The following is a 72,089-nucleotide window of genomic DNA, read 5'->3' on the forward strand; positions in this document are numbered from 1 at the left end:
TTGGCTAAATGTTTCATTTAGTTTCAGATGACGGCGCCCATGCAGCACCTCCTGGCTTTGAGCAGTTTGCAGTGTGTATCGTCTTACCCATAACGCAAAGAATATGTGGTGATGAAAACAGCCCTTCAACTGTTTTGTCTGGGGAAGAGGGGAAACAAGAAAACTCAAAATGATGAAGGAATATGCCGCCAAGCTGCCACCGCCCAGCTACACACCACTCCCAACAAAGCTATCTGATGACACTGGGGAACCATAATGTTTGTTATTCATGTTGGAGAGTCAGATCGGAAGAGACAGCTGTTCTCCTCCTAAACATTTTTTGATATAGAAAAGCCGGAAAGGTCACAGATTCCTCTCCGCAGTGGCTGTCATCTGTGAGCTGTGATCATTATTCAGCAGCTTCACTCCTGACTCTCTCAACACCCATGGACACTTACACACCCTCACACACACACACACACACACACACACACACTTTGCTCTGAAGGCAAAAAGTAATCTCACAGGTTGAGTCAAACCTCAGTGGACAGAACCACAGAGGCCCAGATTTTCTGGCTATCGGACAACTTCAGCAGATGTCTATGTTAAAGCTCCTCTAACTGTTGTATCAGTAGCGTGTGATTGACCGTGTGTCCAGCGTGTAGTGTAGTGCAGTCATTGTGAAGTTGCTCACTGGACAGGAACACACACTTATATTAAATTAAAGTTGTAACTAACAGCTTTATTGATTGTTAATACATAATTTATTAAAGCTTTATAGATGAGTGAAAAAAACATTAATAATATATCCTCACTTAGTATAACCTGCTGTTTTAATGATGTAATTCACCACACAGGCTCACTTCTAAATGGATAGTTGGACCACTTGCAGAACTGCTGTGCATCTGGGCCAAAACCACTTTATGAAGGACCTATTACAATTCTTCCTGCAGTGAAAACCACGTGCACAGTTGAAGTAGTTTTATTCATCTTCGCCCATTCTCATTCCCAGAGCATCAAATAGTGACATTCTATCATGCCCGTCTGCATCTCATACAGATGCATAATGTATAGTATCTGCATGGCCCTGCTTACACCAGGTATTAACGTACATCTCAGCTGATTCGATCACAACTGGACAGCCGAGACGCATCGCAGTTCACACCTGTGTCAATCATGCATTTCGTTACTGCCTGCCTCACTTCCTCTAGACGATCAAAGGGCTCCGCGCTCAGTTATTACGCGTTGCCATGTTTGTTTCTATTCCAACTGTTATGACTGACAGGGCGAAGCAATTTGTGACTTGCGGATGAGTGCAGGACAACTTGTGCTCCACGTACATCAGTGCTCTTCTCCATTATGGAACCATGTTATGCAACCATAACAACCACAACGTCTTGCATTGATGAGGTATATGTTCCTGTTCTGTCTGTATTAGCGTTTACACTACAAATGATTTGTGGTCACATGCATCCCAGACCACCACGGCAAGTGGTTCGAGTGATCAGATCACAATGTGTCTTGGTGGTCACCTGTATTTACACCTGTATTTAGCGCTGTCCACTTGCGATCCGATCACTCACGTTAATGCCACATTCACAAATATGTATTTTAACCCAAACCACCATTTTTTCCTAAACCTAACCAAACCAAAACCTAAAGTAATTTTGGTGCCTAAAGATAATCAAACTGCAACCGTTAACCACAAGTTAGAAAGGCTTTCTAGCAGGAAGGCCTGTTCTATGACCACTACACTAAACTAGGTCACGCCCACATATCCAGGACAATTGACAAACTTAATTGCAGGTAAACAAGGTTTAGCAGCAAGAGGGTATACTGACGAAGAAGGAAGAAAATGGGATTTTCTGACTGAAAAAATACATCAGATTAAATATAGCTATAGGCTAACAAAATAGTGGTGTGGTATCATAATAACGGCAGGAGCTGAACTGGAGAAAATGTGGGTCATTCAGTGGAAGCTCTCCTGCAACCAGGACAGACAGATAGAGAATGTGTAAAATCAATTTAGGAAGGAAATATAACCGTCACTACAGAGCAAGATGGCCCATCTCTCTCGCTCCCCCTCTCTCTCTCCCCCTCTCTGTAAATTTCTCGCTTTTTCATGTTCATACCGTACATAGATCTATTGATACTGGCACAATGTGCATTGTGGTTTGTAGATACATGTTATAACACATTATAAATGTATTGTGCCTGGGATATATATTGACTAATACGTTAAAATGGATGCTGTGACCGACTGTGACTTTCAGTAAAATCATAATGCAATGCAGTTCTCCTGCTCCTCTTACCTGGTGCCTGTCCCTATTATTATTATTATTATTATTATTATTATTATTATTATTATTATCATCATCACTCACCACTGCCAAGTGAATGTAGAAAAACAGCAGGGAGTGAGACAGATGCATAAGATATTATGATATTTTCTTTATCCGTTGCAACCAAGCAAAATCCCCCAAAGTAACATTTAAACATCACTGTAGATTGGTGATGAATAACTAACATTTGAAGGCAAAATGTTTCCAAAAAATGTCTTTTTTTTTGCTCTTTTTGCCAATGTGTGTTTCAAAGATGTGATTTTCATTACACCTTAGATCACCCCTTCAGCTACAACAGTCATCCTCACCAAGTCTTTTGTTTTTCACTCGTTAAGCCACTATTTGTGCAAAATATTCCACAATCCTTTGGCTGTTAATACGACATCCCAGCCTGAACAGGTGAAAAGTGTAATTTTTTGCAATTAATCCTGCCCATCAGATAACCAGCGGTGGATGAAGTACTCAGATCCTGAAGTAAGAGCAGAGAAAACATGGTCTAAAAATGCCTGAAGAGAAAAATACAGAAGTATTATTACCACAATGTATCTTTATGCAGAATGGCTCCTTTCAAAGTGTTAGAATATCATAATGTTCGTCTATCACTAACACATACATGTAAAAGCCATGTTTTATAGTACTGGGTAGATGAGTAGTATAATACTGCATCATATCATATATGATCATGCCATATCACATATTAGCACATTGTGTTTATTTATGGAGAAGTAGCTAGTTACCAGTGCTGTGCAGGTTACTGAAAATTAGTTATTATTTAAGTAACGTCCCTTAAAAGTAATTGAATTACTTAATCAATGACTGCATATAAAGTAATTAGTAACATGGGAAAATAACATTTGCATTACTTTTAATGTCTGTTTCAGGTCGCTTTTTAATGCACACACAGCTTTATTATTTCAGTGTTGCTGTGGGACAGTGGGGGACAAGACAACCATCACATATTATCTATCATTGCACCCATTATCACTGCAGCTACAGGAGTTATTAACCACCAGCCGGCAGCAACTATCAGCATTCCTCCCTGTAAGCTACACTTGCATTGTCATAATTAGACATGTGGTGAGATTTGGTAGAAGAAAATCCACATGATACTGGATGTACATGTTAACTGAGCTTTGCTCCAGTAGTTATATAATTGTGTTTATTGAACTCAAGTTCCTTCAGTTTGTGAAACATTCTGATCACCATGATGAAAAGCCTGAACTGTCTTGTGCCACCGCAAGTTTGGACGATGTTAGATGACAAAGCAGAAAATCTGGAGAATGTACACAAGTTATTTAGTTTGAAAAAGTAATTAGCTACATGTAGTTACAACCAAAAGTAGTGGAATTACAGTATCCAGTAGTATCTAGTAACTTGGTAGTAACTGTAAGTGCATGTAGTGGAGTGAAAACTACAATATTTCTCTCTGAAATGGGATAGTACAGTACAGTTAGAAGAATTACGCAGCATAAAAACTGACAGTATGTCAAACTGTACTCATGTACAGTGCTTGAGTAGCCTCTCCCACAGCTAACATTAAGCCTTAAGTTGCAGTGCATCACTGGAAGATTTCTCCACAGTTAACTGACTCGTTTGCATGCGTGCCTGTCCAGTGTTCGTCAAAGTGTGAACGAACGTGACGTGTGAACCGCTGAATGTAACGTGTGAACCGCTGACTGCAAAGTCTCTCTCTGAGATCTGCTTCTCACTCGTACAGCTGAGGAGAGCTGCCTTTGTCGTGGACGTCTGATGGCCCTAATTGAGGGGGACAAATGATTTACAGTATATGAAATTATTGGAGATGACGTCTCCCTTCCTGCCCATAAAGTAGTTTCTTCTCTGCCACTCAAGATTTTATTATTATTTTTTTCTGTAGTTAGCCAAGTTGTGTTATTCCTGGCCACAAAAGCCACGTTCTTATTTCTGTTGCCAGCATCTGAAAGTGTTTAACCAAAAACTCAATCTGCTGGACATATGCACACACACGCTCACATTCCACATAAACATACACACAAATCGCCATATGCGCGCACAGACTTGCAGTGCTTGCACATTTGGCCTCACACGCACACAACAACAGCCTGATTCGAATCAGCAGACGAGGCAGATTGCTGTACAGAAACCTGTCACTGATGAGGAACCTCACAGTCCAGACAGACAGGCAGACAGGCAGACAGACAGGCAGACAGGCAGACAGACAGATGACGGCATGTGTTTGTTTCCCAGTCTTCGACAAGCCGTACAGCTGTCACTGCCAAGTTGGAACAAACGATTTTAAAACCCGAAAATGAACTGTCAGTAAACAACGGTGATGGATGGAGCCTTAGAGGACGGATTGAACGTTTGTCTGTCTGGGTGCAGAAAGTAATAGCTATTGTTAAAAAGGGGAAGACAAACAAATAAAACAGTTAATCATAACGGCGTCTCATTCAACAGCCGCATTAAGTCCTCCAGCGGCCAGATCACACTCAGTGTAATTAAGAATTAAGTTCCCTCACACTGGAGACAGGCTGTTCATTTAGTGCTGCTTGGTACGTGTGAGAAGGGGACACGTCAGTTAAACAAAGACCCTGAGTGAGTGGAAGACCGGGTTAATGGTGTTGTTGGCTACAGATCGCACTGGCATGTAACGCTCAGTCATTTCAGTCAGAAACTGTGTTTAGGAATCCAGCCAGTCTCTGATGCTTTACGTCAAAGGGCACCAAAATAACTTCTTCCCCTCTGCTCGGGGAAGCCAGCTTTCTTCGTTAGAGGATGAGCTGGATTCTGTGGAGAGGACTTCGCACCTGTGATCATACTGAACACCAGAATTTCATTTCCAATCAAGCAGGTTTCGGAGAGGGGGGCAGGAGGAGCTCATCTCTCTCCGGCCCTGCTTTGTGATTGAAGCCGGTCGGACAAGCACGGTTTTACCCACAAATCCTGGCCTCTCTAATCAATCTCATTGAATAATAGAGGCTTTTTATTTTAGCTCACATTTCAACAGTGTCAAAGAAGTGATGTTGTTGAACTGCTAAAGTTCACACTCTTTTCACTGGAGCTTTACCTGGCAGTTAGCCAGGACGGCTGCGGTCGGCTCGTATACAGCAGGCTACTTCAGGAGCGCCGGCTGAAGATGAAGCTGCAATCAATAATAAACTCGCACGCTTGTGATCGTAACATTTGTTTATACCCAATGAATTTGTAATTATTCAGGAATGCGGTTAGAACATGACAAGCCAACAAAGCCAGTCAACAATTCTCCGTGGCAGAGAAAGGAGAGTTAGTGACGGTTTGCGGAGCGTTTCAGTGCACTTGACTACAATTATAATATGTGTATATTTCTTAAAAATAAAGTTACATATCTTGGCAGAAATTGCGGTAATAAAATCCCTCAAGAGTATGAAGCTACCTGACTACTATACACCTATACTACTATACTATACCTATGAGATGACTCATACATTTATATAATGTAAATCTAAAAACCATAAAAGTGTGCCTTTTTCATAAAGTGTGATTAATAAATAATTCCTTCAGTAAAACATTTCCAATTTTGACACTTTTCCTTCACTTCTAACCAGAACAACTGCCTCTCTGGTGCTTTGACCAATATTAGTGCTTATATGTAATGTGTCTTATGCCATATTGTTGTTTCACTCTGCTCTGAGCATCATTGTGATAACATGTCCATGACCGGTGCAACTGTCCATCTTAAAAACTGTTAAAATCACACAATGTTTTCACACAAGAAAATCAAACAGTCGTCCTGACACCCTTACAGGTGGGATTTAAAAAAAAAAAAAAACTGAATGAGGAACTGTTGGCAGTAGTTTTTTTTTCTTGCTCCTGAATTAAAATACTGAGTGCCGACACACAACTCTTTCATTTAACGTCGACTGACCTCAGCCGCGACGACCGCACACGCTTCCACTTCACTAAATGCGGAGCGAACCTGTGTCATAGCTCGGCACTGAGGACGTACGACACACACGGCGCTCGTCTATTAAAGCTGTGATATTCAAAGAAATCCCAAAGCAAAGACGAGCCCTTGTGCAGTCCTTTTGAAAGCAAACTTCTTTTGTCTTTTTTACAGCAGTGCGCTCAGCTGAATGGCCCATAAGAAATTCCAACTGTTGATTTGGACCATAGCTGCAGCATATGAATAGTGAATAGGTGAATTCCCTGCATTCATTCTGATTTCTTATTTTGAGCCTTATTTATGCTCTGAATTGTGTCCGGCCTTAGCTGCATAGATGCGTCCTTGTTGGTGAGGAGACCGCTGTGTGCTAAAGTCAGCTGACAAATTTGAACAAACACACCGTACAATTAGGACTTTTTTATCTCACTTTTCATATAGAGCTTATGCACCTAGCTGTAATAACCTAAAGCAGTACATTTTATGTGTGTGCGCGTGCGTGCGTGTGCGTGCGTGCGTGCGTGTGCGTGCGTGCGTGCGTGCGTGCGTGCGTGTGTGTGTGTGTGTATTTGTGGTAAATTCAAAGTATGCATGCTGCTTCCTACCAGACCACATGCCAGTCCGCCTGTTTGACTCACGTGAGCTCCGTCTCCCGTTTCGCTCAATTTGTGGAATATCGTGCACAGTTACGGTACATTAATTTTTGTGACTGATATTAAAAAAGGCACACAAATTACAGTGGAAGACTTCGTCGGTAAAAACTGTGTATTAATGTTTTCCCTCTTTTTGAACCCAGATCCCGGCTAATTTGATTTTCCGACACTCTGTCTCTCTCCTTCCCCACACCTACGCCACATAAGAAAGCTTAATCTCCCTCAAGCCTTACCATATGCGCCTGTTTACTTTCCAAACCCATCTTTCCTCTTGATATGGTTGGCATGGATGGAGTGCAGGGCTTTATTTGCTCAATTTAGCAATATGCATGTGACATTTTGGAAATGCACACAGGCACTTTGTTTCTGTGTAGCATAGGGAAGCTTGGATGATGTGGAACAAAGACAATAATAATACCTTTAGCTGTGGCTCTTTAAAGTGAGATTTGGTTTTGATAGTGCCATGCATCCACCGAGTTACACAGGTGCCACAGACCATGGAAGTGTGTGTGTGTGTGTGTGTGTGTGTGTGTGTGTGTGTGTGTGTATACTGCAGTCAAAGCAGATAGAACCTGCAGCTAAAATAATTGGAGCCATTCATTAAGCCAGAACCAAAGCCAGATTGTGTCAGCTCCCTTGATCTGAATTTAATCAGGAGAAAAAACACCCTCCCTCCCCGCTCATTCTGCCGTCCAGCCGAGATCCAAGGACTTGCAATGAACCCTGCGTCGAGAGCCTCGCCTTAATTAGTCCATTGTTTCTGCGCGGCCCAGCATGCAACTCTCTCAGCACAGAGCTTCATGGGAGTTTGTGCAAACTGTCACCTGGGGCAAACTTTACTTACCGGCAACCCCAACCCACCCAGGCCCACACACCCTCCTCCTCCGCCTCCATGGTACACAGACATATTTCCATTTCTCCGTCTTTCTCCCCGCTGACAGATATACATTCAGACAGACAGATGTATGGCGCTATCAAGGGTTTCAATCTGCTTTTTCAGCAACAAGGAGAAGCGAGGGAGGGGAGAGAGGAGGGAATCAATTCAGAGTTTTGATTATTTTAGGCTGTGTTCGCACACTGCAGGCCTTTGTGCTTCACTCCAAACTGCTGCTTTCTTTTATTTTCTTTTTGATTCCTGTTTACTCAAAGATGTGACTCTCATCCAATATCCGTGTGAAGTCTCTGAAAAGACACACGGGAAGGCGAGCGATTACAAATAACATCACATCTGTGTTTGTACCTACAAGTTGTGCTTATGGTATGTGTCTTTTAAAGTTTGACTCGACTGAAGCATCTGTCGAGATACAAATCTCGTTCCCCTGTTCACACCGATTAGGAGACGTCGGACTCGGATCACATGCGAGGGACAAACTGGGACAGTCAGGGCTCCGCCGTGAGAGTGGCTTGAGATGAAGAGTGCTACTCGTCTAGGCTTTCCAAAACCAGGAGGAAAGGCCCAAAAGACAGAGAGCCACTCACGCTCCGTCTATTGCTCTCCAGCTGTCAAGCGAGAGGCATCAACCTCTCAGTTTTCACGGGGGAAGAAACACGCCGAACATCTTGAATGTGCGTCACAGGCACAGTCGGACAAAGGGAGCTCAAGAGCGGAGCACTTGAGATTCCACTGTTAAGGCAGAAAGGGTGCTTTTGTCTCAATAAACCAGTAATTACACTCCAGCCTGAAGGATTTCCGCTGCTGTTTGATCTCAGTAAATTGATATAATTTCCCCACACTGAAAAAAGCCAGTAAGCTCAGATGCACTGCAGAATGAGGCAGTTATTGATGACATTTGAGATTAGGCATGCGTAATTACACCCACGAAAGCCTTAATGACACGTCCGGCACGGCTCTGTTGACTGTACCGTTTAGGCAAAGCACAGTGCGCAGATGACGACCGCCAATTCATACGTGTCAAATGTTGGTCAGGGCTGGTTTCCTGGCTGCGGTGTCCATTACATTACAGACCTGTGTTTGATGAAGCTGCATTACTTTGATCTCCTAAAAACTCCCACCTGATCCATGCCAATAGGGGGAGCTGCAGCATTTGTAATGTAATTGCATTAGAGAGAGAGAGAGAGAGAGAGAGCGAGAGCTTGACCACTTCAAGTTTCTATATCTGTATACTTAAAATGATGCTTTTATTCTAAATTACTCGTAAGTCAAAAGGCAATATGTGATTACAGCTTTTTTTTTTCCTAAAATAAAGTCATCGCATCACATTAGAATAAGTGTATTTGTCTGAGAAAAAGGGATAATGGTGCTCAACCTCTGTGTTTTACAAGATACTCATTTATTTAAAAAGCACTCAGATGAATTCGTATTTTGCATGGAGAAGCCATATAATGTCCTAAACTCAAGTCTATCCAAAAGATATTTAAAAACTTTCCACATCATTCAACCTCAAGCATTTAATATCTGCGCGTTGGCAGGATATATGGGCTGAAACAGGACTGCATAAAATTGAGTTTGATTAAATTAAATGAAATGTGGCTCATTCATTTATTACATCTTGATCACATTAATGGCAATGGACAGTTAAATTCTTAATCTCCCATCTATTACATTATTTATGGGAGGCATGGATCATCAAATCAATTAGTGATGATAACGATAACATTGCAAAATGATAGCTTTTGATCAATTACAGGGTGGGCTGTGCAGATTAATGTAATGAATTAATGGTCGGAGGAACTGGGTGTGATGGCTGTTTCCACCCGCTTGAATTCTGCAGAAAGGTAACGGAGAGGAACAAAATGAGACGCCGCGACACATGTTCAGGTTGATGCGGTGGATGGAAAGACCGTCCTGCGAGAGAAAGGTCACCATTTTAATACGGAAGCAGGTGGATATGTGCATGCGATCAGCCATGTGACCTGTTCAAGTGTCCTTGAATGAAACACCTGTTAAGAAACTTGTACAAGATTATTTTCTAACAAGTTGTGTGTTCAGTATGAACCAGGCGGTTCTTGTTTTTATTGCCCTTTATCTATACTTTAATTGTTTTTTAACTTTCTGCTTTAATTATTCCAATTTTATTATTTAATTTATGTTCACATTTTAATGTTTTATCTGATTCCATATATGCATAGTGAGCCCTGACTCCTAGAAATTACAAGTGTATACAAGTAATTAGCAAGAGCAAATTTGTTTTGAAGGAAAAGCAATGCAGATCAAATTTTGTATTATCATAATGTTGTTAATTAACGTACCTGGTAAGGCACCACAACAGGCAATCTATGAGCAATTATCCACTCACAGTAGCTACAGCATTATTCAGCTTTTCTATGGTGATCTTTAGGCACTGGCAACACTTGTTAATGTTAGGGAAAGATCACGGTCTAGTTTTTCTCTAACCTGACTACAGTCTGGAGGAGAACCCTGGACTCTGGTGTCACAGTCTTGCACTCTGCATGCCCACCATCCTCCCAGACCACCTCCCTGCACCTCCAGCGCCTTGCATAAAATGTCGTGTTTCATTCACTCAAAGAAGTGTTGATTCTGAACATTAACCAGGCAGCGATTACATTTGTCAGCACAATGTAAATATGAATGCAAATGAGTTGTATGTAAACATAATTTATAGGAGTCAGGGTTGGTAGAGTAGAAGTATTTTCTTTCTTTTCTTTGTTTGCATTAGTTTCCAATTATTTTCTGCATCTTATTATTAAAGCACTTTGAATTGCACTAAGGTTCTACATAAATTAAGTTTGATTGTCAACTCCTTTTAATGCTTCTCTTTTAGAGGAAAATATATTTGTCACTTATGCGCTATTTCAGAGGTAAAATCTACATGATTAATACACTGTATAAATCTGCTCTAAAGCTCAAAAACAAAACAAAACTGTGTTCCTGTCTTTCAAAAAATGAACAAAACCATGAATAAAACATTTCGTTTGAATTAGGAAAAGTTTGAAAAAGACACTGGCTTAAATTGCACCCTCAGAATCCACATTTTATGCCTCGTCCTGAATGTGTACTGAATAACCTACGTCAGTTGATATTGTCAGGTAAATGTAGTGCCTGAGCCCTGGGCAAGAGCACCTTCCTCACCTCTTGGCTGTGCAGGAAAGAAGTAGGTGATGAGTGCCACGAAGAAGGAGATAACAGAGACAACAGAGTAAGCCAGAGCTGAGGGCCACAGGGACAGGGATTTGTTTGAAACCAGAACATTTTGTTATCGGAAGCCAAGTTATTTTAAACCTAAAGGTATCTTGAGAGAAGTACTCAAACTACAAGGAAGGTTTTTCTGGTGAGGAAAGTCTTCTGTGTTCCTGGCCAACCACACAAGCTCATGTGTTCTCTTTGAGATCTGCGTTTTCCACTAAATGATCTAATTAGTTGCAATTTGTTGAGCGTACAAACTGAAATGAACTCTGAGATCAGTTCATTTTTCTGCTTTCTTTTTTCCACAGGAGTTATTTTGGGAGTGATTGTATTTTGAATATTAGATTACTTGTTGCTGAAGACCCTGAGTGCTGTAACAGGGGAGATTATTTAAGCATTATTCAACAGGAATCAAGAGCATCGCTCTGCTTTGTTCTGGTGTTTTGCATCTTAGATTAATCACGCATCATGGCATGTTTCTCTTCTGTATCTCCACCTTTTGGGATTATTATATTACCATGCAATTGCATTAAATTACACCAATTCTTCAGCTGCTCTACAATTACGCCTTGAGAGGCAGTTCACTCTTTTGAAGTCTTATGCGATACAATTTTCTCCAAGAGACATCTTGACACTGTTTTTAACTGGTCTGAAGAATTCTGTGAGAATTACTTGAGAATATGAAAATCACTTCCATTGATTGAATAGCGGTTGTGAAGTGGTAACCAGGTGCTGCTCAGATCACCTGTCACTGGTGGTGTGGGCAGCCATGTGACCTGAGAGACAACAGGTGTTTAAAAAAGCAAAAGGGCACTCTTTGAATGTTTTTATTTATTGATGATGGTGGAGCTTAAGCAGAAAAGCACAAGGCGGGTTAGAGGAAGGCAGAACAGACTCGCTGTTGTTGTGAAGCTACCCATAAAACAATCTCACACTATCGAATCAAAGCGAGGAAACCTTATTAGGACAAACTAAACGAACACAGACAGAAACCTCAGGGATCGCCCACTAGTCCAGCTCAACGTGCGACATTAGACTTCAAGTCACACAGCCAAATATAATAACTCTCTGAGAGTGAGGTTTTTTTTCTTCTTTCAGTACAAACACACACGACCCCGCCTATATCTCATGTCGGTTGTGGCGTGGTTCTCCTGATGCTTCTCCATCATCGCAAACCGTTTTCCGCCTCGATCTCTCTCTCAGTCTCACAGCTCTATTCCCCCGGTGCCACAATCTCTCACCTCGCCACTCTAGACCTGTATCATAAATCTTTCCCACCCCCACATCACCACCTCCACCGCCCATTTCACCTCCCCTACCGCTCGCAGCCAGCAAAAGCCCTATTAACCCCTTGCTAGGCTCTATATTGTTGTTGAATAATTGAAGGTGCCTCCCACCACAGTGAAAAGGCACCTTAATAATGAATAAGATAGGGCGTATTTTAAAGGTGGAAGAGCCTAATGAATTATTCAGCGGGCAAATCTGTAGTAAAAGACACCTGTTGCATAAAGAGAGATCTCCTAGTAGCGCTGTTTATTGATGCACCAGCTCCCTGCATGTCAGCTACAGTGGGGACTTTGCTTTCACTTTCTCTGCATGAAGAAAATAAAGCTTTTGATGTCTGAAAGGGGAAATGGAAATACAGCACCATCAGATTTGTGTCTGCTGTGATATACATCCCTACCTTTGATACAAGCATTGCTTTATCTCCCCTACAACAAGCTTATTCCCATAGGGAAAACAAAATACTACTATGACTATTATTAGACTTAATCTGAGAAGATTATGAAGTGCTTTACAAGTAAAAAGGCAGTTTTTTTTAAAAAAAAAGGAATGAATACTTTTCATTAACTGTTGATGTTATGATATTGACTTTATGAATTTATCTTGTAGTAATCAGTGTTTTGGACACACCCCAAAAATATTTAAATGGAAAGTAACTTGTGGTTTTAGTAACTTGTTAGCTAGTTTATTAACCAGGTGCTTTCCATTTTTATTTGACTAGGTTTCTAAAATGGTAATTTTCACTGAGTCATTTTTTATGGCAGTAATTGTACTTTTCCTTGACCTGAAACAGCTTCATATAATATTGTTCAGATGAATTTTGATGCTGTGTGGATGTCCATCTTTCTCCACTCTGTAAAATAAATATCTCCAAATTGTGTTCCTGGAGCAAGTTTTGGTTTGGACTAGACTGAAGGTCAGATGAAGATGTGGTTTGATACAGTTGTCATGTTTACAGCTGATTGAATTTGGGTACTTGTATTTCTATTGTCTGCACTGCCACGAGCCAAATTACAGAGCTGTCTGTTCTACATCAACTGGTGCAACTGACTCGCCTCCAAGGGTCCTCGGCCTGGCTCCTCAGGAAGGAATACAAGTTGACAAAGTTCACCATGCAGTGTATTTGCCTGGAAAGTACTGCCATCAAGTACAATTAAAACGAGTTAAAACAATATATTTTTCTTCTGTTGCTATAAAAAAAGAGCCCACGTTTGTTGCCATTTTGCTTTAAGCAATAAAATCCCGAGGGGATTAGAAACGCAGCTTTAGTTACTTTTTCTACTTTCCCTCCCTGAATTTCTCTTTTTCTGATGCTACTTAAACCTGCAGTAACATATTTTTTTGCCACTTGGGGCAGCGGAAACAAGTTGTGAACACAACACTGACACATCGTTGCCATTTAAGTTGAATTGGTGTAGTGTTAGTGCATCCAGCTGTCAAGGAACAACATTCATGTTCATTCATCATTCATGTAGAGTTGTACTTCTGACCACCTGATGAGCGTGAGTCTCTCTCTTAGCTCTGTTTTTGGTCTCAACCAACTCTTTAGCTGCTAAATGCTCCATTATGTTCACTAGCTAGTCCCTAACTGTGTCTAACGGTGGGCACGGAGTGTACAGTAAGTTTTAGTGCTCTCTGAAAACAGTTGCCTGCTGTGGCTGAAAAGTGATGCTGTGAGAGATGTGAGTGAGGCAGACCAGTAAAGTTGCAGGCTGACAGCTAAACAATGTGCTGAACCTGATAATCGATTGAATCTGATAAGGCAACCACACTGTCTCATTATTTTTACACTGTCATTTGATATGTATTATATATGTCACAGCCACTGCAGCCACTTTTACAAGTTTGCAAGAAAGCAAGAAAACCTGCAAACTTAAGTAAGTCTGTGAAACTAGAGTGCTAAAACAGGAAAATGGCTGTCAACAGTACACTGTTCCTATCCATGAAAAGTTGACAAAGGTGATAACAGTCGCAGTGGAGAGGACAGATGAGAAAATAAATGTTTGGAGCAGCTTTGTCGTTGTATCCCCCGCGGTGCAGCAGAGAGCAGATCTCTGTCTGGGGTCACAGCCACCGCTGAGAGCACACCTGGCAGCACAGATACAGTCATTTCTCCACCAGAGAATGGAGGTGAGTGTGTGTGTGTGTGTGTGTGTGCTGGAGGGAGAGATAGTGACAGAGAAGCAGAGGAAGTTTGTGTTGTGTGTGTGTGTGTGTGTGTTGGAAGAAGGTGAGAGAAAAGGCGAAAGGCTGGAGGAGATTGTGTATGTGTGTGCATCTGCTGAATATTCAAATGCAAGACAAGCTGAGGCTCAGAAATAGCTTGTAATAAAAGTAAAAGTGGGGGTGACAGTAGAGGAGAAACAGTGGAAACAGTGACGTCACTTTGCTTTAACTACAACGCTGCTGATGTGTACAATATGAGAGAATCTTGTTCCTTTAATTGGATGTTTGCTGTTGAGACAGTATGCTGTGACAGGACATGACAGAGTGACGGATCGGTTTCAACATTTTGTCGAAACTATAATAACCGTTTTATGGGTGTTGACATTTTGTGATATGTGCTCCATGGCGCCAAGTATGAAGCTGGAGCCAGCAGGCAGTTGGGTTAGCTCAGTATTAAGAGCGTAAGCACTGGGAAGTAGCTAACCTGACTCTCTTAAGATAAAAGATGCACCTGGATTAAAGAAACAAGATAAGCTAAGGCTTAGATAGTGCTGGAAGACAGATATTTTAACTTTGGAGGGAGTCTGGCTAGCTGCTATCCCCCGCTTTCAGTCTTCATGCTAAGCTAAGACAATTGCATCCCCCCTTCTAGCTCCATATTTAGCATACAGACACAGGTGTGGTATGGATCTTCTCATCTCTCAACAAGAAAGCAAAGACACAAACTTCCAAAATCTCTGACTGCTCCTTTAACATGGAATTCCTCCTTTCACAGCCATAAGCTACAGCAGTTTTATGTACTTTTTCTCGCACCCGTCCTCTGGTGGATCTAAATCAGGAAGCACTTAACCAAAGTTGTCAGACTCACAGTTGACATCAACGAGGGGCAAGTGCGAGAGGACCTGGTTCAGCACCTTGGGGCACTCCACTGCCACCAGAACCAGAGCCAGGTCAGGCGTCACAGATGTCACAGGACATTTTAATGGAAAAAGGTGAATTATTTATAAAGAGACATTCCGGGAGCTCTGAGCAGTCCCTGTGGTGTGCTCTGCAAATGTGAACGTCCACTGTGACAGTACAAAACAGTTAAATAGAGAGTAGATGGATATAGACACCTTGACATTTAATCTCATTTAGCAAAGCTCCTAATTGAGTGACTAATGTTTCTCACTTAACAATTTAGTCAAAAAATCCATCACACTTTCCACTGTCCATGCCTTCATAATGTCTGGCTTCCATTTACATTTTTCAAAATTCACAATATTGCAGGGGGTGACATGAAAAATAATTAGCAACATTCTCCCTGATTCTATCTGCTATGCTAACAGGTATTTTACTTACACATTATAGAGACTGGAGGAATCTGTCAAGGTTTTTCTGTGCAGTGCCAAGTGAGAGCCTGTCAGTTAAGCCGGGGTTGGTGGGGCATGCTGATTATCTGTGTGACCTGCATTGTTACAGCCATAGCCTTGTGCTGTTTTGCAGCCCGTTCTGAGTCTTCACACTTGTTCACATTCATAATGAATACCGACGGAGCTGCAATATTAATGAGCCTCAGAGCCTTGGGCGCTGGGTTTATTTAAGGATTCAGATTATGAGGACAGTGGAGGTGACAGGATCTCTGCATGTGCGTATATGGATGTAGCTGTGTTTTCATTCGCATTTATTTTTCATAATGTAGGCAAAATGTCACAGGTTTGATCTTCTGACCGCTGTGGCTGTGCTTTGTGACCGCACCAGACACCCACATGTTCATCACAAATCTGAAGAAACATTTAAGACCTGGATGGAGAAACATTTGAACCTTAAGGTAAAAAACATGTTTGATGAGAAATTAATTGATCAAAGAAAACGGATACAGTGAAAACTTCATATGACACTAAGAACGGTACTTTTCTTGTTTCCATGGTAACATTTAAAACCTTTCCATTAATACTTCTCGACTGAACAAAGGGTATTTCACAACATGTAGGGGGACAATTTACACATTTTCCTCCAAGTGTTGCGCCCTGCTGCTGCCAGAGCTGCTTTTGTGATGAGAGATGCCAAAGTTTGAGTGGGACACCAGGCCAGTGGTTGTTCTTGAGAGCGTCAGTCAAGTAATGACTTTAAAGGACTGATAAGAAACATTTTCTGGCTTCCCAGCTTGTAATTTCTGGGCCACATGTGGTGCATTGCTGATAAATTGTATTAGATAAAGGGCTCCGACAGCACCAAGACAGTTTAGACTGTGAAAAAGTGCGTTAAATTTAAGTTGATGCAACCGATGTGTGGAAGTGAGGCAGCCCTGAGACCCAATCTTATTTGAATTAAAGTGCCACTTATCTTCAAAGAGCTCTTGAGAAAATGTAACGCAGGCAAGAGGTACAGCGTAACGCAACTTAATTAAAGATCTAACAAATAATGGTCTAGAAAAAACACACATAATTAGGAGACATGCCATCTCAATAACTGTATCAGCAAATCACATGACAGTTAATGTTACATACAGTATATTAAAAATGTAGTTTAAAAAAAAATGCATTTAAGATTGGTTTGTGTATTCCTCAAAAACTGCACAGTAACATCTAAAAGCAGCAGTGGAGCACAGCAGGTTTAAGTTAAAGTTTAAACCTGATGCTATCTGTTCATTATTTAAGATCTGCATTATTTGTACAGTGCAGTGGAGGATTAGGGGCCATAGTTTTCTGTCATAGATATTTTTTAGTAACCCCAAACGACCTGCCGTTGAGCAGAAACACAGATCGATGTACTGGACTCGGATGTTTCTTAACACAACACGTGTAATGAATTTTGTATGAATCTTTTATTGTGAGTTTGTTCAGTTTTATTTATATAAGGAAGCATAAACCACACGTCTGCTGCAGCGTTACTGACTGGACAGATGCAGCTGTGACTGTGCATATCCATGAGTGTGCACTGCTTAATTTTCTGTGCTTCAGTATGGCCTTTATGCTTTGCTAGGGTGTAGTAATTTTGAATTCCACTGTATATAAGATTAGGCATTACCTTAGACTATTTTCTCCTGTGACTCCTGGTTACGGTATTTGCCAGGGTAGACATCTGCAGTACTTGTGCTTTGGTCGAGTGCTGCTAGATCTGCTCTTTAACTGGAGAGGGTATTCTGCAGTAACATAGGTCAAAGGCTCTTGAAGATTCACATCAAGGTGGCGCTTAAATCATTTCATTGCAAGGACCTTCCAAACGTCTTCTCTTGTCTATCACGTACACCTGCATATCATTAGCTAGCTTGCTGTCAAAGCCTGACAAAGAATTCATATCAGCTTGTTGCATATTAATGCACGCATGGATGTTTGTGCTACTCGATCAGCCGGCACTTTCTTGAGACTTAACCTCTTTCTATATATTACTGTGTACGGTCACAGCATAGGACACGCTGCCTTTGATGGTAACCACTACACCCGAGTTCAATCATTCAGTCTGTTTGAATGCAAGGCGGACGGCTGAGGATGCACTTCAAGATTGTTTGACTCACTTTGATGGAGCTGAACTTGCACAGATTGTCAGTTCACCAAGGATGAACTTACATTCAAACTCATTGGCACAATGCATTTGGCTAAATGCGCTAAATCAGCTTTCATCAACGTGTAACATACATAAAACTTCACCTCAGCATGTTTCTCCACTTTTCAAACAAACCACGGCTGGCAAAGATGTTGCGTCAAATCCAATAAATGCGACAAACTATCAGATCCATTACTTAGGGAAATCAGAGAGAGCGTGTAAGGAACAGAGATGCAATTCATTTCCATTCTCAGCTATTTTTCTCTTCTTTCCCCTTACCTCAAATCTTGATTTAATTCAAACTAGCCAAGGTAAGCAGCCATGCCAGGGAGAAGTATTGGTTCCAGAGATTAGCCCGCAAACAGAGCTGATGTCATGGCCTTTTCATTCAGAGAGCTCCTTTTGTTGGATGGAGGCTTACAAGGGACTTTACCGAAATGTTACAAACACTTAACCATGGGTATTACAGCAATGCACCCCATGTGTTATTGATTTACAACGGAAGAGAAATACAGGGCTGGAATTTGTTCCTCTATTATATGCTACATTTTGTGTTCATTACTCATTGAATGTGGTGGATATGCAAACTCTTTAAAAGAAACAAACCAATTATCATTATTATCTGATGAGGATTTGTCTGCATGGATTCTACCATATGTTTACTCTGGCCTAATAATGGTCTTCACATTTGTTTTCTAAAATTATATTTCATGGTAGAAACACTTAAGTGCACACACAATCAAAATCAATTTCATATATTATGTTTCTCACCAAAGAAGCATTACTGCAGTCCTGAACTAGAGAAATGTTATGACTGCTACCCTGAAGGAACATTCTGTTGTTTTACTCATACTAGAGACCAACTTCCGGGTTCCACCTGTGGGTTAACATGTATGCACAGCATCATTCATTTTACACCAGAATGCTGAACACGGCCTGGCTGGCAAAACATTGAAGTCAAACAAAGTTAGACTGGTTGTTTTTAGAACTACATATGAGGAAGTCAAATGGGGCTTTTTCTTAATGAGCTTTCATGTCTCTTCAATGGCGGTGAGTGCAGTGTTATTAGCCAACCTTGGACAGCAAGTCTGGATTTGGAGGACACTGAAATATGCCTTTCAAAGCTTGATAACGCTTGATGAACAAGCCCAAGTCTGCCAACCTGAAGCTGCTGTAAACACGTACTTCGTCCTCTAAAGTGTCAGTCCTGTTACTTTAAGAAGAATAAAACTTAGGGCTTACGGCGCTAATGCGTAAGGCTAACATGCACTCTTCTGATGACTTGAAGGTCGCACCATTCATCAAAAAAGTGGAGATGAACACCCTCAACAACGTTAATGATCTTGACTCCAGAGATTCTTCAATTAAGACGTCTGCTGCGTTTAATAGAGTGGTTCGGATTATCTTGAAAAGAACAATTTCCCCGTGTTAAAAGGAAACCAATTTAATGTTTACAAATTCATCTGGAGATCTAAGGCAAACTATCCGCTGATTCCCCTGAGCTCCTTCAAAGTGGATCCTTGATCCACCGTCTCTTTCCCAGCAGATCGATGGCAGTTGAAGAGTTCATTATCCAAGACAAATCCATATGCTTCTCTGCCACATCTTCAGCCGTTCTTCTCATCCCTGCCTCTCTCTGCCTTTTAATTGGCCTTCAGTCATCAGTCATCTCAGCTGCACTTGTTCTTTTACCCACTCTGTCGTTCTAGTCTAATGACACAAAGGCTAATTTTACACCCACCAGTCGTTCCGTTTAATTACTGACTGTCCAGACTCCTCTGCCTCAATCAATAACAACCGTACCGAGATGGGAGAAGCTTTGGGGGGAAAAATGTCCATGGGGCACTCGATCTGGGAGAGGAAAGGAGATTTTTCATGTCATTGGACGGGGAGAGTTAGCAGAGAGCAAATAGCAGGTAGCATAATTGGTCATTGGGGAAGATTTGTGCAATCGCATTGACGCACTGCCTTACGTGTTTCAGTTTGTGACACGGCTAAACTGACTGCATTGAATCTCTGCAAATTATTTAATATCTAGAGGAGTGACAGAACTTCACTTAACTCACATGCAAATCTGCTTATATCTCGAATTATCATCCAGTATCCTCTAGATACCAATGAGTGACTGACTTTGTTTCATGATTTCACCTTTTCAAAAACTCCAGTCACACCTCAAAGTGTGCTGGATATAAAATCATCAAACCCCAGAGTTTCTGCAGCTCCTTTTGAAGGCAGATTTTAAAGTTGCTTTCACACCTGAGGGTCAATTCAGTTGGTTTGGACCAAGAATATATTGATTCATCGTTGTCCTTTTAGTTCCAGTGGGTTTCATGTTCAAACTACTCAACTTATCAGAACCAAGAGGAGGAAACACGACACCACACAGACTGACAGGTAGCTCATTCATTAGATTGGGAAAATGTAATCCCATTGACTTTAAGTCATTCAGTGCATCGCTGCTCCTTATGTGTGTATTTATATTCTCTGGTGGCCACAAAGAGCTCGCTAAGAAATAACTGATTAGGAAAATAAATCGTCTGGAGAGTCTGAGACTGGAACTGGACCTCATATCTCACTGATAATAATAGATAAGTAACAGGATGGAAAAGAAGGCTCTTACATAATATTTCCTGTTAAAACTGCATCACAAAAAAAACACACCAGAGTTCACCGGGGCCTGCTCATGATTATGCAAAATAAGACCCAGCAAGTGAGAGGTGGCAGGGTGATTAAAAACTGTACAGTAAAAGGCGGATGGATGGAAGTCCGGTGCTAACTGTGAAGCACAGCGAGCTGCATCCATCATTCTGGGAAGTCTCAGTTTATTATACGCTGAGTGAAAATGTGATTGATTTGACTGATATTTTAATGCAAAGCTCCTTCTCCTCCAGTTAATCTCAGCTGTAAACAGAAAAGATGAATGACATTTGACACCGGACTCATGAATCAGCGCTTAAGTAGCCATCGTGATTCATTAGATTCAGAACAGGGTTACCCAGCAACCAAGGACACAGGGACTTATTTTGACTAGTGCAGTGGAGTGTAATATGATAAGAAAATTAAATAAAGTTTACCTGACTCTGTAATAGCCAGATGTAGAGCATCTCCTAACAGGCTCAGAACATTTAATTTGCCCCCAACTCTCTGGACCCAGTGAAAGACGCCCTGCCACCCCATGACTGTGCATCCTTTACACACACATTGAGCATGAACCGAGCGGAGACAACCAATCGGCGGAGTCACTCGGAGATGCTGGGTTACCGGGGACCAATGGCAGATGGCGTGCCGGGCGGGGCAGGGAACTGATGGTGGAACTGAGTGGCTGTGGCAGTGCTAATGGTAAGTGAGAGGTAATTAGGGAGAAAAGACTCATGTGCGGCTCTCCATCCGGCGAGCAGAGCGGGGAGCCGGCCTCCCCACCGCCTCATTTATCATCATCTGCTTAGCAGGCGGCTCAGAGTCAGGACAAACAGAACAAACCCCCTCTATCGTTCTCCTTCTCTCAGCCCCTCTATTGCGCCTTCTTATCTTCACTCATTTTCATCCTTTGCTACTTGTCCATGTATGATACTTCCATCTCTCTCCTTCATCTCTTCTTGCGCTCTCTTGTTCTCTGTCTTTGCCACCTGTCACAGACACACTTCCTTCATCTCTTTGCTGCCTATAAGCTGTATTTTTACTTTTGTTTTCCCTCTCTATTGTTATTTCTATTTACTACTTTTCCCTTTCCTTTCACGTCAGCATACTGCTTTTCTCCCCCATTTTATCCTGCTCTATTTCTTCAATATGCTTCACCTTCATCGGTTTGGTGCTTTCCGCTCCCCATTTCTGCATTGCAATTGTCCTCTTCTTTCTTCCATCTTTCTTGCCACCACCTCTCTGTGACCCTGGGTGTTTTTCATTTTTCCTCTTTCTGCAGCAATTTGTTTCTTCATTCTCCTCACTGATGTTATTTTTCATTGGGCAGATTCTGATCTCTAGATGTCTTGTCCTCCCAGTTTTGTCATTTGTAGTGTAAAAAATGGGAAATGTTGGGCGCCCACGGTAGTTGACCTGTTGCAGTGCGTGCCATGTATTCAGGCTGAGTCCTCACTGCAGCGGCCTGGGTTCGAGGCCCTTGTTTCACGTCATCCACAAGCTCTTCCCTGCCTCACCCGTCTCTATACAGCTATTGCTATCAAAAATAAAGCAGAAATGGCCAAAAAGGTAGTAGGAAATGTCTGAAGTAGTTACCGTCAACTTTATTGTCACCACCAACAAGACCATCTTGACAATTATTACCTCTTAAAACTGAAAAAAAAACAAACCAAAACAAAAAACCTGAGGAATAAGATGCAGAATATAAACAGACCAAAACAAATGGGAGGCAATAAACTTGTACTAAACAACTTGATGTCTGTAACCAAGTAGATAAATGGATTGTTTTAGGCTGTTGGCACTTTTACTGCTACCAGGCGCATGAATATGCAACCGCTATGATTTCACAGCAAAAAGTCAACGTAGCTACATTTTACAGCCTAAAATTAGGCCATCTCTTCCCTCACATGAGGATGATGGATGGGAAATTTAACGTTAACCTTTCTCTGGATGAGTCAGCGGAAAGTAGCCACTCTTCACAGACAAGCTCAAACTCATCAGCATTCGCACCTCCGTCATGCGCGCAGTGGTCGTTAATTAATTACTGCTCTTGTACGACGGCAACAACGCGTCACGACCCTGGCAGCGATACACAAAACAACACGGCCAATATCGATAATTGGCTGCAACAGGTGACAGAGAAAAATGGAGCGAGACAAGGGGGAAAAAAAATACAGAAGTACAAGACATGGACATAACTCCAGGGTGTGACGTGCAAACAGAACTAATTTGTAGCAGAAAGTAATTTGTATCACTCATGACTGGCGGCGGTTGTTGGAGAAACAGGGAACAGATACACTCAGGTACCCCAATTTATCACTTCACCACTCGCTTCCTCTGTGCGTCACTGGGATCTCACAGTGCCCTGATTTCTATTCTGTGAGTGCAAAGTGAGGCTGACATTTTAGATTATGTGAACCTAAAAAAAAAATCACATTCATATGTATTAAATTTATCTAGTCCTGGCCATCATTTTTCAACCACCTGTGATTCTTTCACAGTATTTTTGTTTCTGCAACGATTTTTGTCGTGTTGCCATCATGACAAAGTTAGTTTCTGTTAGTTTCTCTCGTTTGATATGATCATATGGACGGCTTCCCACAACCAAAAACAAAATGCAATCATTTGAGCCCATGCAGTAACATCCTTTCTGCAATCATGTTTCACAAAGTGGTGAACCTCGCTCCATCCTCGCTTGTGAGCGACTGAGCCTTTCCAGGATGCTCCTTTCATACCCAATCATGATACTATCACCTGTTACCAGTCAACCTGTTTACCTGTGGAATGATCCAAACAGGTGCTTTTGGAGCGTTCCACAACTTTCCCAGTCAGCATTTCATGAGTACATATATGATACATAACAAATTATTGCATTCCTTTTTTATGTTTCACATAGCATCCTAATTTTTTGATGATCACAGTAGCTCAGTGGCATTTAGTGATTCCATTTGTGTTTTTCATATGGAAGCATATCCAGTTCGTAGTTTTTTATACAAAAACATATTCTCAGATTTTACATCTTGAATGGAAGCTTTTCCGCCGTTCATCGAATCCACTTTAACACTGTGTGCTTTGATTCTCATGCACTTTTGTCTAAGTGTCTGAAAGTCTCTTGTGTGGTCCCGCTCTGCTCATCTTTGATTCCACCCACATGCAGCGGTGTTTTCTGCTCAACACAGTTGCTCCAGTCTGAATGCCGGCTAAAGCTGACCCTCCAGACGGTCTCCCTCATTGCCACAACAGAGAGCTGAACTCAGCATTGATTAAAGCTACGGCTAGGTGAAAGCCTATGGCAGGCCACCACTATGGCTGTCACCTCCCACATGCAGGAGCAGGGTGATGAGATAAAAATACCCGGACACTTAACCCTCACTGTTGACATTTCACATTGTGACAATGTGGCCCTATCAGATTAAGATAATGTAATGGTGGATGTGCCTGTACTGACTGTACACACACATTCACAGGTCCACTGCAGCCTGGAACCCCAGGGTTTTGGGTTAGCAGTCGAAGTTACAATAAGATGACCATCACCAGAGGCAACTGGATAAGATACTCCACCGACTGCAACTGAGCTGGATGCCATGCAGCCGTTTAGCTTGTTTGCTTAAATATGTAACCTCTTGCAAAACAACATGTCAATACGTACCACCGCATGAAAGCAGCATTTTTTTATATGAAATGTTTCATTTCACTTTTATTTAACAGCTATAGTTACTACATACTGTCCAGGTTGAGATTTTGCATTGCAGTTATATGACTAAGTTATAAAACACAATGCATTTTCAAGGATTAAACTAATGGCTTGTAGGCCCTTGTATATTTGTGTGTGTGTGTGTGTGTGTGTGTATATATATATATATATATATATATATATATATATATATATCTCCTCCCATCTCATTAGCAGTTCCACCAAAGAGAAAACCCTCTAAATTTCTCAGGTGGTTTCATTTGTTTGAGGCAGATGGAATTATCTAGTATTTCATAAAAAAAGCAAGCACAAGAGAAAAAAATACAAATATGTCTAACAGAACAATGTTTTGTTTCTTCTTTCCTACTACATTAATCATTTCATGACCCCTCAGATTTATATTATGACCCTTTGTAGGGACCCCACCCTTAGGCTGGAAACCACTAAATTAAACTAGCCAACAGTAGTTAAAACTAGCTCCACCTTGACGAGCTACAACAGTAAAATGGTGCTGACATATTGATGCATCAGTATTAAAAGTCTGCGAATGTCATATATTATGATATAGTACTCTCAGAAGACATTTTTCCGCAGAACGGCTACTTTCACTTCTGATACTCTGAGTACGGTTTGCTGCTGAGGCTTCTGTGCTGATTTATTAATTTTTTAATTGTTGTATTAGTACTCAGATTTAATCAAAGACTCTGAATACTTGTTCCACTGAGTACTTACCTCGGCAAAGCTGCAAAGTGCTTCGCAGAGAACATAATTATGCAAATACCAGCAATAAACAAAACTAACCAAATTACAAGCAATACAAATGGGCACTATACAGCAGCACTGCTGTATATTGAGCCAGTAGTGTCTGAGTGGGTGGAAGCAACCCTGACTGATATCAAGTCGCCGCCTATTTGCTATTCTGAACGCAAAGTTGACAAGGCTTTGACAAGAACCACAAAGAGTAAATTCATCAAATTGCTGCATGTCAAATTCTATTTGCCCGAGAGGACCTCTCTTGCGCACAGTTATCAGCAGCCCTATCATAGCCTAATAGCTACTGTAAATTTGCTCATATCAGATGGCAGGCATTCATTTGGAAAATGACTGTCTTAATCTATATTTCATCAACTGGACTGAAGATATTAATAGTAGATTTTCTTATTAGGCCTTAAACCTCATCAAGAGTCCTGATGTGAAACTCATGGTAAGGGACTTAAATGATCCAAGGAAAGTATTCTCCGTGATTCATTTCACCATGTTCCCTTTTGTCTGTATTCTGGCCTGCAAGGCGCAGTAACTATGTTCAGCTGGTGTGTACTGTTTTCATGCCTCCTCTGTCAGCATGCACTGGGACGCATAAATAAAGCTACGAGGTTGTGGAAGGCTTATGAAACACGCAACTGCCTCATGAGTGGAGTAAGCACAGATGGCTCTCAGATCAAGGCCTTAAGGTACCGTAGTCCTGGATCCAAGAACGCCAGCCTGTTCCAATCTGGCTGAAACTGATAAAGTCTTCAATGAGGGTGAGTGACTTCATAGCTGAATTACAATGCTGCGGGAGTTTTGCTTAATCTACGTGATGTGCTCGAGATGAAGAATGATGCCACTCTTAAGTATCAGTTACATGAATTTTATGTCCTGTAAGATTTTCACCCATTCACCCATATAATGCAGACTGAAATACGGCTCTGATACAGTCACTCAGGGGGCTTGAAGATAAATTACTGTCAAACACAGATAACAAGTTTAACATCTTCGAATTCGGAAGGAGCTGGCAAAGCTGAATCCGACGACAGGCAAAATTTAGGGCACAGTAACTCCGCTGTGCTCTGTTCGAGTGCTGTCTATCACCCCCAGCCTTCCCCCACCCCACTTCCTTCCTGTTCTTCTCCCCTTCCCTCAGCTCCTGCCCGGGCTTATCTACAGTCACACCTCTCTCCCATCTCGCGCACTTATCTCCTTCGCCAGTGTGCGTCATGCATCCCTAGCCCTGTCCAAGATAGGACATTACACGGCAAGATTCTCCCGTTTAGTCAAGATCTCACACGTGGATGGTTCCTGCAGGCGGTCTTCTTAGCGCAGAGGTGCTCGGTCCCCTTCCCGGACGAGCCGTTCGATCCTATCCCAGCAGTGCATTTACCCAGGTTTGTTTGTGCAGCCGTGTGCTATCACGTCCCTGTTGGGACTTAGGCTGATGCGGCGGCACGGTGTGTTAGTGGCGCTGCAAGCGGGGCGGGAAGTGTGTCGACAACAACAACAAAGCCAAAGTTTTTTCAATAACAAAAGAGAATGCGCCAATGCTCCTTTAAACTTATCTGAAAAACCTAAAATGACCTGCAAAGACTTCCTTTTCCCCTTTCAGTACATGATGTTTTATTTGATATCAAACAGCTGTGTCTTGTGGCCATTTTCAGTCACGGATATTAACAATAAAACACATACTACTTACTACTTACTACTATTACTTTCCTCAAGAAATAAAGCACAAGCAGACCTCACAGCTAGACCAACAATTCTCCAATTCCCAGTAAAAAATTTGGACACCGAATGTGATCATCTGCTAATCCTTTGTCACATATACTCAAATGCAAACAGTACCAAGACAATATATTTAATGTTTTCCCTCATCAGCTTCATTGATCTTTGTAAATATCTGCTTATTCTGAACTTGATAGCAGCAACATGTTTCAAATAAGTTGAGACAGGTGCAACAACAGACTGGGACAAAACACCTGTTTGGAACATTCCACAGGTAAACAGGTTGATTGGTAACAGGTGATAGTATCATGATTGGGGATGAAAGGAGCATCCTAGAAAGGCTCAGTCGTTCACAAGCAAGGATGGAGCGAGGTTCACAACTTTGTGAACAACATTCATTTAGAAAGGAGATTACTACAAGGGCTCGGAAAGACTTTGTCAGTAGACACAGTTCGTTTGCAAATGATTGCATTCTCTTTTTATTGTTCGGAATCAAGGTTGTTACTTTGAAGCCAAATAATGGGAAAACAATGCAGTTAAATGTGATCTTAGAGACAACAGAAAACAGCCCCTTTTGCGGTAGTAGCTATCTATCTGATCGTGGCCCTGGATGGAAAGGAATATATCAGGGTGGTACGCGATGCGAACTCTTGCTTCCCCCACACCCATTCGGGAAGATAAGGAAGTGATGACACTCACGGGGTAACAAAGGATAGAGAAAAGGAAATTGGAAAAGGGAGGGGGAGCATGCCGTGGAAGATCAAAATATCTTGGTTGGTCTTCGTTGAGATATTGCTCTGTGGTTTTCTTGGAATGTGATAGGTAAGCTTGTAATCAAGTGGCATCAGGCTTGATAATGGTTTGGTTTCTGTTCCTCAGCTGTTTTAATAGGTACACCTTTCATCACCCACAGATACCCTCACTCACTTTGTTTTTCCTGCATCACATTCATGCAGATACACATACCTCTGATCTTCCCAGAAAAACCACACTCCTCCACCCTGAGTTTCACCGCACCAATTGAGGGGTGACTGACTTGCTCAAGGGCACTCCAATTATTTGCACGGGGAAAAGAAAGCATGACTCACTCATTGACTTCCCAGCAGTTCTGTGGTTTCAAATTGAAAACCCTTCTTCTCCAACCTTTGGGTTTGCCATCATCTGTTCGTGCATCGCACATATGAAAGGATTGTCTTAAAGAAAAACATAAGCGCCACTGTTCTCGCCAAGCCGAAGCAGTTAGAAATTATAATGGAGTGCACCAGCAGAGGAGGAAAGCTCAGAAGAAGCTTTAATAAGATCACTGTGTTGCGTAAGGCATTACATCACAGTAAAAGGCGAGGAAAGTGAAAAGTTTGGCACAGTCCTTAAATGAGTTTTCCACAATGGCTCCTTTGCAAAGTTTCTCCTCTTGTTTTCTTAGTCTCTGGAGGTAATAGACCTGTCGCTGCAGTAATAATGATGAATCTCCTCTGTCTGCCCAGCAGAGGATGGGAGATGGCCCCAAAATATGGATGCGAGTGGCCGGGGTGTAGTGGAACTGGGTTTAAATCGGAGTGGAGGGAAGATTATGACCACACGTGCACTTAGAAGTCAAAGGGAAGCAAAGCCACTATCACAGTTTAGCGTGAGGTATGATTAGGGACTAATGAGCATCAAACTGAATCCAGAGAGAACTTTGTGCACAAGAAGGACAAACATTCAATTACAAATACATCACATTCTGCAGGCTCCGCTTCAAGCACGTCCTCGTAGAAGTCATCACGGCAGCAGTGTTTGGGTGGTACCGCTCACACCTCCTCCCTTCCCTGTCCCAACAGCACAACACTTAATTACACCTCTGCCATTTTAATAGCTTCTGGGTAATGTATTTGATAGTGCAATTATTCCTTCTTGACAACATCACAATTCATTTAGGCTTTTTATTAGAGCCGAGGAATTCTTTATCCTTGGGGAAGCGTTAGAGGGAGTGAGAGAGAAAGAGAGAGGAAAAAAAAAAGGTTTTAATAATCTGATCTCAGATCTATATGAATTGCACAGCTGTGTCTCATCCTGAACCCGCAGTCCACGGCGAGTTTTTCACATGGCTTCCACTGTAAATTCATGCCTCCCCTGCTGCAGCGAAGTGTCACCCGAGTTGGTGGTTTATGTCTTGAAAAACAAACGATTGATCTTTCAGAGTCACATTGCGTGTGCGATTTCATCAGCGAGGCAGTTAGAGAGGGAAGGCAGCCAGCAAAGGTGAAAGCAAAGTGGTTCAGAACATTCAGGCAAGTGCGTTTTGATCTTCCATTTCCTCACTTGCTTTTGCTGGATGTATATAATTTAAGACGTTTATCCCAAAATGTCACTGAAACAAAAAAAAAGGCAATTTTCTACACCCACTTATTCTTTGCAGTGTTTAAGGCTTATTTTATTTTATTACTTACATCGACAGTAGAAAAGGTTTTGCATGTTATGTACTATAAATGTAAATGCCAAATGTAATTTTAATGCTTTCCACCTGTTCGAACTAATGCTGGGCTACAAAAAAAAAAAAAAAGCATGGTGTGGGTTAAAGGTGGATCTCCAATCAGCTGTAGATCTTAAAGTCTAAACAAAATAGATACTTGTTTGTTTGTGTACATTGTTTGTCCTCGGCATCTCGGACTATACATAGAAGTGTTTTCTGATCTGACACACCTGTAAACAGGAATATGTCTGTGCCCTTTAAACTGTTACGGATCAGTGTTCAAAAATCATTTCTGATCCGATCACACTGGGGTAAGGTTTGGTTAGATTTACGTACAAAAACGACTTGGTCAGGCCGCTGGCTGCTCTCTGACTTTTTGCTCCATTAAAGCCTACTGTCATGCGCTGACCCGGCACAGATGCACTCGACCTATATACAGTAAGCTGTGAGTGAGCAGCTTCCATCTGCAAGAGCAATCTGGGACTTCTGTGTCCTTTGAGCTCTGCTATCTCTCCCCGCCTGCTCCTGTTGCTTTCACTACGCTTCACACTCTTTACACTGAACTGCGGTTCAACTCCCAGAATTGGCTTTCCGGCTGTCTTCTGGCCTGATGCTGAATAGCCTTGGGGCTCGACCTTTCTGGCAGGCAGCGAACTGTCAAGTCTGGTTACGTTTTAGTGGTCCTGGGTCAGTGTACAGCAAACTCCTGAGTGTGTTGATTGTGACATCGTTTGGCACACACCCCAGGCCCCGGTGTCATTAGAGGTCTTCAGCGGTGACCTTTACAACCAAATCATCCCAATGAAGATATCTGGCCTCAGAAAGAATCCTAATGAATTTGGCATGTTTGTGTCCCAGGAAATAACGAGGGAGGGCAGCTGTTTCTAAAACAAATGCTCACAGACAATTGAGTCATTTATGGTCAAGCGCTTAGGGCACTTGAGTGATCATTAACCTTACCTTGCACAACTGTCTTATTCTACTGCCTGCCTCAGGTCAGCGAATAGAAGAACTTGTGGCCCCTTAGGCTACAACAATGGAAACCACTGAAATAAAGGCAAAATGCTTGCAAAGCACTGTTCGCCACAGTTCACAGATAACACACTCCCATCTGTTCCACTGTTGAGTGAGATTTAGCTAACAAGCTAAAAGCTGCCAGGCTTCAGTAGATATGAGACGCGATTAGCAAAATAACCCTTCAAGCAAATGGCTCTGAAAGCCAAGTGGTTGGTGAATTTGGACTTGACGCCAGATCAGAGGTGGGCCGGCCACTGCTTCGTCAACTCCACGCTCGAGGCGGCGGCAGGTATGTTGGGAATTTTGCAGCCCTGCGCCGTGAGCACGGTGAACACTGAAGCGTGACCGGGCTTTGTGATAGGATCTCTGTGTTCTTGGTGGGTAATTGGGCTCCAGAGCTACAGACAGACGTAAAGGGAGGAGGAAAGGTGGAGGTTGTCAGGAGACGAGGGAGGCCAAAAGACGAGAGAGAAACGGTGGACAAAGACATGTCAATCTGCGATAGGTTGGTCTTCGTCTCTGAGAGTCTCTGTTGTGTGTGGCAAACCCTTCGTGCATGCCTCCATGTATGTGCGAGGAAGAGTGAGACTCCATTAAGAGAGTCTGTGTGTGTGTGTTTGAATGAGAGAGGAAGACTCAGGGATTGCTTTAGTTTAAAGTTTGACGAAGTAGTTGCAGAGCAAAAATGAGCGAGTGTGTCCAGTAAGCACGGGGTCGCTATAGCACTTTCAATGTATAGCATCAATATTTCAGGTGGGCCTATTCTCAAGGGCAATCACGATGAAATCCAACTGATAAAATAAATATTAGAACCGCGCAGACACGCACACACACACACGCAGCCAGGGGTGTAATGATTAATCGGAGCACCCAAGGTCTAACCTGAGTAACCCCACGGCTGCGGCTGGAGAGCCCCACATTAGGCATGCAGCCACATAACCTTGCACTTCAGCCATCCTCCCTCTCAACCCACTCACCTGTCTTCCAGCAGCACCTGTTCTGCCAGTCTGGGCATTCATCGCTATTCTGATCATGAGCCCTTCTCTCCTGAGTCACCTCACAACCTCCTGTAGTATGTGCTTGTGAGAATGTCCATGAATATATGTGTGCTGCAGAGATACACAAGGAAAAAAAAAAGAAGAGACTAAGCATGTTTACAGCTTTCCTCTGGGCTCATTTGAAAAGGAGTTTTGCCTCCGATCTAATCTCCATCTAATATTGCCGGGGTGGCCGCCCGCCTACATGATCTTGCATAGCTGCAGTGCCCATATGGCCCAAAGGGAACTCTCATTGTTTTATTACAGATCAGGCAATCTGGGCTTTCTATCTCTGGCTCTTGTAATAGCCTGTCCTTGGGTGCTTTTTAATGGAAGGTTACTCCATTCATCCAAACATGCCACAAAGGCCCTGTTGTGATACAAATTGGAGGGAAGGGGGTGAATGTTAATTGGTCATTAATACAGTATATTAAAATGTTTCTGAAATGTTTATTTGCACCAATTACAGCCACAAATCCAAAAAAGCCCAGACGCTGTGTAAATAAAAACAGAATGAATCATTTTGCAAACGACCCCATGTAGTGATATCCTGCATACAATCAGGTGTTCACAAGGTGGTGAACCTCGCTCCATCCAGGATGCTCCTTTCATACCCAATCATGATACTATCACCTGTTACCAATAACCTGTTTACCTGTGGAATGATCCACACAGGTGTTTTTGGAGCATTCCACAACTTTCTCAGTCTTTCGTTGCTCCTGTCCTGACTTCTTTGGAACATGTTGCTGCATCAAATTCAGAGTAAGCAGATATTTACAAAAATCAATAAAGTTGATGACGTAAAACAATTACATATCTATATTGTCTTCAAACTGTTTTGTAATGAGTATACGTGAAAAAGCGCTAGCTAGTTTTCTGGAATCAGGGTTGAATGCCAGACTGGAGGAAACATGCAGGTGCAGAAAGCTCAGTAGTTGACAAAACCAGGTAATGTGTAACAATCCAAGTATTACTTCTTGCGGTGGGCAAGCATCCAACTGCAATCTCCACCTGGTTATTTTATCATTGTGAGGCATTAGGTCTGTCATCCCATTGGCCAATATATGCCTTGGCATGGTTCCAAACCTGATATGCTGGCAGTGAGTTGGTCTAAGGGCTCCCATTCACTGCTATTTAGATAGCAGACTGCCTGGCAGGTCTGGCCTTTTCACCCCTCCTGAGGCTTGACTGTCAAGGCCAGCTTACCTCCAGCCAGAGGTGGCTGAAGCGAGAGACATGCATGAGAGAAGAGGACGAGGAGGACGAGGAGGAGAGGAGTGAAGGTTGTTTAAGAATGCCGCTCAGGTTTTCAATTGGTGCAGGGAGGGGCCTCTTTGGGATGACAGAGTGTCTGGCCAATCTGGCGGGAAAGCCAACCCAAATGTCGGGATGGGATGGTTGCCGCGGTGCTGAGGGAGGATGCAAGTGATGGATGGTAGTTGTTAGACGCAGTAATTGTGTTCAGGTAATTGACCCTGCTCCCTCCCCCTTTCTCGCTTCTCCCGGTGAGCCAACCGCCCCGTCCCTCTTTCGCTTGTGTTCCACAGATGGGAGAAAACATCAGCAGAGAGAAGCCAACTCCAAGTCTTAGCAGCCCCCATCTTTAGGATTTTCAAGCTTTTATTTCAGCGCGCTGGTGGCTACTTCTCACCTCATTTCAGCTGAAGCAATTATTTTATGCATTTTTACAGTTTAAACACCTAGCAGACACTGCTATCCAGATAGCAGACTTAAGATGAATGCAGCAGTACAAAGAGCACAATATACCGCATCACATAACTGTACGTTTATTGTGAGTGAAGTTCTTGAAATATTATCTGTGTCAGTAAGATAGAAAAAATAATAAATCATGTAGCGGAATGTTGAAGTAGCATTAATAACGCCAACAGCCTCGAAATTAGACACAAATGAAAAACAATTAAAGGAGTGCTTGAAACAGAAATACAAGCCAAGCTCTTGCATAAAAACCAAAATTTTTAGTAATTTGGTGGACTTCAGATTCTTGCATTTAGATGTTCAGAGTTTGCTGGAAGAATCTTATCGGTTATCTAGAAGATTCATGATAAGCATCAGATTTTGATATCCTATTCAATCCTAACCTAATAGCTGGGCCTCTTTCTTAAACTTCTTCCACATTTGTGTCAGTAAGAAAGCACACAAAGTGATGCGTTTCTAGACATACTCCAAAGTCACAGGCTAGTTTCACAGGTAACAGTTTGCTGCCCGCCTGCAGAGCAAAATTGTACAAAATGACCAGACTTGCATGAAGAGAGGAAGGTTGAGAAAAAGTAGAGTAGACCAGTTAAGTTCTAATTACATCAAAGTACTAAAATCACATGTTTAAGACAACCACACATCATCCTCTTTCTACTGGTGAACAGTAAAAGCCATTTAGGACCACAGCACACCCTCACCTTTAGTGACAATGCCAGTGCCCCCCACCCTCCACCCCGAGTGCCAGCGGAGCAGTGACTAAAACGAAGAAGGATCGTCGTGGCCTGATGTGGAGGAGGTGATGATGTACTTCCCTCTTCATGCATCAGCAGATTATGGCAGCATTCATCACTGGTCCCAGACCCTGTGCTAATAATCAGCTGGGTATATCTCAATCTACGACCTCTGATTTACACCGAGCTCTGCTGCGGGGTGACAAGTTTTTAAACGGAGCTGCATGACATAAATCATAACCTCGCTTGAGTGTCGAGTCGATGGGTTCACGCTGAGAGATGAGGGAAGAGAGGCATTCACTTCCATCTGCAAATAAACACTTGTCTGTGAAGAAATATTTGCAGTACACACACCCAGAATTGTGTGTTTTACTCAACAGTTCAGCACAGTTTCCATATTTCTGAGTTTATTATGAGTTACTTGTGTGGCAAGATGGTGGTGGTGGTACCGTTATATTATATAAGGGCGGTAACAGAATAATACAAATTGCAAGCCAGACAACGTCACCTAGGGACTTTCACCCAAGGAGTTTTACCCAGTTATACACAGTAAGGCAAACACAGGTTCGAGCACTACAGGCAGAGACGTGGTTCAAAAGCAAATCAGAATTTATTAATGATTTAATCAAAGACAATTATTAAACTGGAAGTGTCTGTTGGAGGGAAAGAAGAGATTAACACTGAGCAATGAATGCAGATCAAAATTACGGTAGGATGTATGGAAATTTATTACAATTACAGTAACTGTTTCACTTAACACTTCCAAAGTGAAATATTAAAACTATCAAAAAAAGGGAAGGGGGAAGTGAGTGGAAGCCAGCAAGGGGGAGGCAAACTACCGAAGGAGGTGTCCCAGGAGGGCACTTACTCACCACTCGTGAACTCACAGCAAACACACAGCAAACGGGTGCAAACTATCGTGTCCCAGTGCCCTTATCACTACAACAGAAAGGTGCCGGGAACCACCCCGAGTGCCTAGCCTCCACCGCCAGCCAGCAACCACTGCACTGTAAGGGAGAGGAAAGCAAATGTTACCAAAAAAAAAACAGTTAAAACTGTATTAAACCAGTTGGTTCGAATTAAAAGGGCAAATTTTAATAGCACTTACAACAACCAAATCTAAAACAAATAACCCAAGGCAAACAGCACAAATAAATCAAAAACAAAACAGATACAAGGCAAAACAATTGAAACAAACAAAACAAACGAATCCAACAAAACAACAAAACAATTGAAACCAACAAAACAAATGAATCCAACAAAACAAAACAACAAAACAGCAAAACAGCAAAACAATTGAAACCAACAAAACAAATGAATCCAACAAAACAACAAAACAGCAAAACAATTGCAACAAAACAAAACAAAACAACAAAACAATTGCAACAAAACAAAACGAGTCCAACCAAACAAAACAAAACAGCAGCTGATTGTGTCTGAGCAGGTACTACAGTTACCCTGATGTCCTCAGTCTGGAACAAGTCACCACTACAAAAGAGGCAAACAGTGTTAACATTTTGTGGGGTTTGTGGAAGTTAAACATTGTTGAAAAAGTTAACAAACCTCAAATCCCTCCCAATGCACACCACGACGACCAGGTCACCAGCACACAGACAGCAAACTACCAAACACAAACAACACATGCTCACAATGCCCATGTTAAAATAAAAGTCACAAGAAGTCTAAAATGACCTCCAGGCCACATTACCCACCTCAGAGACACTACCATGTGGCAGCCACCAGGCATAGGGTGGATCTCATTTCTTAAAATTGTCGTTTCCTCGCTCCTCGATCCTCGCTCGAACCGGAAGTACTTCTGGTCCGCCATATTGCCGGCCGTCCCAAAGCGAAAATTGCGGCTCTAAGGAGCGAGGATCGAGGAGCGATGAGGGCCCTCGGAGGAGCTGTGAGCGAGGATACATCAGTGCATCCTACCCGGAAGTCTGTCAACTGAACGGTATGAAGACTCCGCCCCCACAGCTGACACGTTTGGACGAGGTGGAGGAGAAAGTGCGCTAGTGTAAATATCCTGCAATGAATGGCTGTAATTCAGATGAGCCTAACAACGCTACGTTCTCCAAAGAGCGATAATACAAGAACATGAGGATCCGTCATGTTTCAGTCACGTAAGAGATGATGTATAGTGAGCCGGGACGATAGGAACTTGCTCACTATTATCCTGCTTTGAACTATGCTCACTACTAAAGCATTCAATATAAAGTGACACAAAATAGTGATTAAAACATATTTATTGATTTAAAATGAGCCTACTCTCGTCTGTCACATCTCTCACTGCGCAGCGGCTCTGAAAGTAAAACACGTACGTTGCCTAGCAACCGCCCCTCACTGCAGGCCGGCAGGCAGGAAAACTTATTTCTTTACAGATATTCAGAGAAATCATGTCAAATGTGGAGAAGTGACGGGATATCCCAGACCTGAGAGAGACGTCGCTGGAGACAGAGTTTGGTTTACCGCTGTTATTTCTACTGATTTATAAAAGTCCCGCAGCAGCTGATTTCTGCGTTCAGCGTCAGACATTAAACATCTGTCTCCAGTTTTGTCTCCACTCAGCAGTCTTTAATCTACAACCTGTTCTAACACTAACACATCGGCCTCTCGTCACTCGTTCTGCGTGTTATCTGAGTGAAATCATGTGTTTCATGGCATTGTCGGTTTGCCTTCACTGACAGATCTGAAATGTGTCTCATTGAACAGGACAGAAGACAGTTCTGCACAGAAAATGACCACCTGTTCACCTGGAAGAGGCATCCAGCCAAGAATGAACTCATTAATTCTCATGTGTGTTAATAAAAGTGTTTCATATTTATTTGCTAGTGCTGGAGACTTTTTAACAATGTAAATATAAGTATAAAATGTAAATATATCGAGGGCGGGGGGTGGTGGGGTGTGAATATAACGGTAACTGCAGCAGATCCAGCTGTGTCGCGTCATCAGAAACAGACGTCGCTTCACGTGACGCTTCAGAGGAAAGGACGTCTCAATTCTCATAAAACATATTTCCTCGTTTCTTCTCTCCTTGCGTGGTTTCCTTGTGTCCTCTCATGCATCCCCGGTGGGAGGGACTAAGACGCAAGGAAAAGACGCAAGTGAGGGAAACGAGGGTGCAATTTTGAGAAATGGGATGTACCCATAGACAAAGAAAGGGCAGCCTTCATGCCACAGGTGTCTTAAATAGGCTACCAATTTAGAGGGGTTGGGAAAAGGGGAGGAGCTGACCCACCTCCCGGAGAGGCTGCAATCCGCAGCCTCAAGCTCAGGCTCTCTCTGCCACACTTGCTTTGATTTTAGAGTTTTACACCAGAAATATAACTTTTATCTAAATAAAACTCCATGTGCGCCACATTTTTGGAGCTCAGCAAAAACAATAATTTAACGTTGACTGACATACTAAGGTTTGATAATGTGTAATTGCCTATTCACAACTAATCCCCTTTAAAGCTTCCAGTCAACCACAGCTGACTGTGGGTGATGTCATTATTTTGATGCTAAACATGTCACTCATGAGCTTTTTTCCCCCCTTTTACAGTCACTTTTACTGCACCCTTCAATCTCACCTTTTAGAACCAGGCAGTAAAGAAGGCCAATGTCACCCCGCTAACACAGGCCATAAACTACCCTTCCTCAACTTCCCAATTCACAGGTCTGTTGGACCTGAAGCTTGATGACATCACCTTGTCCCGTCCAATCAGGGAGCAGGCGATGCGCTGTCTTGTCTGACCTTGCTTGCGCTGATTCACAGTGTTGATGCTGAGAAGTGAGTGGGTGTGTGATGTCCGTGGCTTCTTGCTGTTTTCATTCTCCTGCTTTCATTTAGGATAGAACAGTGTATAGGGGACAGGTGAGGCGCCACTTACTGGAGCGAGATCCTCCAGTCAATAAAAATGTCACTCAAATCACCCGATTTAGCAAATTTCTCAAAATTATTATTTCACTTCTGCATTTTTTTAAAAGAAAAAATAGATTATAAGGCTCAGTATTTGATTAAATTGATTATGGTAAACATTGTGTCAGTCCTACTAAGTAATGTTTTAAATGAGGTGAGCTGTGTGATCTGAAGGGCAATGACGTAGAGCATTTCATTTTCTCAGTGTGCGTGAGGCCACGTCTCAAGGGTTCTCTTAAGGTTTGAGGCTTAAACAATTACGACCAATTTCAGTGGCCTTTTACACCCCTGGCTTAATCCAAAAACGGCGTTGCATTGGAATTGTGAAATGAAAAATGGCCCATTTGCCGTCTTCGCCAATTGAATTGACCCGGGAGGAAACTGACCGAATGAGAATATCCCTCAGCTGAATTGAAATGTGATTAACATCAAATCAGGGATAAGTTGGCAATAATCAAAGATAGATAAATCTGGACTCTCTTTCTCCAAGGTCAGTCATCCTCAAATGCCTCATCTTAGCTCCATCCTGTAATGGTCTGACACACGGCTCCACATATTGCTACCTTCCCTCCTCCATTTTCCTCTGCACTTGGTCCATTTCAGCACCTCTAAATGAGGTCACATTAAAGACGCCACTACAGATTCTCCAAGACAAAGTGAAATCCAATGAAACCCAGTGGAAATAACATTCAGCAGCTTCTTATGCAGAGGCTTTTTAAGCCCCTGCCTCGAATCCAATCTCTGCCCCTGCAACACATCTTTACACTATCCCAGGTGTATTAAATAGAAATCAGGGCTTGGTTACAGGTCCTGTAATGATCATTTGGGCCAGCTAATATCTGACAGTTTATCCAGGCAGGCCGCCACAACGGACTTCCTTCCATCTGACATTGCTGTGACTCCATTAGCCAAAGTGTTGGAAGTAAATGATGGTAGGCAGCGCTTGGCAGTGTCAGAGCCCGCTCAGATCAGCCGGCCTCTATCGATTCAATCACAGAATAAAGGATGGAGCAGGGAACAGGCACCCCAGGTGCATTTCGTCCAACCAAGCCACACTCTGTCTTTTAAACATTGGCACATTGCGACTCAGGGAGCCATTCATTCTCAACACTACCTTGGTCAAGTGTGTATGGCAGATCGCACAGCACCACAAGCGTGCAGCTGCAACACAAGGCTGCAGATTAGGTCAGTTATGCAATAATTATGTCCACTAGAATATATTAGACCATAAAATTACACACACATTCTCCATCACCCATACACACAAACACAAAACAGAGATTACAAGACTTTCAGATTGATTACAAACCCTTTCTCCATTAGATATAAAACAGCAAATACAAAATACACTAGCATTTAAAATATGCTTGACCGTCTGTGTTTTTTTAACATTTATTTTGTTAGCAATTAAATGCATCTCACCTCTATGCCCCACTTGAAATCAGTTCTATTGGTACAGTAAATTACCACATTGCCTTTTCTGGCCCAGGGAATAAGAAAAAGAGAGCGTGAGAGAGGGAAACACAAAGACCTTTGAAATGGCTGTGTTTACGCTACATAGGGGTCCCACAGCGTTTCTTTGAAAGAGGGTCTAAATCACATGCTGTTGCCCGCCTGCTTTTACTCACTAACATTTCAGAAGCTATAAAGATGTTTTGAGAATCTGCAGCCATTACACACACCCCTTTATTACAGCATATATTGCGCTCTAATGATCATTTTCAAGCCAAATAAAAATGGTAATATAATTCTTAATGTAGACAGAAAAGTCTCGTCCCGACACATTTGGACCACCGGTCTCTGAGAAGCTGGTGAGAAATGGAAGTAACAAATATCTTAACAGCAGATATATATTTGTTTTAAGTGATTTAATGAAAAAAAGAAAATATGTATATATAATTGCTTAAGTTCGGAAATTTCTGTTGAAGGACAACTTGATGAAATAAACTTACTTTTCTTTAACACTTATGATGAACTGTAGAATTGCATAATGCCATGTGCTTCTCTACTTTGGAGACTTTAAACTTCAGGCCAAGCAGTGAGACTTTGCTCCAAAATGCAGCAGACGTGTAGCAGTGAGTAAATTAGGACGGATAAGTCTATGGGATGCTTATTATTTGATGAGTGGCGCTTAAACTGGCCATTAGAGACGGCTAAAGAGTTCCCATCACCACACAATTACCTCAGTGTCAGTCTGCCATGACTGGCACCATCAACAGCCAACAGAATCCCACACTCTGTTTGCAACGCATGCGTCCAAACATAAAGCTTTAACCACATACTCGAGCGCTCTCCTCTTAAGACTGCTGCTCAACGTGCTCGTAGTCTTGAATGCGGAGAGGTCAAAGGTTTCAGTAGCTTGTTTACATTCAGGCCCAGGCTTAAATCCCCTCCGTCCTGTTGGGGCTGTAGGTGCTTTTCTAATGTTTTGGTGCAGGGCAACTCTGCACTCTCCTTGGCTTCCTGTTTTCTTGAACTCTGCCTTCACTGATTCTCTCAAGCTTTCTTGAAGGACTTCTTTCAGTATTTTTTGCTCAGCGGGGGATCCTGCTTTAAGGGAATCATCTGTATATGGAAGCATACTGTCCGGTACTCAGGTGGCAAAATGCTTGCACAATCTGTCCTGTAAAAGAAACACTTCAGATTTTTTTTAATTGGAACTCATCAGCAACCTGATGACCTCCAACACCACCTAACTCCTCATGCATAGACTAAGTTAGCTCTGTGCCGCAGGGCAGTAAACGTCTCTCTTATTTCCTCTTCAGCAGTCAAGTATCTTGATGAAGTATCCCCTGGCAATTCTCTGAACCCCTCTCTGCTCTCTCATCAGAAGTTTCAGAGGATAAGAGCCTCTGCTAAATACCTAAAATGAAAATTTCTAGAGTTGGTTTGCTTGGGGACTGGTGCTAGAAATAGCCTCCACAGACGCAGACTTTATCTAAAGAGGGAACATTATCTTCAAGGGCAGTATGCGCCAGGAGAGCGGCAGGCATTTCTGTTTATTATTTTAGGCCTACGTAAACGCTTATGCCGGCTCGTACTTGGAGCCTGCGCTAATTGTTGTAAAAGGTGACGCGTCAAAATTACAAAACACATGATGCTATCCCTCATTTGTCCTGCTGGTTCTAGGAAGAATAAATCCATCAGTGGAGAATAAGCACTGGTCTGGATTATGTGTTTCTGCATAAACAGAACAGTATATATCTGAATGTGTAGTAGACACCACACTGGATTTTCAACATGTCCCAGACGCTAACAAGAGCAGTTAGTAGAGTTTATGTCTGGCTTCCTTTCTTATTTAAACTTTACGTTCAGTCTGTGTAAGCTCATGTTCTTAGCAGTGACAAGTTGACTGGGCCTGCCTGAACATATAACAGTGGACCAGCAAACGCTAGTCGTGTCCTCAAACTTCAGGCATTTGTTGTAGGACGGGCTCGTCAAGCCTATTTTGACATGTTCAGTCTTTCAGTGCTGAAGGAGGAAGGATCTGAACTGGCTTTCAATCCATAAAGTGGGGAATTCGTTTAAAAACAACACGTCCGTTTGTGTTGCCTGAATTATAGCTCGTGTCGCTGTTTCTCGAGCAGTGAGTCACAGGCATAGAAAGCATCGTCCTTTGAGATCAGGAGTTGTTCTCTTCTTCTTAAACTCTTATCCTTTCAAAGACAAAGAAGGGTTTTAAAATGTACTCATTCATGTGATCTCTCGAACAGAGAACACAGAGTTGATCCTGTACATCAGAAGGTTGCACCATGCCTAAGCAAATGATCTTAACTCACTGGGGAATGCCAACATTGATTAACGCAGATGAGATCTGTGTTTGTTTGCAGTCTGTATGAATTTGAGAGATTAAATATTGTCTCCTGTATGAAACCATGTGCAGTGTGCAGGGAAAAGCTTTAGTCTGATTTTTGTGAACTGTGAATGAATTATCCAAGTTTTGAACAGTTAATGTTTCAAAGAATTCTCACACTAATAATGTAATACTCAACCACGATGTCCTCGTAGCTAAACGACAGAAGTGGTTGCAAAACTTGCAAAACGACATGATGATTGTTGAAGATTACCAGCGACAGGCCTAGTGGACCTTCGTCGTCACGTGGTTAATGTTGTGGAACGGTTGCAGTTTGCTTAGGTTTTTGTGCCAAACTACTTGATTAAATAGGCATGTATGTGTCTATATCTTAAGAATGTTACGTAAGTTAACGTGAGTTGACTTTCGGTTTCACATGGACATGAACGATGGTTTCCTGGGTGTATTTCATCCATCCACCCGGACACCTCCTTCATACGTAGACTTTCTTGTTCTTTATACTACGTCACCTGACTTCCTCCTTTGCTACCAACATAATTTCTACGGCCACTAGAGGTCACCACTTGACAATAAAAGTTCATATGGGTCATAACAACCTACCTCGCGCAGGCGACTGATCCGGCTGTATTTCTGGTGAGGACAGGCCGTACTCGACGGACAGCAATACAACAGATTTGGTACAAACACATTTCTTTTTGATCAACAGAATCTGAGCCCTCTTTCCTCCTCAGCAGGGAGAACTCTTGAAGAGACAGAGGACAGAACAGCAAGCTGAATCAAGCCAGCCAGTTGTGGCGCTGGCAGCCTCGCTGGGCATGGCTTAGCCCTGCCTGATGCTGCATTATCAGGACCGACACATTGGTTGGGCGCTGCTGTTCCCGGCTGTGCCAGCGCCGGTCTCACCTCTGCCAGGCGGCTCCAGCACCTGCGGAAGCTCTTGTAGCACTTCACAGGACAAAGCTGCGCACTGAGAAATAGGTTTGATACCGCTGGAAGGGGAAAGAGACAGATAGCAGGGAGAAAACAGAAGTTTGCAGGCGTGTTACTTACTCATCAGCTATGTAGGGCGGTGAATACTTGTTTGTTTATGACTTCTGTGAAAGCGCTGTGCGTGTCATTGGCAAAAAGCCTGCCAGACGGATCGATGATGAGGAGCTGCTGCTGTAGCAGCCACGCTAGACATGCACCGATTTAATTTGCCTGCTCTGCCTGGTTGAGGTTAACACTTTCAGCTCTGATGTCTTTGCACTTGAAGCAAATCCCACATTCTCCTTCCTGGCTCAGAGTGCTAATATTTGATATTTTCACATTAGTAATTAACAGATTGTAGATTGTATTGGTGAGTAAATGCTGGTAAGTGAGTAAATGTATGTTGATTGTACAGGGAAGCACTTTAAAATCAAGGTTACAGCAGATCTGACAGTCAGGTGATCACGTTATCTGCTAATTGAGCAGAAAAGAATTGGGAGTATAGATGCTGTTCTTTTTTCTTGCTTTCGATTCAAATCGTTCTCTCAATGAAAAGGTCCAAAAATAAAAAAAGGGAGGAAAGCAGTACAAACTCTGAAGGTGACACAGAGCAACTCCTCTGGGTCCATGAAAAAACTTTAAAGAGGCTAATAAAACAAAAGATGACAGAAAGATTCCCTGTGTTGAAACAATGGTTTCAAGAACCATTTCTAAAACTAATGGTCCTCATCTACCCCCCATCCTTATCAAAGTGGGTTCCTCCTAGAAAGCCAGAAAGGAGACAACTAAAGTGCTTTGAAGAATACAGTTTTGGAGTAAAAGCACAGCTAATATGCAGTTACTTCTCTGAGCCGGTTGTTCATCTTTTAGCTCCACATGGTTACACCATTAATCCCCTGAAGGTTCGATACACGCAGAAAAACACCAGAAGAGAAAGATGCTAGTGGGATACGCGGTGAGCTCAGATTCCCATATCAAGCATCTATTTTTAGACTGTATGAAACAGATCTGCCCCCAGTGACTGTAAAACGGTACAATAAAACTTTGGAATGGAAATAAATATAGAGAAAGAGTAGGAGCAAGTAAGCACTATCCTACAAATACCCACAGCAGAGAGTAATTGGTACTGTATTGAGAGGGTTTGGAAACCAAAGCCATGCTTTTACACTTCAATAAAGACATTCATGAACCCGACTTTTCCTGTAGGCAAAGGTTTAATAGCCTGGAGTGCTTTCCTTTCAGGTGAATGCGCTTGTTCTAACAGGTGCTTAATAATAGAGGGGGAATGCAGTGGAAACGGGGATACCAGCCTGAGCCACTGTAAGCAGGTACACGAAACACAATAGGATTAGAGTGGAGATTGATCCTGGCTTTGTGTGCTGTCGTTTGGCCAGATGACCACAGCCACCGTTTTATTGTGTGGAAATTGGACTGAAATTTGTTTTCAATTTGCCTACTGCTTGAATTGCATTTGGACCTGCCTGTTTTCGTGTGTGTCTGTGTGTGTGACACAGAGGAGAGGTGTGGCGAGGAGAAATGTACCGTCCTGCGAGCTCTACAGTTTCACAGGATTAACCAGTTTCCCTGGAATAATTGTGTCGCTAGTGACACTAAATCAAATGCATTCATTTGGAAGGCTGGCATGGAACAGTGAGACTTCCAGAGCCGCATGAACCTGGGCACGCAAGCTCATTCCGACTGAGGGAAGTAGTGTTGAATATCAGTGTGCTCAATTCTAAATGAGTTCCATAAGAGCCAGCTGTAACGCTGAACATATTCAGGTACAGAGTGCAGCCTCAATCGATTGTGCACAGACTGAGAACAGGTCACTGCAGCTGCTCTTATTTACTGCCACTTCCTTCTGCAACTACCAAAGCCTGTGTGCACAAATAGAGGTTCACGTGCATTTTCAACCCACTGCGAGTCCTATTAAAAAATTTTACTGATTTTAAAGCATTTTTGCCTTCTTCAGTTGACAGTAGAGGCTAATAGGAAAGACAGAATAGAAGATGATGATAACATCCCCAGCATAACTCAAAGAGGTCACATTAGACCTCACACAACAGCTGTCTTTACATGACATCCTAAAATGTTAGTGACAAGATAGTTTGAACTTTAATTCCATAAATCGTGTTAGAAAGTGGCAATAACTGCACACAACAATATATTTATTAATCTGGTTATTTGCAGTACTTTTTCAGGTTGGTCGCCCTTGTAGTTCTGCTCAAATTGGACAGTTCAGCAGCACTTGGGTCGAGATGTTGCGACTTTCAGGAGACTGGAGTTTATGCCTCAGACCAACAAGTGATTTGTTTTTTTATCCCATGATGATGATATTTTGTTGCTTCATCTTAAAGCCACAGTGTGAATAATTGTTAGGGGATCATAGCGTTTTTCATATATTCTGCTTTTGCTCGTATACAAATGAGACAATCTTGTGAAATTTGCTTGCTTTTAGCCCAGTCAGTCTGCTACAGTGTCTTCTGTGTTGACGTCCGACATTTCAAAATTTGCTCTGTGCCGTAACCATATGTAATTTGCATGCACTCATATTGTACAAACATTTCATTTTAAAACATTAGCATTAAACATTTGATGCGATTGGTAGCATCATCTATTATGACCTTCCTGTCTTGTGAAAGTCTTGTGTCTGCCAAAGGATTTTGTTGAGGAGACAGTTTAGATTTTCTGCCTATGTTTCATGGGTACAGAAGCTTTGACTATCTTTAACACCAGAATTTCATTCTGGCAGATAGGCCTGATCTACAGCATATCAATTAGGGGAGATAACACTCTAATCTCAGTTGCAGCCTCATTTCATGATTGGACTGATAAGACAGCTGTATTATTGCATAAAAATCTTCCCTGGCTCGGCTTAACCTGCACTCAACCCCCTTTACGTTCCCTGATTTTTCTACTTTAATGTGTAGGAGCCGTGCTGTGTATTGAAAAAGCTCAGCATGCTGCACATATCCATCCAGTTTTACCCCATTTGTTGTTATTATTTGAATTGCATTGGACTGTGGTGACTGTGAATTGGAAATGGGAGGGCGAAGCGGAGACCACCTCAGTCCCAGTATTTTAGGCACAGTTCTGCCTCAGTGAGCCAGGCTGATTGGGATGCAGCAGGGTCTCTCCCTTTCTCTCCCTCTTGCTTTCTCCCCGTGTCTCTCGTTCTGCTCGGCCTGAAACAGACATTCTGATGAAAAACAGAGGGGGCCAAAATGTTTATGAAGGCAGGGCACATGCAGGAGCCCGTGCGCACACACACACACACACATACTCAGAGTATGTATGACTTGTTTTGTGCAATGCATACACAAATACACAAATGTGCGGTCAGTGGGGGTGCTAACAATCCCAGAATTTCAATACTGCTCCAATGCAGTTTTTTTAATACTTAATTTAGCATATGTTCAATAATAGCTTTGCCAAATTAAATGTGCAAGTTGAAATGTCCTTTCAGCATCACTGTCGGATCGTAAGCTGCAGATGACAGGAAGAAAGAGAAGGAGAGGAGAGAATGAGTCTTAAAAGACAAGAGCTGCAGTCTGGAACTTCGACAGTGGATTGCACGAACAGCTCAAAACATGACAACAGTGTCAAACTGTCTGCCGCAGCCTAGGCCAGGTCCTAACCCACAGTGCTGCACTGCAGGGGACTGAAAATCAGATGGAAAACCAGGAGAAGCCTCGGGTGTGCACATCCGTCGTGAATCCAATTAGTCCAAGTGAAGCTGATAATGCAGAGTGAAAATGAAGATGTTGCAGTGTATGTTAATAAGATGTGTTTTCCTCTCTTTTATTCTCAGAGGACAAAATACATTCGAATCAGAGAAGGGATCAATGACTTCACACAGATCGAGAAAATAGATATCCCAATCCCCTGCCAAACTTCTTATCTCAGTACTTCCTGGATTTGATAACTGACACGAACAGAGCGAAACAGCTGAAAGATCCTGACCCTCTGTCCAATTTGTAACACCAAAACTTAAGATACTAATGCAACTACAGGCTTAAAGTAAACGGGGACAAATAATGCCAAAAGGGTAAAAACATCCACCAACACTGAAACCTCGAGCCCTCATTTGGCTCCAACAAGCAGGTAAACAAAAATAAACGGCAACCTTGTGAATGCTATTTGCACTTAATGCACGTTTTAATAAAAGAAGAAAGCAGAGTTCTTCTCGTTCCCCTGACGAGTCAATGAAATGAATTTTTGACATCGGCTCTGAATCAAAGGATTCCTTGTTGCACAGAATTTGCCATTCTCACTGAGAGTCAAAACTTTACAAATATTTGCTGCTTTCATACGCTTTTGAGTCATTGTTTCGGTTTGCGTGTCCACATGGTTCAATTTTACATTAACTCGCACCACGGGTAGCCGTTTCAAACAAACTTTCTCACTTAAGGAAAAGAGTTGCGTACTTCCCATTTCTCATCCGTTGTTTCTTCTTCTGCTTGACATTTTTTGCCTTGTTCCTCCGGGAGCCTTGAAACTCAGTGGAATCAAATTGTTAGGTGTTAAACTTAACTCTGGTATTGAAGCAGAAATGGCGGCCATTGGGACAGCGGGTACACATCCATGAGCAAATATTAAATCAATAACACACACAAGCTGCCTGCTCCTTGTGTCCATGTGTATCACCACGGCTGAGCGTGAAGCCCTCACACTGGCCTCATCCCTCGCAGCATCTCTTTTTCCAGAGCGTTTTGTCAGTGGCTGCCTGGCTATTTTCTTGGCTTGCCCTTAAAGCTTAATATCCCTCTGCCCTGCCTTCTGATTGCACATTTCACTTAAAGGTTTACTGAACACTGGAGTCACCAACCTGTGGCCAAAGAATGAAGTGGGACTAAATGGAGTAAAGATTGCCTCTGTGCGCTGCGTGTCTCCAGACCGTTGCCTGTAGCTTCAGTGACATTTTCCAGTGTTTAGAGTCTGCAAGGACTGATTGCACTGCCTTGATGATATATGCTGATGGAGGCAGTCATGTTCACTTGCATTTCTTTTTTTTTCCCTCACACTGCTGATCTTGTTTCCAAGTCCTGAATTGCTTTGCACCTCACTTTGGTTTCTGAGATGCGCAGCACCCCCAGCCTCTTCTTGATCTTTAAACCCTCGTGTCTACATGTTTGTCTGGAGTCAGCCAGGCATGTGGCGAAGATTAACCACACATTGTTCTGTTTGTGTTTGTGTATGTCTCTCTGTAGCTCGTACGTTGGGGAGAACAAAACACCATCTGAGCATGTCCAGGATTATCATCATCTCCATGGCGACTGCCTCCTCCACCTCCTGCTCTTTCTCTCCCTGCTACTCTTTCACTCTGTGTGGGTAATCTGTGGCGTTCGCTCTGCAGCACCCACTCATTCATCTCCCATCCCTGCCACAAAATCTGAATTCTGAAATTGCAAAAGGAGTAATAAACAAGATTGACTGCAGCTCTCCCTATTGATCGCTGCTCAAATGTGCTCACATGATTTGTAATACACCCCCCCCTTCCCATTCCCTTCCTCCAACAACAGTGCCCGATGGCCAGGCCACATACAGACAAGGCAAATTATGATGGGACAGGAATCAATTTCTACTAGATTAAGCTTCTTGTTGTCCCGTGGCCATAGGGATTTAGAAGAGAAAGGAAGCATGTGCTCAGAAAAGACACTTGTAAAAGAAAAAAAACCCAGAGGAGAAACCCTCCATTGTGCTTTTCATCTCAAGGTGATCGTATCAGACACCAGCATGCTGCCACTAGCTGGCAGTCACATTCTCAGTATCATCTTCATCAGCAGAAAATCTTCCGAATGCCAACATCAGTCCTTAATTTCTGCAGTTGTTCGTCATTTCTGCTCTTATCTTTCTGGTGTCCTCACAGGACAAAAGATTAAGTCTACATGGGAAATTAGCACTGTAGGACAAAATTCAAAAGACACGAACTGATGAAACAGAAGCAGATAAAAGCTTGAAATTCATCAGAAGACCCCCCCCCCCCAAAAAAAAAAAAAAAAAGTCTTAACATGACTCAACACTTCAATGACAAATCATGCTCAGTGTTGAATTTTGCTGTCTTTAATAGAAACCAGCCTCACAGTGTGGCTTTATTTATTCTTCATTTTACTGAAGACGTTGCTCCTCTTAGGATTAACATTATTGGCACATATGTTCACCTTTAGCTGGTTGCTAACTAGCATGCACATCAGTACCAAATTGGCCCTTTTTAGTCATTATAAAGAACTTATTAGTGCCCTATTATGAGTTTTCCTTGCTTATTGATAGTAAGAAAGTTGTACATGAATTATTATATCTTAATAACCTAACCCCCAGTATAAGGCATAAATAGGTGCTTTATAATGAGCCAATATGCGAACATGTGTACCTCAATAAAAAGTGTTACCGCATTGTTTCTCAAATGTGAAAGAACATCTCAAATACATAAGGAAAATGTATAGATTCGGATCAAAAACTGTGCTATCCTTAATAGAAGTGAGATTAGACTGTAGCGTCTGAGCAAGTGGGTGCTTGAGTCGTGTTTCAGATGTGTGCGCTGACATGAGACCAACTCCCATTTGATACAGTGTGTGGTGACACTTGCCAGGGACCAAAGAGTTTGATTTGTTATTCGCAGATAACAATGCGTGTGTGCATTCGGCGTAATCGCTGCCATACATGAGAAGAGAATGAGGGCAGAGGGAAAGAGTTTTCATTTCCAAGTCTGAATTCCACAGCGCGCCACCAGATATTTAAGTCCAATAAGATGCGGGATCCCCTTTCTTTCCCTCCTTCTCTTTCGCTTGGTTATGCTTCCGTTCCTCTTATTGCCATGTTTACGACTTGTTGGCACCCTGAAAGCTATGTTGGCTTCGGTGGCGGCGGCGGCACAGAAAATAAAGGGAAGGAATTTTGAAAACATGTCAGTGAGTGCGCTGATATATAAGAGGATCAGACATGCAAGAGTGGAATTGGGCCCTTAAGTGTTCCAAAAGAGAATAAAGGGCGAATTAACATTTAATCCTACCCTGGTCAGTACAAGGAGGGGGATGAGAGGAGAGAAGGATTCATTTGTGCGACAAAAGGATGCGAGATACTGGGAATGGTGTCAGACAAAGGTTTGTGGCGTGGGAGGATGAGGAAGACGGTGGTGGATGGGGGGGGGGGGGTCATCACTCCATCTGTTAGCCAGTAAACTGCAGCAGAGCCACTTCAGCAGAACAGGTAGAAAAGTTCTTCTTTGCTAACATCTCCCAACGGAGGATGAGGTCCTTCTAAATATTTTATAACCGCTAGACGGTAAACAGTGAGGTGATGACAAGGGAAAGGGCCAAACAGCAACTGTAGAAACTGGACTTTACTCACCTGTGGTTCACAAACCAAACACACACACAAAAGGTGTGTTTGGCCGGAGCATGAATTTGCTTTTGCCTTCGACAGAGTGCAGTCATGGTATATTTTTTACAACATTCTGGGCCTCCCGTTTAGTGTCATGCATGAGAAAGCAGATACTGAATGCGCGTTGGTTGCGAATAAGCAACAAAAAAACAAAACAAAAAACCCCCACACTCGGTTATCATGTACTGTTGATCATCACTTTCTGCGTTCTGCATGAAAACAGCTGGCTATGTTTCATTTGCAAAATGGCCCCATGTCACAACACTGCGCTGAATAAAAGTTAAACATGATACACTGTAATGCACTGAGATAAGCACATAAGTAATGCATCTCACTGAGTGCAGGCCTGTTTGTTTCATTATGAGAGGGCTGCAGAGATAAAGGCACGGGGAGCGATAGCGTGTGTTTGTGTGGAATCCATCGCCGACTATCTCACTTGCGAGCGTAAAACTTTCCATAACAGAAGAGTAGGCTGTGATACCCGCTGTCAAATAAAGAAATGTTGACCTGACTCTTATTTCCTCCGTAGAGAAAGCATTGTAAACAATAAAGGGAGGCTTTGTTTGATCAGGGAGGTAAAACTTTCCCATCCAAGGAAACACACAGCCAGGGTCCTGTCCGTTACTCCGAGGTTGCTCTTGCGTGACCAGAAATCTGTCCGAGGAGACAGATGCGAGGAGATGCAGGTGCTCGACAACTACAAGGTAAATCTCCAGCTTCCTGTAATGACTTACAGGTTCCTTAACATGCAGCTGCAGGTCACCACGAATGTAATATCTCCATCAGAGAAATATTCACGAAGGTGAAGAATGTCCTGCTCGTGGATATAAAACATCAATTCACTTTCAGGTGGAGCCACAATTCACTCAGGTGGATGACGGCTTTCCTTTTCCTTTCTTGATACATTCCTTTTTTTTAAATGTGGGAATGGTTTTCCAGATGGAGCAGAGGTACGAGGGGAAACAATCGCAACTTCTCCAAATGTTGTGAAATTGTGTTGTGAATCGTGTTTGTTCCTCCACGTGGACTAATCATGTCCTTGTTAAAATGGAAAGGTCGGCTAAAGGTTGACGCTATGCTGAGGTAGCAGTTCATTTAGCCGAGAGTGAAAGCTTCATTGAGTTGTTATGAGGCTGAAGTGTGGTCTTAAATATATCCCTCCGCCCCCCTTTTATCTTACAAACTTACCTTCAAAATTCAGCCCATGCAGGTTTTCAGTCGTGCCCTAATGATTTTCTAGTGTAGAAACATATTTCTTCTTCTGTTTGTCCACATTTGCACAAACATCACATTCAGTTTTGTCTGACTTTGAGGCCCGAGCAGCTCTTTTCCCTCAGTGTTTTGCAGAATTTCTCTATAATTCGGTGCGACTCAGACAGAAAATAGAGCCTTCATCTCCTTTTTAAAATAATCAATAATTAAGATAAAGAAGAAGCACAAAGGTCTTAGCATTTGTCAGTTATGCGGAGGAAAAAAGGTCTCGCCAGTGAGTGGGAGCAAATTAAAGTTGAAGGAAACTGAACTCACCACAAGACAAAGGCGAGAGAGTAAGAGGGAGACTTCTGGAGCTGGCCGGGTCTTGAAATATGCTTTGTGTCAGCCCGCTCACCGTTTCTCCTTGGCTGATTAGGCGCCATTGGCAGAATCTTTTTTTTTTCTACTTCAATTTAAAATTTTCAAGCCCCCACTCATGGTGTATTACCATTATCGCTAATGTGAGACTCCATCGAGCCGTCTGGTACCTGTGGACATGCGTGAAAATTGCTGCAAAATGCTAGTCTAAATGTAAATGGACTCAGGTAATTGTTATCTTTTGTGAGTAGAACTTTTCTCATTGACTACTCTTTTTGGGGTATTCTGATTTTTTTCATTCAGCGTAATTTGAATTTAATGCCCCAGATGCATGGTGAAATAGGGTCGTATCACCTGTTAAAAAATGCTTCTCTGACACTTTAACCTCTGTGTTTGTAAGTTCCCTCAATTTGAATGGAGTAATCACGACACTGTTTTGTCTGTGCGGCACCTTTGCAAACCATTACAGCGTGTTTGATATCGTCGCACACCCATTCAGCATGGTAATAACCCCTCTCCTGTTTTGTTTGACTCTTGCACTGCATCGGCACAGCCCCAGATAAAAAGGAGGCCGCTTTAAATGTTTCCCAAGGATCTTCTATTTCTTTGGCAATACCTGTGTCCCCATCTGCTCTCAATTTGTTAAACCTTGGCAGAATGTTGGATCCTGTAATATCCAGATTTTTTTTTCAAGTAATGTTCCGTGAAACACATGATGTTAACAAATGTGAAATTAATTGTTAACCCTGAAACATGACTGCAAATATGACGGACAAAAGGCGGAGTGTGCACAGAGTGGATGTGGTAGAACGGTGGTTTCCTTTTGATCAGGCAAACGCTGAACCTGTAGATGTTTTTCTAAACGTCATGGATTTAGATAGTTTGTTACCTGATACATTTTAGCCTCTCCTGAGCTGGGTTTGCTTTATTCCTCCTGCCTGAAGTATCCAGCACCAGCAGCCCCTCTTTGACTGCTGGGGTTTACTTTCATTCCTCCTTGTCTTTCTCTCCCTATCGCTCAAACACACAGGCGTGCACACACACCTCAGAGCACCACCCATCTCCCTGTGTGACATGCTTCATGCGCCGAGGGATCCGCTGCTGATAAGCGAGCCCTCCCACACCACCACCAAAAACTGATTTCGGGTCTCCAAAGCAGAACTGTCCACAGAGGACTATCTCCACAAAGCTGCTACGCATGAGCTGGTGAGCTGTCTCATTGATCTGCCTCTCCTCGCAGTCCAGCCTGGGCATTCACTCTTGTTTGCTACGCCTTAGCGAGTCCACTTTGGAAAACATCACCCATGGGAGAGGTGGGGGAGGTTTTGAAAAACCTTGCACTCTCCAAATAATAAACTTTGGTTCCAGCGAGCCACTGCAGGCTCCTCGCGGTGATGTCATCTAATAAAATGGAAATTGTATGCATGCTATGCAGGGGAGACGAGCAGGGCTTTGCATATGGTGCTGTGCACAGTCAAGTGAAAGAGGCTAATCTGGCACTGATGCTTGCACATGCGTTAATGTGGGTGTGTGAGTGCGAACATGCACTGCTTATAAGTGCAAGCATGCATGCTTTCCAACGTCACGCTAAAGCTACCCAGTGTATGGTTTCCATATCCATATCATGAGTGTGAAAGGGTTGAAGTTCGCAGCATCGTCCCAGGACTCTTTTCCTCACTCGCCCAAGATACACACTCACAGGCCATTTCTCTTGTTCATTCACATTGCCACGAAAGCATGTCTGGAATTATTAAGTCAAAGGCAATGATGAAGCTTCTTGGACAAAACAGCGTCATGACCTAAAATCGGGTCCGGTTGTTCTTTTGGTGGCTTTTAGATACTTTATGACCTTGCTGATTGATGATTTTCATGCACAAACGTGAAAGCTGTAGAGCATCCAGACTGCCTCGGCTCCCTTGCTCCCCCTCCTCCTCTGTGGGTTAGTGGAGAGACAACTGCTGCCTTATTGTTAGGTAGTATTTGGCCTTTTGCCTGGACTGCTCCTGTAGGTGGGTGGATGGGTGTTGTCTGTAGTGTTCCAGTGTTTTCTACCAGAGCATTGGGACCTTTTTGTGGGTTTAAGATCACATTGCTGTAATGGAATAGTTGCACGGTGGGAAAGGGGGTGAGTCATGCCTCTGGTGTGTGTGTGAAAATAAGTGTGGTGGGGGGTTGGATTGGCGAGCCGGGTTTGGGTGTGCATTTCACTTGTTTATGCCCATTTACATTAGTCATATGGACAGATACCAATTATCCAAGTGTGTGTGTGTGATTCGTGTTTAACAGCACTGTACTTTACTTGGTTGGCTGGATGTCCCACCTCCTTATTCTGGCGTTAAAGAGATGGTTATGTCTTCCCCAGTGGAGCCGACCACTTTCTCAAGCAAGATTCAGGAGCGATCCATTCTCTGTTTGTGATGAACCCAAATGAACAAAAGCAAGCCAACTCGTTCAGCACATGTACACAGAGGGTACCAGAAGTGTCTGTCTGTTGATGTAACCACAAAGACAGCTCAAATCATGTGATCACACAGTCAAGATAACAAAAAATATGACAAAAGTTCCATGTGTCAGTCTTTTGATTGTTCTGCTTGTGCTCATGGGGTGAACTTCCAATCACATGCAGCTATTATCAACCCCAAAATAAGACAGACATGCTGAGGATTCTTTAAAAAAAAAAAAAAAAAAAAAACTCTTCCCATGGGTGCGGCAGCTTTTATTTGATTAAACTTGATCCCTGGCTCTCAGATGTCGTTTAAGGCTGCTGGCGTCAGCATTATCTGCGTTATCAGGCAGACACAAAATGACCACTTCTGTCACATTTGCTGGCTGGCAAAGTTAAAGGTCAAAGATCAGTGTTGTTTCTGATCGAAAGCAAAGTTCTGCAAACTTGATGTTATCTTATGAGGCTTGCTGTAAGCTCCAAAGATGACCGAGTACACACACACACACACACACACACTATATGAAACCAAGGAAATCAATCTATGTTTACAGATAAGTGACGAGTGTGAAGTGTGTCATTGACCCTAACAGCTGCTCTGTTTGTCAGAGGAGGGCTGCGTGCAGTGCCCATGAACCTCTCGGAGGAGGGTTAGCCTCTGGACTGAGGATTTAAGATGTGATAAGGTAATTGCCCAATGTTTAGACAGAGGTATCATTGGTCCTCCATCTCTAGTTCACTGTCAAGGAGGTTAACGACCAGGAGCCCAGACAGTGATTAAACATTTATACGGGACATCTAACCCCTTATATATCAAATGATCTCTGCAGCACAGGCCTCTGACGGTCCAGCTCATCTTACGTCTCTTCCAAAATCCTGCAGCCCTCATCAGCCTTCTCTGCGTCCAGACCTTCACAGTACACATGGGATCTGTAACCCTCTGGACGCCGCTCTCATTTTTTCATCATCCTTCTGGAATGATGTAGCAGTTGCGTTTTCAAACAATATGGGCTGTGGCTGTTACAGCATTAAAAATGGCATATTACACGCATAAACCAGGAAACTTCCCCTCCTGGATTCTGAGCATTTATGAGCGGGCTCTTTTCAGCAGAGGACAACTGCTTTAGCTGCTGTGGTGGGAGGGAAGCTGCGTTCGCCATTATGTGCATGTTCGAAACCTTGAATCATTCAACTGTTATGAGCTACACTTTGCCAGCCAACATTACCAAGGAAGCAAAACCTTTTTACCAGCATCCTGATATGCTGAAAAGCCTAATCCAGGGAGGCTTTTATAAGCTTTTAAATTGATTGACCCTATCGTCATGGCCCCGGAAGCTCCTCCCAGAGTGGTGGTTTTATGTGCAGGAGTTGGCCGCTGAAAAAAGGGTGTGGGGTTACCATTTTGCCACAGGGTGAACCTGTACTTTGCCATAGTTCCTCCCCCGCTTCGTCAACCTCTTAATTTGTATAATGCATCGAGAAACAAAGCCAAGACAATATAACGAGTTTTACTTCCTCTGGTGCTTTCCTTCACAATCTACTCTCTAAATTGAAGCAAGTAAGAGAATAGAATGATGGATCAATAAATCCTTACCAGCAGTGGCCCCTGTAGCAAAGCTGCTCTGCCACATCCTGTAATAGCCATTCCCAAAAGACCTTTTCACCTGCTACCTTCTTCATCTGTTCTCCATTGTCTCCCAGCGTATCTCATTGGTGTAACTGCGGCATGGCAGGAATTGGACAGCGAAGCTTTTGGAGCTAATCGTTACGGCCTAAAGGCACAGAGACAGGAATAAGCTGACACTTTATCTAGCATGTAGCCACTGGTCTCGTACGTATTTATGTTGTTCTCCTGTTGTTCTGCTGCTGTCTCCAGGGAGATTTTTCCGTGCGCCATATGAATGTCAGGGTGTCTTCTCGGGTTGATATTCCAGAGATCGATATGAATGAGTGTGGTCATGGGGGACGCGGCCCTATTTGGAACAAGTGCACTGCTGTGTAAGACTATAGGGTGAACTACGGGCAGTCAAACCACATGACAGGCTTCAGGCGCTGGTCTGGTTTCAATCTCAGATAAATAAATCACAGCTTAATACCTGTCCCATATAATTCCTCCACTACGTCTGTGACTAGAATACAGGCTTGGATGGGGGATAAACCGGAATGTGCACTGCATCTCAAGCAAAAGAAAGTAAGAAAGGGAGATGGTGGAGGGCCAGCAGCTTTGGATGAGAGGCTGAACGTTGGCGCTGGCAAACATAAAGGCTGGATCTGTCTCCCCCCAAGTTGCGTCTGTCCCTTTTCCAGCTCGGACGGGGGATAGAAGTCTGGGATTGGGTTACTTTGATTAGAAGATTGCACAGGCTGACGCGCTGGGATAAAGGACGGCCAAGCCATGTTGGATGTAACCCAAGCTAGTCGCTAGTCTCTGGGTTAATTGGTAGGATTAGAGAGACAGGTGTTCATGGCTTGTCAGGGGGAACAAGTTACACCTGAGACACAGGTATTGATGGGCGTTTCGACGTAGCATAAAATTGCTACATGAGGCGCTATTGTGTTTCTCAGTAAGTGTCCACGGATGCACTTAGAGGCAATCTCATATGGGCCTTTGAATCCTCACACATGTATCAACCTGTGCTCCGACTGTGAAGCTGGCTGGTTTTGTCTTACATGCATATTTTAACACAAGCAAATACAGGTTTGCTTTAAAGTACCTTTTACTCTTCCTGCACACAGACACAAAAACATTCGGCTCGAATTGTCCTGATCTGAAAGGCTAATGTTTTGGGAAAGAGAGGATTAAGATAAGTCTTTAATTTGCAGCATCTTTGAGGACTGTTGTGTACACAAGCCTTGGAGATTAGTCTCTAGCAAACAACTGCTCAATTAAGAAGTAAAGATAAAGTTGCAGTGGGGGTCCAAATACTCGCAGAAAGCAATATAAACAAAACAGGTTGCCACACTTACTCTCAAATTTGTAAGGGGGTAATTAAGGGCCTTCTCTAACTGCTTTCTCTGGTCAGTGTATTGCCACCCAAAGAAGATATACAAATCCACTATACTTGGGCTTTAACCACAGTTTTGAGCAACAACAGATGCTCCGGGTATTTAAGTGTAACCAACCCTTTGCTGAAAACCTCTGTACTTAGTAACTATGACTACCAGGCTTTCTCTTCATCCTCACCTGAAACTCAACACCTGAACAAAGCCCGTGAAATAAGACCGTGACTGGGCTACAAAGAGGCCATTTGGTCAAGCTGGACTACAGCTCAGTGCCTGAGGGTCCTGCTCTGCTTTTCAATGACGTCTGGCCATGTTTCCTCCTTCCTTCCCCCTCTTCTGTCACCAACCCTCCACTTTTCCATCCTCTGCCTTTTCTCCCATGTGCTCCTTCTCTTTCCAAAAGCCAGTGAATGCCACTGACCCTTGCCAGGTGACGTTGAGTCCACTCTAAACCTCAGCTGGATGGTATGGATCTGGGATCGGCGAGGAGAAAAAGAGAAAGGGTCTCATTCACTATCATTGGCAGCTCCCTCTCCTTCGATGCCTTGCTTCTGTCTCTCTTTCACCCCACTGGTCCCGTATGGGCCTTTTCAAACTTCGTAACAGGTTTACAGCATGGCAGATTCATTTAACATTACATTACACCGCAGGAGCCTTGGCCTGCTGCCTCTAAACTGAGGGGGGGAAGGAAAAATGACAGAGAGTGAGGTGGCCGTGGCCCAAAACTCTCAACCCACTCAGAAACAAGTGGCTCTGTGTTCCTCTGCAGTCGACAATGGAAGCCCTGGCTACATGTTGATAATCCCTGCCGTGTTTTATGTGCTCATTAAGTATGGATTCATAATCGCGTTAAGAGCTTGCCAGGATGATCCAACACACAACGAGCAAGGGGGTGGAGCCTTTGTGTAAACAAGCACCTTGCGTTAGCTCATCTTTCGTTGCGAGGGCCTCGTCCCGGGAGTTGATTAAATAGCTCTGCTTTAATGAATGAATAATGAAGATGGCAGTACACTTAGTCGCGTATCACATGTCAGTATTTACACATGTTTGCGTGGGTTCAGCTCTCAGCTCTGCCTAGAACTGTGTAGTGCCAGCACAGTAGATGAGGGCCATTTCGTCGATGCTGTTACCAAGAGAATTACAGACACATAAAACTACTCTCCCATGATACCACATGACTTTTGTGTGAATTTTCTCATTTTGCGTTAATGCTACCTTTTTATATGATGTAACACAATCCAGCAGCACCATAGAACATAGCCTCAAAAAGCTGAATCAGCACCTGTCTCACGCAAAGTCCAAAAAAGCTGAATACGATATGCTTACTGCAGGGCTGTACAGTATTGAATTGCACTGGATGTAACTACTGTGGGTGTACCTAATAAACTGGCAACTCCGTCAATCTGTCACATAATACGAGGATCATGGGGGGTAAATGGTACAAATACCTTTTGGTGCTTGAGGCAAAAATATTACAGCAATCTAAGTTTTTCCTGTTTCCAGATAAGAGCCTGAAAACAGCTTAAACCAAGGAAATGTATGTGCTCCCCTCCAGTTCTTAATCCTTGGTTCCTCTGAGGACATTTTTCAACTTATGAACTTTTCTCAAACACCCCTATCTGATTTGTCATGCTCAGAAATTCCCATTTTCCTCATATCTGATAGGCGGTTGACAGCCATGAGCCTCGTAATGATTGGTCGAGAGAGGCTCTGTTTAACAGGCGATCAGTATGCTCAGTGATGGGTGAGGATTCCATTAGGGGGAAATTAGGAAACTCAAGAATAGGAGTAGCAATAACGGCTGATATTAGACCTCTAAATCATCTGGCTCTCAAACCTTATAGCTGCCCAATCCTTCCTGTCTGCCCCTGTCTCTCCACTTCTTCCTCTCTCTCCCGCTCTTGTCTTTGAGACCTTGTCAGATTGAAAGAGCTCAATCAGTCAGCTTGTTTCTCTGTGGACTCACGGCCAAGCTGTTGATAAATCAAGCCCCGCTCTCTCACGGCACCAAAACACACGTAGAGAGGAGGACACACTATCTACACTGTCTTGGCCAGGGACTTGTATTATTAATTTTGCAGAGGGCCCTCTGCAGGGAGCCTCAAGGCTGTGGGAGACCGTGTGCATATCTATACAGCGTGTGTGTACGTGCATGTGTAAATGTGTTAAATCTTGACATAAAGAGCAGGTAGACCAGCCTCCATGTATCCATATCCCATATGCAGTCACGATGAAGCTGACTTCTGTTCTGAAATAAGACGAGAAACAAGTCAAGAGACACAGCAACATGGAAACATATCAGGATTACAGCTTGCAACTTAGCTAATTGGTCAATGTATTGTGCTCTTTTACTGACAAATAAAATTCAAGTGGAAAAAGAGTGTGTGGGCAAAACAGTAAGAGAGAAAGAGACCTATGTGGTTCCAGCTACCCACAATGTTGGGGAAATAATTTGGCCCTAATCTGCTGCCTTAACACCTTGATGTATTGTGTTACTTAATAATGCCCACCCCACTGTTTTACCCTGGAGCCAAGGTTGACATTTACTCACACATACACTCACGAGATCATTTACAGTAAATTGGTACCCACCAAGCAATTGCTTAGATCTGGGAGCACAGCAACTTACTTCACACTTTATACATTTACTCTGCCACTCCTCACCCATGCCAGCTTTTAAAACTTTGCCACATTTCAAGCGTGCGCTGTAATGACGGCCATGCGATAGCGTCGCTTCATGTGTGTTTCATGTGATCACAGAAGCCCTGTGGGGGTCTGACATGGGCGTTGATGCCAGGTTTCGCTTTCTACTGAGTGGGACCCTTTGCTTTAGGTCAGTGAGCATAAGCGCCGCAACAAAGCAGTCACACTTAGCAAGAGCAACTCTCCGCGGGGTCCCCTTAATGTTGTCACATGCATGACATAGCAGACATCCAGACCAGATATACAGACGGCCCCGTCTGCACACACGATGGCTGACACTGACAACAGTGCTCAGTGTCAGCAGTCAACTCACAGCCTGTGTAGTTATAGATGTCTCTCTGCATATACAGCATATTTATTTACTTCTAGGATGGTTTGCAGATGGTTTGTTCATCAGCGGCATGATTTTGAGCCCCACAGCTGCACTTGTTTACACATGGGAGCTACCATATGTGCACCTCCACTGGTACACATTAAGGCTATGGGTTACATATTGCTTAGTTTTGTAATATTGAATGTTGTGTTTACCAACAGTAACCATCAAACCCTGCATAGTTTACCATTAAACAATACATATAAAAATAATAAACAATAATTAAAACACAGGAATAAGACACTGCTCTCACTTATGGCTTGCAGACATGCTAGTATAGTTGTGCTTATATTTGTTCAATTATTTTAAAGATTTGCAGAGCAGCCACAATATGGCATTCTGCTAAAAAAAAAAAACAAAACAACTCCTGTGACAAAAAGTGGCAATTTACCTGTTTGGAGGGATTGTAATCATTATTTATCGGTGGCTGCAAGCATGGATGAACCCAAGTACGACGCCGTCACTGCAGTTAATTTCAAAACAGTTTCAGAAAATAAACTGACAAAAATAAGCCCTCAATATTCATTTATTTTGAATGTTCAAATAATAGAATATACAATTTGTGTAGGAAGTAACGTATGTCCTTAAATTTAGGATCAAGGGTCAAAAAAAAAAAAAAAATGATGAGGCTGTATCCTGTTACCCATCCTGTAACATTATAAGTAAAGTAAATAGTTTGGTAATTTGTTTCATTGAGGTTACTGGTTCAGAGGAAACTATCTGAGTTCAGCTCGAGCTGGTTCTACTCAGCTCAGTTATCGTAAGATAAACAATGATGCTATCTGAATATTAAATGCATCATATCTGATCAGCTCCACAGACATTAATCCTGCTATACATGCTGAAGTGTCCAGGTAATACAGTCAGATGTTTCCAGAGTTGAAGGCCTCTGGTATGGCTGCTACGGGATGTATTAAATCGCTTATATCCCTGCATAAGGACATTACTGGAAGACAAGACTATTTTGATTCTCATACAGTAATAATGCTTGTCTCCAGTGTAACTTAATAGTAGCTCTTGAATAAGAGACAATATTTCTCAACTGAGCTAAATTGGAGACCTTTGCAGGCTCAACCCCATCCCTGTAATGTCTATGCTGGTGCCACTTACCACATTCAAGCCTCACAGCTGAGTCACAGTGAGAGCTGCAAACCAGGAATGCAAGTGAATTAAAGTCATCATAAATTAGTATCATATTGAAAAAGACTAATTTTTGAGCACATAAACATGAGGATATTTAGGAATTTCCTTTGGCCTCAAGAACTAAAGGTACTTTGTTCTCGAGCTGAAGCGTATCCTGACCTAAGGGGAGAGTTTTAATAGTGCGAGAAGAGAAACACATTTTAAACCGCTGCAAATGCAATTGAGGAGGAAGAATTTGATTAAGAGGGTGGTAATCGAGTCAGTGTGCTATAACCAGAGGCTTGGTGCTGCGAACTGCTATTGCACAAGTGTAACGAGAGTGAATTTAGCACCCGGCGTGGGCATTTTGTTAATCCAGCTCTGTAATGTAGTCCTTCCTCCCCCATCTTTCAATTATCATTATCATAAAATGAAGTGAGGCCTGAGAAGCTCTACGTGCAGCAAAGTTTTTAATTACCCGCTCTGAAGCTTTGTGTTTCCATCTCTATTAAAGATGAAGTTTGAAGTTCCCGCAATGTCACTAGGAGCTCCTTTTTTGTTTAGAAACGCGGTCGATCAGACTTAAATCAGCGGAGCGCAGAACAGAGATGGAGTCCAGGTTTGAAACCGGTGCGGTGAGACTCAGTACCTTTCATCTCACTCAGTAAAAGTTGGATTATGTGTGATACATGACGTTTGTTCATGAACACAGGCGTACATTTGCATTTGCATTTGGGACGGAAAAATGTGTGGCGATACTGCAGTTTGTTCACAGAACATCACACTCTGTGCCCGCAGTACGATTCCAAGTCAAGGATTTCTCCAGTATCAAATCATAGTGGAAAAGAAAAACACCCAACAATTTAGGGGCAGAGGCCAATGACAACACACCAATTTGCTTTCACACTGTTAATCGGGAGTTTCACATGAACAATTATAGTCAAATAGGTTAATTCCAACCTCGGGCATTTTTCTCTCCAACACCTTTCAGTTCAAGCCATCGTTAATAAGCTTCCCTGATGGTATAACTTGCGATAAAATGCAGCAACGCCGAGCCGGGTTCACGGGGGCCAATCGTTAAGGAGATGAAACCAACTCCTCTGGGAGCCGACGAGACCTAAATTGCTCTTTTAATTCATTAACAAGCAGATGTAGACCATCCATATTCAGCTCCCGGTGGGGACTTACCAACCTAGGCGGGGGTTAAAGGGTATTCTGCAAAGGAAGCTGCAAGCTCACTGACCCACCACTCATCAGCCTCGCTGTGTGGGAACTATCAATCAGGCTTCCACAGCCCCCCCACAGAAGGGCTCATCTTAATTGTGGCTTGGGTCTTCATCAAATATGGATAGAGAGACCTCCCAGTAATGTCTTAATTACTTAAGAAGAGGACAGCTCTGCTCAGTTTGCCGATCAGCCTTTCTGGGCCCGTAGGCGACGAGAGGCAACTCCAAGGGTGGAAAGATCTCTCTCTCTGTTCTCCTGCTTCCTCCAGCTCTACCTCCCTTCCTGTCTGCATCGATCTCATCAGCATGGATGCTCGCTGACAGGAAATCAATCTGAGAGTCTTCTTAATAAAGCCCTCGACTCATTTCAGGTCCTCCCCGCTCCACGTATTCCGCCTCACCCTGCGGTTGTCTCGCCCTTCCTAACATTGGTGGATCTGTTTCGTGAAGAGCTCGGGAGGATCTACTGACACAGCTGCTGCTTATTTTGAGAAAGTTTCCTTGTTCAAATTACCCGGGATTTCAATGAAATTCACAGATGGTCAAATACATCCTGAGTTTGGCTGCTTCTGTTCAGTGGCAGGATTATTTGAGATTGAGAGATTGCTTTTTATTTTTTCTAATACATTAATAATCAACGTTATATTAATTACAGTGATGACATCAACAACAATGTCGCACAAGCTAACCCTTCTATTATCTCATCTTCCGCCTTTGCACATATATGACCATAATATATTCATATTCATACAACATGACTAATGTAATACAGCACAACAGGTAGACTGGGCCAAGTAATCCTATTAGTTGCAGATGCGTTCTAGCCATGCTGTTTACATACTTAATTGCCAGTTTTGATTAACTGGTTGCTATGCCAACTGCTAGTTTCCAGGGAACTAGCTGGCAGTCTGTTTAATTTACATTTTTTTTTACCTTTTTTTTTCTTCATACACGTATGTTAATTTTTTTTTGTACATTATACAACTTCTATGCATCTTCTAGCCTTTTGCATGAATAATAAAGATAATATCATTGAATAGTCAGATGAAATACTGCATAATTCAGGATTTCTAAGATGTTCTCAGTAATCAGAATGATTAATTTATTCTGAGGCTACTGCACTTCCCACAGGATGCTAGCTCACTCCACCCTTTGACATTAACCTCCATGTCATGGATGTCTAGGTAGGGACAGCCTGTCCATAAAAACCCTCAGGTGGGACCAGTAAGCCAGGCGTCAAGATCCCGGGAGGCCGCATTTGGCCCTGGAGGTCAGGGGGTGAAGGCGACTTAGTAGTATTTCTCAGCTACCCTGCTGAAAATCCCACTTGGAAAAATCCAGATAATCCCTCATCTCTGTTGCTCAGAATGCTGTAACACAACTGGGCGCACAAAAATGTACACAAACACCAACACATTCGGCACGTGGACGCACCAGCAGTGAACACACACAGAGTGCATGTGTACATTCACACAGAAAACACGTGTACGCACACACACACACACACACACACATACACACACACTGAACCTAGGCCCCAGCTCGCCACAATGCGGATAATCTCCTTTATCTTGCCGAGCAGTGCTCACCAGGTCAACTCCCAGATTACCCCTCCGCGGCTGTGTGCGTGTGTATGTGTGTGTGTTTGTTTACCACTTATCTTCTGGTGAATGCTTGTTTGCCAACGCTGCACTGCTGCTTCCAACACTGCTGATGTTGACTATATGCATTCAGAAAATCTGAAAACTTGAAAACTTCTAGACACACATTTTTTCTGTCCTGTCTTATCTTGTTTTAGGGAGGCTGGATGTATTCTGGAGACTCTCCAGAGAAACATCGCAGCATTTGTCATTCTTTTGAAATGCTTAAAATAAGCCATGTTTATGTGTATCTGACAAGTGACCTCTTACACTTGTGTGAAGAACGACTGTTCAGGGAAAAAGACGGTTTTGGTTGTGTGACAACATAATATCAACTTGTACTCCACTTACTATCGTTTTCATAGCTTCCAACTGTGAATAGCCTCGATCGTTCTCTGGGTGTCGGCTGTATCTGGTCTTCCCCTGTGTGCAGAGCCTGAACCGCCTGGATGGAGAGAGACATGGTCTAACAGGTCTTTCAGTCTAAATCTATCATACCATCAAACTGTGCTCAGAGATTAATCAGATGATAATATGTTTCCCATGTAATACTGGAGGGCGATGGTGGTGGTTTTGTTCCAACCATTGGTGAGAGTGCTTTTTTTTCTTGTTCTGCTGTCAATGATGCACATTGTTTTATGTGAGCTTACGTTCAAGTCTGTGCTCTTTGTTTAATCTGGCTGCTGAAGTTGAAGTTAAAAGTTCACTGACTTTGTTCCTTCCCAGTTTTGGTCTGTTGTTCAGAGACAGAAACTGATCCCATGTGAACTACGTTAACTTCATTTGTTGCTGTTTAGTAGCACGACATTATCAGGATGTATAGATTGACCACGGCTCAGCCAAGTAGTTGATGTTGCCTAAACTACACCTCCATCATAGATGCAGCTAATCAGAAAACGCGAGGGGTCTTTCTGAGGAGTGCTCACAAAACCTGTTTTCATTTAACCGCGAGGGCTTGACTGGCAGGATTCTGAACTATGGGACCCTCTAATCCATATTTTTGTCTCCTGCAGCACAGTCGAAGTCTTGTGTCATCTGGAGCAAAATAATAATGATCACATACACTTCCCATAAACTTTACAAATGAAAGCAAGATGCAGATGAAATCAAGGTGATCGCCTGGAGAGGGATTTCTGAGTCTCGACATAAAGGAAACACTCGGGTTGCAGTTCAATAGAAGGAGAGTGGTCCGAACATTCACAACATCTGAAGTGAGCGGTGCATCATTTATGGAACAGCTAAGCTGCCTACCTTTCAGTCTAACAAAAACGAGTGGGCGAGATACCAAAGAGCCTCAAGCAAGTTCAATTCCATCGTCATGCTACATTTGACCACGCCGAGCTCTCGTCTGTGCACAGTCTGATTAACTGCATGAGGAGAAAAAGTCTAAAGTTAATTGTGTGGCCACCGAGCTTGGCTGAGTGAGGAGCCTAATCTTATTAATTGTTATCATTTTAATTAGAATATAGGCAAGTGTTTCCTTTTGCCAGAATGTCCTCTTTCCTTCATTTACTTTGGCTAATATCTTTGAATTGAGCTTTAATCAAAAGGCACCGCCTGAGTCCTTGTCTTGTTTTTTTTTTTTTTTTTTAAATCGTCTTTGTTGGTATTTTTGTCCACTGAACCTCAGGTGGTCATGTGTGGATCACAGAGGCAGATGTGTTGGAGTTTGCCTCTGAAGAACAAATGAGATCAGATGTGTCAAAGGCACAGGTTCTTGGCTTTGATCACTGTGGAGGATTAATGTACCAGGGGAGCTGTCAGCCTCAACAGGGGGCGCTGTGGAAGTGCTCCCAACGGCTTCCGTGCCGCAGTTGAAGAGTGTCGAATCAAAGGGAATCACTCCAACCATCGTGCTCCCAATCACCGCTAATTACTGGTCCGTGACTCAATTAGGTGAATGATTAATGGCTTTCCAGAGAGATGTGGAAGGATTCAATTACAAACAACACACAGCGACACCGCTGTTCACCTCATCTGTGCTAGCAGTCATGGCTGAAATGAAGAAGACTTTGGCCAAATATTGTACACAGCATTTCAGTTTCAGTAGTTTCCATTCTGTGCTACCGCTTCTTTCTTTCTCTGAGTTGTGTGTTCTCAGATATGTGCAAATGTCCTCATACAGTATGTCCCACTGGCCGCAGGCCTCGACGAGCCATTTATTAGAATGAACTGGCAAAATGCCTCCAGAAAGAACCGATCCGGGGGAGTCTTGCACATTTTCATCCAAGGAAAGGTTTTGGATTAAACAAATCTATGATAAAGCAAACGTCTCACCGGGCCAAATCTCTGTCTGCGCTCCTCCCCGGCCCTCACCCCTGTGTATCAAACAAAGTGACATTTGAAAGAGAGCAGAGAGGGAGAGTGGGCAGATGAAGGGAGGTGCAGGGAGTGAGAGAACAGGGAGGTAGCCACAGAGCCATCTGGCTGGAGGAGATGGATTTCAATGAATTTCTCTCTCAGGAAATCACAGAAATACCTTCAACGCAGACAGCTGAAAAAAATGTGGAGCCTGTTATGTATTAGTCCGATATTAAACAAATGTCATCTATTTTTGTCTTCCTTCTCTGCTAAAGGAGGTCAGCACTATTCTGAACCGCTACTGAAACCCATCAGGGTCTCTAGCAAGACTTCCAAATGTGTACATTAGAAATGCATTACATTACTTTTTGTGAAACTCCTGCAGGGTCTCGCCTTTGTTTTTGTGGCTGAAAAGGGTGCATCAAGGCTAAAGACGGAGGTAAACATTTGGGTCACCGTTGCGATTGGATGTCGCCAGGTGAAAGAGCATCAACTTGGGGCCACAATGCATCAGTGCCTTGGCATGCGCAGTGACGTTAACATCACCACAGGCGACTCCGTGGCAGCTCAAGCTATGACAACGACAAGCCTGTCACTCACCTTCCACACCTATTCTGCTCTATTCCAATAAGCATGACATCCTGCTAAGTTGCATGTCTTTGTGGCCTGTGGAGTCTCTGTGGCTTTTGCTTCTCTGAGGATTTGAATGACATTTTTTCGTTTTAGCTTGAGCTCATCACTAATCCAACATTTATTGAAAAATAGGTGAAGACTTGAAGCGTGCAAATGCTCGCACAGCAAATTCTGACTATAACCTGAAGTGACATGATTCAGGTCATACCGCCTTGAACAGCTGTTGTATGCACAGTTTCAAAGAAAACATCCCATCCCATCTCTTTCAAATGCTTTTAAAAGGCAGCTAAAACTTGTGTCTTCACTTTAGCCTTTAGCTGCCTACCGACCTACGGGCCTGAAACTTTCTTTGTGTTGCCTCTTATTTTTGTGTGGGTGAGTTTGAGTCTCCTATTCAATCTTCTTCTGTTATTTTAATGTGAAGCTCTTGGCACGTGCAATTTCTTTGTTGTGCAGCACTTTGAGTTGCATTTCTTGTATGAAAGGTTTCAGCGGCATCATGTCATCTTGAATAGAGACAATTTTTATTTCCTCTATACATCATTGGCCCTCTGGTATTTGCCATCATCCAACACAGATGTTGATCATTTTATTCTTAAAAAAAAAAACAAACTTACATTTGACTGCACACTTTTTTGGACAAAGATTCCCCTACTCTCTATTGTCAAGCACCTGATCACAAACTGAGGTCCACATACAATATCTTCCAGAAACCTTCACATGGGAACATTCACATCCCATTTGTAAAATATTTTGTGGATGCAAATGCATCCATATTGTCCTCAGCCTCAGACCTCTTTGCAACCCACACAGACACCATCTGTATCTGTGAATATTAACCTCCTTCGTTAATTCCCTTTTATTTTACCTTTGTTCAAGCCTTATACAACTGTTCCCTATAAAACCAGCTTAGCTGCATTTCTTTTTTTTTTTTTTGTACTGAATATGAGTCACCCCACTAACACCATGTTCTATGTAATGACCAAAAATACATGTCACCTGCAACAAAGTACCAATATAATAAGTGTGCAAGTCTGTGGCATTTACAGAGCTCCTGCTTATAGGAGCTGTCAGTGGAGCATAAATATTTTGTGTCTTTCCCGCACCAGAACAATGCAAAACAATATATATAACTATTTATATACATATATAGTGTGCCTGCACGTCTTAACACTAGTTTCTCTCTAATTCCAACCGCTGAATGAGGGATAGCGTTCCCTGCACACCTCCATTGTCCTCACAGAATGCAATTCTTGTTTTGAGCAATAACTCTTGAAATGAGAGAACCAGCAAGATTGTGTTCATTTTTAAGCTCCAGCCTTAAAGATTTTTCCCCCCATCTTTGACTGCTCCAATCTGTCTTTTTCCTATCCTTACTCATTTTACTGTCTCTGTGTCACAAATGTTAACTAACTGCTAGGTGTGTCTCCTTTTCTTGTGGGAAAACCAAATACGCACTTTTTCACACAAACACAAAACCCTTCAGAAGACGCAAACGCCTTCAGAAACCGAAATAGGAGGCATAAGCAGTGTGGTGGGACAAAATAACAGGTCCTAAGATACGTGAAACCCTAACAGTAATATGGGGTGCCAATTGACGCAGGCACACACCCCAGAAAGCCATCAGTCATAACATTTACTTGTCCTCTGTTTATTCTTTCTGTTCTCTCTCTTCTTTTCTCCCTCACATCTACTGCCAGCAAACGTTCATTGGCAGTACAGTGTCTAATTTGATGAATGGTTCACTGAAATATTCCTTTGAAAAGCAGAATATCACGAGACAGACGGCGGGGAAGGCACTAAGGAGTGTAACCGTGATATATGCTCCGTTTATCAGTTGCGTTCTCGCTCAGCAAAGATCACAGAGAACGTGTCAACCCCAACAAACACAAGAGAAATCCACCCACAGATCTTCACCCAATCCAGGTTTAACCCCCCCCTCCACGTTTCCTGGACTTTGTCACGCTTCATTTTGACACGACTGGCTTCTTTTCCGAACAGATGGTCCACACGTCTTTCGGAGACCTCGAACTGAGTTTGCTCTCAGACGAGGAGTCGTGCTTCACAGCCTTGAGAAAGTTGCAAATTGTGAGAAAGTTGCCTCTTTTCGTCGATGACACACACATTTATCTAAATGACCGTCACAACATTTAAACCAAGCAGAAGTCCGACTGTGACATGTCTCCTCCTTTCCTGTCCAGGAAATGTGCTTAAGAGTAAGCAAAAAATATCTGGGAAGAAATATGAAGTGTGGGAGTCTACAGGCTCCCTGCAGGTCACCTTTTAGAGAGATGGAATGGAAGAACACCATGGATGGTGCAATATCTTATCCATCAGAGAATCCAGGCCTGGGCTTTCTCCTCTTGATTTCCAGCCACCCTCTCTCCCTCCATTTGCCTCGTCTGCTAAGGATGTACACATATCTGCGCAGACACTGGCTTGGTCTGATTTATGGCTATGTGGATATAGACAGAGAATCAAATGGATAGTCTGCATGTGTTCTTTATTTATAGCTAACACAAATGAAAAGTGAGCTCATCCTCTCCCTCTTGGTTTCTCCCTGCTTGCTCACTTTCGCTCGCCTTGTACAACAGCCTCTCCATTTCTTACAGTGAAGCATCTGGAAAGAGTTACAGTCACCACTCAGCCACAAGAAAGGCAAGTGTCTGCCCCGTCGGACCGTGCTGATTTGGAGAAGACGGTGGACCACAGTGGGTGTCCATAAGGTACTGTGCATGGACAGAAAGTGCTAATTATTCCATCCTATAGTTTAGCTGTGACGCCACCGTCTGTGAATAGATTTACCATTTGTCAGCTTTTTACATTTTAAAATTAAATATTATTAGTCTCTAACATGGTATGTCTTTATTTGTATATTTGCCTGGATTTAGTTATTTTATAATTGTAATTCTTTATTGATAGACAACAATTTTTGGAAATTGTTACAGTGTATTATGTAACGACATGCAGTATTTGCAACCTGCACCTTCAGTGCAAAGCTATCAGTGTCTGTCCTATAAAACCCAGTCAACCATAATAATTAATATAATTATTTTTGAATCTTTCTGTCTGTGCCAACAAGACATTGGAATAGAGTATGTGATAGCACAGTGTTCCAGGGTGACTGTTAAAGCAGAACTGTACTGTAGATATGAAGTTGTAAAAGAGAAGGTACACTGCAGGAATTCCACTTTTCCACAGGGAGGCCTTTTTTTTCCTTTAGAGAGATCCCTGCTGCATGATAAGAGAAACAAAATTACAGTACAAAATTAATTAAGATCCAGCGGAACGATTACTGGATTAGTCTAGCATTAATTGAAAACTCTGACGAAGACCATATATCACAAAGATTAGGAGCATCTGAGCCTCTTGTGTTCAAGGAAACAATATCAGGAAGGAGTTTTTACTTCAAAAAACGTCTGCTGGTGTGATAGTGGTGGCAGGGGGTGGAAATACTGAATGAATTACCACATCTACTAAAGTTATTATTCCCGAGACTTTACACCAAATTGTCAGATTGTAAGAACCCGAGGAAAGCTTGACAGGAAAGTATGTAAATTACTGACTGGTCACACTCTGTTTCTTTGCATGTTCACACCCCATCCACCACACACACACACACACACACACAATCGCACAGTTGTCTAGTACCCTATACTCTAAAAATAGAATTCAACAGTTTCGACCTTCCACAGCTCTCCTTTTGAGCTATTTTGGGGTCTCTGCCAGCTAAGCGGGCTTACACTTCAAATGCAGCACCTTCAGATTTGCAATGGAGAGAAAGGAGCAGTGATAGCATAGCCGTGGGGTTAGCAGGCTACTGCTTTCCTTTCTCTGAGCATGTGCCCCTCGTCCCTCCCCCAGCAGCCGCCGTGTGGGATCAGTACCTTGTGCGTTACTGAAGGCAAAGGCAGCTATTAACAAGAGAGATGCCCTCCCTGAGCCTAGCAGGCACACCAGGTCTGCCTGTCTCTTTAGCCTTCAGGCTCTAGATGTCCAATAAAGGTAATCCCCCCCCCTCTACAACACACACACGGTTGAGGGGATGGTTTAGTGTCTTTTGGCAGACGTGGATGGTGGGCTGACAGGAAGGTATGGATTTGACCGGGATGAGGTCATTGTTTACCTGCAGAAGTCGTAATGAAGCAGTGTTGTGCTGCAGGGAAGAGCTCTGCGTGGAAGACGTCTCTGCATGTGAATCTCCACCGAGAGAGCACAGAGCGTCTCGCTCAGTCTTATCAGTCTCGCATCCCATCTTTTTCTTTAAGTATATATATATGAGGTTTATGTTTGCATATGTGTTTGGATGAGAGAGATTATGCTGCTGTGTGTGCTGCTGTGTGTGTGTGAGCAGAGGAATCCAGGTAGAAGCCAGATAGCCACCGCCATCACTCACCCCAACAGTGAGTCTTCGACTTTGCTGAGCCCTTACTCTGAGATAAGGCTTTGGATCCCTTCGGCTCTGCAGCTTGATCAATCTGCAGATTTACAGCCACCACTGCAGCACACTGATGAAGCATAAGAGCAGTAAATTTCGCTCCCCTCATAGAAAACTCTCCTCTCTATCTCTCTCATGTATTGATGTAACACCCTTGAAATCTTTTCGTTTCTAGTTTCGGTGGAATAACCAGCGAGTGGTCGATCTTAATCAGCTAAGACTCGTTCCTCTCTGTGTTTCTGCTCATATTACTGTTTCTTCAAACATGTGCCGTTCATCCAATGCTTCCCAGAAATTGCACATTTTCTCATTTACATCGCTTAGTGTCTGCGCCGATCTGTCAGGCGCTCAGCAACGTTCCGTCGAGCCCTCTGAGAAGCTTCCATGTGTAACTGAATTTTCGCCGCTGCCGATATTTGATGCTCATCACGGCTTAAATGGCCGGGGCTGTTCTTCCCGTATTCAGATTCATATTCCCAACAGTGTCCTCTCAAGTTCTCTTAATAACTTTTAATGCTCAGGGTTTGGACTCTTTCTCTGCTTAATTCATTAATATTTGACTGTCTTTACTCGACTTACTGCCAACATTCGAAAGAAATTAGATCTTTCACAACCAAGAGAACCTTGGCGCTCCCATAAATATGGATTTGACTGGTTTGGAACAGGATTCTGACCTAATTTTGTAGTCAGGGTGATGCGCATTGAGAAAGTTTCGCTGCTGAGTCATCATAACTAGATTTCGGCAAAAATCTGATGCCCGCCAATTTTCAATCAGGCGCTGGTGGCAAACACAAACCCCTTCAGCTCTTCTCAGAGTCTTTTATGAATCAGCAGAGGCAGCGCACACCTGACAA

This window comes from Chelmon rostratus, chromosome 4, assembly GCF_017976325.1.
Source record: "Chelmon rostratus isolate fCheRos1 chromosome 4, fCheRos1.pri, whole genome shotgun sequence".
In the NCBI taxonomy this organism is placed as follows: Eukaryota; Metazoa; Chordata; class Actinopteri; order Chaetodontiformes; family Chaetodontidae; genus Chelmon; species Chelmon rostratus.